The sequence below is a fragment of the Mirounga angustirostris genome, unplaced genomic scaffold, assembly GCF_029215605.1.
Source record: "Mirounga angustirostris isolate CCGP_5_RB_7025 unplaced genomic scaffold, mMirAng1.0.hap1 SCAF_6, whole genome shotgun sequence".
Lineage (NCBI taxonomy): Eukaryota > Metazoa > Chordata > Mammalia > Carnivora > Phocidae > Mirounga > Mirounga angustirostris.
In genome coordinates, this window is record NW_026991714.1 from 142,199,058 (window position 1) to 142,271,146 (window position 72,089).

The 72,089-nt window shown below is 39.7% G+C and overlaps 1 protein-coding gene across 11 annotated transcripts; it reads right to left on the minus strand.

Moving 5' to 3' along the window:
- Positions 1-3,087: 3,087 nt before the first annotated feature.
- Positions 3,088-57,771, minus strand: FAM204A (family with sequence similarity 204 member A). Of its 11 annotated transcripts, none has more exons than XM_064595324.1 (11): positions 57,462-57,711; positions 52,451-52,692; positions 51,842-51,929; positions 51,452-51,482; positions 51,196-51,295; positions 40,274-40,363; positions 25,387-25,493; positions 20,291-25,039; positions 19,544-19,621; positions 11,621-11,791; positions 3,088-5,936 (listed from the first exon to the last, which is right to left on the minus strand). In XM_064595324.1, the coding sequence occupies exons 1-8, from the start codon at positions 57,709-57,711 to the stop codon at positions 24,988-24,990; spliced, it is 960 nt and encodes a 319-aa protein (XP_064451394.1). In that variant the 3' UTR covers positions 3,088-5,936; positions 11,621-11,791; positions 19,544-19,621; positions 20,291-24,987. The 11 variants fall into 11 exon arrangements, with proteins under 11 accessions (XP_064451394.1, XP_064451392.1, XP_054364397.2 ...); XM_064595322.1 differs by having other exon boundaries at positions 18,125-19,621; XM_054508422.2 differs by having other exon boundaries at positions 18,125-25,039; positions 57,651-57,771.
- Between the last annotated feature and the right edge of the window lie 14,318 nt (positions 57,772-72,089).

Genomic DNA, 72,089 nt, shown 5'->3' on the forward strand with positions numbered 1-72,089 from the left:
ATAGCAGACTTTATCACAACTGCCCCAAATTGGAAAGAGCCAAATGTCCTCAGGCAGAAGAATGGATAAACAAGGTGTCCTTTACCCACACAATGGAATACTGCTTGGTAATATAAAGGAATGAACTACTGCTAAAGTCAACTACAAGTATGAATGTCAAAATCATTATGCTGAGTGAAAGAAGCCAGACCTCCCCCCCCCCGAAAAAAGAGTATATAATGTATGATTCCATTTATATAAAATTATAGAAAATACAAACTAATCTTCAGTAGGAGAAGCAAATCAGTGGTTCCCTGGGATGCTGGAGGGGGGTTTGGATGGAAAATGGGGCACAAGAAATATTTTGGAGATGATGGAAATGTTTTATATCTTAATTGCGGTAGAGATTTCATAGGTATATGCTTCTATTAAAATTAATGAATTACACATTTTTCTTCTTTTTTAAATTTAATTTAATTTTTTAGAGAGAGAGCGTGAGCAGCATGGTTGGGGGAAGAGGGAGAGGAAAGAGAGAGAATCTTAAGCAGGCTCCACACCTAGCAAGGAGCCCAACATGGGGCTCAATCTCACAACCCTGAGATCATGACCTGAGGCAAAATCAAGAGTCTGATGCTTAAACCAACTGAGCCACCCAGGTGCCCCAAATTACACATTTTAAATAGGTGCAGTTTACTGTACATATATCACACTGCAGCAAAGTGGATTTTAAAAACCAAGAAGTTTTTACATCTAGGGGTGCCTGGGTGGCTCAGTCGGTTAAGCATCTGCCTTTGGCTCCAGGTCATGATCCCAGGGTTCTGGGATTGAGCCCTGCCTTGGGCTCTCTGCTCAGCAGGGAGTCTGCTTCTCCTTCTCTCTCTCCCTCTGTGCTCTCTCTCTCTGAAATAAATAAATTTTTAAAAAATCTTTAAAAACTAAGAAGGACTCCTGGACAAAGATGCTGGATGGAACTTATCTACTTTCATCTTTTTGACCAAATAATAGTAAAATCACTTTTTAAAAAGGCATATAAATACAAGGACAGTAACATGAAAAAGGAGTCATTAGCAACAAAATTAATAGAAACCAGAAAGGATGGAGTAAACCTGAGATGACTGAATCCTAAGGGGCCAATAGGAACAGCCAGGACCAACTCACTGCACAAAGGATAAGGAATTACAATGGCCCCAATTACCTCTGGTCAAGAAGGTGTAGGGAGGTTGGGTAAATGAGGACTGATTGAACATCTGTTTATAGGCATTCAGCTTTTACACTGATAGCCTTCCCCACCCTCTCTCTGGAGAAGACAGTGTCTTGGTACTGATTGATACCAGATATGGTTGAGGGAGGGAAAAACAGCAAAACCAGGGCGCTAAGAGGAGGTAGACATGCTGGGAGTTGAGATCCCTGCCCATTTTCTCATTTAGGTCCCAGAAAGTTTGTAGCCTAGCCTTCAACCTCCAAGGAGAGAATAGCATCTTTGGGAATGTGACCAATCTGAAAGGAAAAACCTAAAATATTGTCATCAAGTCACAGCCCAGTGAGGCCATCCTACCATAGATAAGGCCACGGTGGTTGAGCTCCCTTCATACTCTCAGCACGTTAAGTAAGCATCTCATCCCTCCACTCTGAAATATAACTAGACAACCAAGGATGATAACGCAAAACATAGAAACTAAAACAAATAAACATAAAGCAATTTGGTGGAAACAGACATATGCCATTATGTCTCTGAGAAAGAAAATATCGCAGCCGTGAAACAAGAACAGATTAGTATAAAAAGGAAAAATTCTGAGGATGATAAAAAGAGCTCTAAGAATTTAAAAAATAGCAGAAATGAACCCCTCAATTGAAAATTTGGAAGATGAAACTGAAAATATTACCTGAAAAAATAGATTTAAAAAAAACACAAGGGATTCTAGAAAGATAGGTGAATTTTCTTGTAAAAGAAGGGGGGGGAATCAATTAAATATTTCAAGAATGTTTCCCATAATTGTCAAATATCAGTTTGTATATTAAAAGGGCCCACTAAATACCCAGGACAAAAATGAAAAAAGACCTTGCAAAGGCACATCAACATGAGCTTTCAGAACACAGGAGACAAAAGAGATTATAAGCTTCCAGAGAGAATAAAAAAGAAAAGAAAAGAAAAGAAAAAAAGAAAAGAAAAACAGGTCACACACACAAAAATCAGGAATCGTGACATCTTCAGATTTCTCAACAGAATTACTGGAAGATAGAAAATGGAACAAGATCTTCAAAATTCAGAAGGAATATTAATTCTAACCTAAAATTCCAAATTCAGCCTATTTATCAATTAGAGGGTAGAATAAGGCATTTTCGATCAGGCCAGCTCTCAATAAATTGTATCTCCTCTGCCCTCTTTCTCAAGAATGTCTGAAAGATGTGTTCCACCACAACAAGAGATTAAGAAAGAAGATGTGGGGTACAGGTAATAAGAGCTCAATGTAGGAGGAAGGAAAAGGAAATTGCTAGAATGATGATATAAGGAGATCCCAGAATGATACCTTTGGTCTGCAATTAATAGTTGTTTTTCCTATTAGGGGCTTATAGCCCAAGTTGCATCTCATGCACTAAAAGATTTAAACACACACACATGCCACAAAAAACAAAAACCCTAATGATAAGGCAGAGTTTTCAAACATTTTTTGTGTGAAAGAATTACCCAAGGGCTCATTAAAAATGCAAATTCTGTTGCGCCTATTCTAAGAGATTCTGTTTGAGGTCCAGAATGGGACCTCAGGGAAAATGCACTTTGACCAGTTACCTTAGGTGATTCTATACAGGTAGCTCATGGACCACATCTGCAAAACACTGGTCTGAACAAGAGTACTAATAGCCGAGTAAATGTAAGCTCAGCCGTAGTATTTATGGCCTTCCAGCATTTACTCTGTTTTTCAAATTGAGATATAACTCACATAAGTAAAAAGCACCACTTAAAAGTGTACAGTTCAGTGGATTTTAGTAAATTCACAGAGTTGTATGACCACCACCACTACCTAATTCCAAAACATTATCATCACCCCCAAAAGAAACCCTGTACCAGTTACTCCCCATCCTCCATTCCACCCCCCTCCCCACTTTGCAATTACTAATCTACTTTCTGTCGCTACGAATTTGCCTGTTCTGGACATTTCATACGAATAGAATCACACAGTACGTGATCTTTTGTATCTAACCTTTTTCATTTAACATGATGCTTTCAAGGTTCATCCATGTTGTCTTGTGTATTAGTACTTTGTTCCTTCTTATGACTGAATAATATTTCTTTGTATCGTTATATCACATTTGGCTGATCAACTCATTAGGTTGATGGACATTTGGGTTGTTCCCAACTTTTGGCTGTTATGAATAATACTGCAATGAACATTGTGTGAACACCTGTTTTCAATTCTCTTGAGTATCCACATAGAGGTAGAATCACATAGGGTCATATGCCAACGCCCTGTTTAATTCTTTGGGGAAACCACAAAACTGTCTTCCCGGTGGCTGCATCATTTTATGCTCCCACTCAGAAATTCAGAAATGTATGAGGGTTCCAATATCTTCACATACTCACCAACACCTATTTTCCTTCTTTTTTTTTTTTTTTTTGATTATAGTCATCCTAGTGGGTGTGACTTTGGGATTAAGGATTTGATTTTCCCTAATCCCTTGCTGGGATTTGCTCTTGCTTATGCAATTCTTGTTCCTATCCTCCCGATTTTTGCCTCATATGTGCATTGTCAGATCACATAGCTATTACATATTATAAACTTCCTTGATGCAATTTATTTTCAATTTCTTACATCAATGTCTCCCCAGTCTGAAGTTTATTTTTTACTAGATTCCTTGGGAAGAGCTCCTGGGAACAATATTCCCGGAGTTTCTGACAATTTAGTTCATTCATGTCTTTATACTTGAAGATCAGTTTTGGTGGATTAAAATCCTTGGCTCACATTTTCTTAACTTGAGTATCTTAAATATGTTCCTCTGTTATCCCACTTTCTTATGACCTAAAGCGTTGCCTGAAAAAGTCTGAGGATAACTAATTTTCTTTCTCTTTTAAGTCACAGACTCTTTTGCTAAAGAGTCCCAAAGTAGTTTCATTTTTCTTTAAAGACAAGAGATTTTACTACAGTTTGTAAATTGGAAGAGGTACAACAGGACATCAGTGAGTACCCACCTCACCACCACCATCAGGAACCTGAAAATAGGTCAGTTTCAGGGAATTAACTCTACACTTAAAAGGTTGGAACATAGATACCCAAAGTCACTTCAGAAAGGCCTAGAGGACAGGAACCTGATGGAAGGTATTGACATAGCAAAAGGAAGATGGTGCCCATCAGAAGGGGGTGGGTGGATAGTAGGGGCCAGCTGTAGAAGTATAGAGAAGGATGTCATCAAGGCTAAAGATGGCAGGTTGTGGTTTTGGCTTCCTGGGTCATTTTCTTACCAGAAGAGACTCTGCTGAGTGCTGAGTACAAGAGTCCAGTTCCCTGGGTAGTTTTGTTTCTTGATGTAAATTAATAAATTAACATCCTGTTTACATAAATCAGGCTCTTACAAGTTTAGCCAACAGGAGTCAACTTCTCCACCTGGGAATACTTCTGAGACTTTGGTAAGGCCAGACAACTGGATCTGCACAGTGAGGGCCAGACCAGGACTCTGGAGACTTACCTGAAGTCTGGCCATGCAGGAAAACTCTCGGTGGCCTGGGCAGTCTTGGGGGTGGCCTCAGCCTGCAGCATCATGCACCGTGGACCTTGCCTGGGCAGCAGCACTAGTTTGTGCAATCAGACAGAGGAGTGTGGGCTCCTTCTGAGTGTGACCACCGGCCAAGTAGTTGCTGGGAGCTCTGACGCTGCAAACAGCATGTAAGCAGGGATGCTCTGAGAGGAGGCTGACTGTTGTTGGCAGCTCCAATCATCTACCATTTCCAGGAGCCCCTTAAATATTGATCTCCAATGCCAAATTCTCAGGCTTCAGGATGGACTTATTGAGATTTAAAAGCTGGACTGCAATTCCCCTAAAACTGTCTAATCAGAAAAGCTTTATCCTTTCCTAACAAACTATTATTTAATGAGATACTTAGGACAATGGGCCAATTTCAAAGTTCTCATAAACCAAAAAATGAAGCGGATTTGTGTTTAGACATTTTCCATAACAATGACTTTTTTATTAAAAATTGGAACTGAATGAAAAGCCCCACTCTAATGTGATGGCTCTATATCCGTAAGCTGTGCGGTTCACAATAGTGACCAAATGGATAGTTTGTTTGTTTTTTAAGAGACTACATAGTTATACTTTATTCCACCGTCAAACTTTAGACAGCAAGAATCAGGCAAGCTTTCCACTGAGCTTCCAAAGCCCTTCTAGGCTCAGTGGAATCACAAACTCCAGCTTCACATCACCTTCTGGTTTAAGTTTCTTCCTCTTCCTCCTCCTCCTTCTCCTCTTCATCCTCATCGTCCTCATCAGAGCTGAATGTGCCGTGGGGCAGGTTGTAGACGCGGATGACCTGCTTGTTGGGGTCCTTGAGGATGAGGTACTTGCCCTCCTCCTCCAGCTTCATGCAGATGTCGATGACGCAGCGCAGGATGCCCCAGGCGTTCTAAATTGATAGTTTTTATATTTGCAAATAAGTAGTTGCTCATTTTGCTAATGAATTGTCAACTGGAATCATGCTTATAAAATAACCACCCTGGAGTTTCTTCGAGTAAATCCTTCTAAATAGTTGATGATACAGTACATGTTAACTAAAGTGAATTTAAGGGCGCCTGGGTGGCTCAGTTGGTTAAACGACTGCCTTCAGCTCAGGTCATGATCCTGGAGTCCCGGGATCGAGTCCCGCATCGGGCTCTCTGCTCAGCAGGGGGTCTGTTTCTCCCTCTGACCCTCTTCCATCTCGTGCTCTCTGTCTCTCATTCTCTCTCTCTCAAATAAATAAATAAAATCTTTAAAAAAAAAGTGAATTTAAATAAATAAATAAATAATAAATAATTGAGGATAAGAAAAATACATACATGATTGTGATGGAGTGATGTTCCAGCATGGGGTTTCACCATGCTAGGTGAGCCTAGAGAGGGACAGAGGTAGAATAAGTCAGGCCCAACTGCACAGCAGGAGAGAGACCCAAGCACTTCCGTAATCACTAACATCTGTCAAGCCTACTCAATGTCCAGGCTCTGAGATTGCAGTTATCTGGCCTTGCCAAAGTCTCAGAAGTATTTCTAGGTGGGGAAGTTGACTCGTGTTGACTAAACTTATAAGAGCCTGATTTATATAAACCAGAGAACTGGTTTTGCTGTTCTCTTATGGTATCACATGTCTGCTTGATGCCAAAGGCCAGTGAACTGTCATCCTCCCAGCGTGCAGGGGAGGCCATGCGGAGCCTACTCATTCTGAGTTTTGAAGGGCAAGTTCTTTGGATGGCCAGCAGTCAAGTTGTGGCATTCCTGAGGATCGCTGTCCTACCCGGTGTAGCCACTTCCAGAACCATAGTCCCCTTTGGGGCAGCAGGGGATCATAGCAGATATAAGAGCCCCAAGTAATGCCTCTTCAACCACAGAGGAAAACACAGGCTATAACTAAATGATGCAGCTAAGAATAGGTGGCAGGTGTGCAGAATGGCAGGCCACCAGAAATGCCCCCAGAACCTGAGAACATGGCAGAGCACATGGCTGCAGGAAGCAGGGACAGGGAGGTCCAGATGTCAGCCCACTGCAGTTAGCAGCCCTGCGATCTCAGAGCCCGGGCACTGAGTAGGCTTGACAGATGTTAGTGATTAGGGAAGTGCTTGGGTCTCTCTCCTGCTGTGCAGTTGGACCTGACTTATTCTACCCCTGTCCCTCTAGGCTCATCTCAGACCTCATCCCTCCTGACTTTCTGTCCTCCACCCACAACCCTCTCTCGTGCCTCTAAGTGAGCATAGCAGAGGCTGTTCCCTCTGGGCAGAGTTCCTTTCCATGCCCTCTTGTTCTGACTCCCTCTGCCTTTAGAGCTGAGCTCTATTCTCATTCCTCAGGGAAGCCTCCCTGGTCCTCCTCGATCAGGTCACATCTCCATATCAGATTCCCTCCTGGAACTTCAAACTCCTTTATACCACTTAGCCAGCTATACTTTTTATCTAGGTAGGCGACTCTTTTTCTCGTGCCCTGGACTGCAAGCTACAAGAGGGAGGTGTCTGTCTGCAACAAGGAAGGCTGCATCCTTTGGTTTTCTTCTTCTTCTTCTTCTTTTTTTAAATAAAAACTTTTTTAGAGCAGTTTTAGGTTTACAACAAAACTGAGAGGAAGGTACAGAGATTTCCCAAAATCTCTTCCCACAAAGATTTTCCTGCCCCCACACATGCACAGCCTCCCCCATTACCAACACCCCCCGCCAGAGTGGGACCTTTGTTATAATTAATGGACCTATGGTGACACATCATTGCCCAGAGTCCGTAGGTTACATTCGGGTTCACTCCTGGTGTTCTGTGGGTTTAGACAAATGTGTAATAGCATGTATCCACCATTATTATATCCTAGAGAATAGTTTTGCTGTCCTAAATCTCCTCTGTGCTCTGACTATTCATCCCTCCTTCCCTCCCCACCCCTCCGCCCCCGCCCCACCACACCGCCCTGGTAACCACTGATCATTTTATTCTCACTATAGTTTTGCCTTTTCCACAATGTCATATAGACATTGGAATCATACATAGCCTTCTTTCACTTAGTAATATGCTTTTTAAGTTTCTTCCATGTCCTTTTGTGGCTTGATAACTCATTTCTTTTTAGTGCTAAATAATACTCCATTGTCTGCATGTACCAGAGTTTATTTGTCCATTCACCTACTGAAGGACATCTTGTTTGCTTCCAATTTGGGGCAATTGTGAATAAACATCCATGTGTAGGTTTTAGTGGACTTCAGGTTTCACCTCCTTTGAGTAAAAATTGAGGAGCACAATTGCTACATCATATGGGAAGAGTATGTTTGGCTCGTAAGAAACCACCAAACTGTCTTCCAAAGTAGCTGTACCATTTTGCATTCCCACCAGTGAAGAATGAGAGTTTCTGTTGCTCTACATCTTCATCAGCATTTGGTGGTGTCTATGTTCTGGATTTTGGCCATTCTAATAGGTATGTAGTGGTGTCTCATTGTTGTTTTAATTTGCATTTCCCTGAGGACATAAAATGTGGAGCATCTTTTCCTATGCTTATTGGCCATCTATGTATCTCCTTTGATGAAGTGTCTGTTAAGAACTTTGGCCTATTTTTTAATCAGGTCATTTGTTTTCTTATTGAATTTTAAGAGTTCTTTGTATATTTTGGATAATTTTCCTTCATCAGATGTGTCTTTTATAAATACTTTCTACCAACTTATGGCTTGTCTTCTAATTCTCTTGATATTGTCTTCCTCAGAGCAGAGATCTTTAATTTTAGTAAAGTCCATTTTATCATTTCTTTCATGGTTCATGCCTGGTGTTGTATTCAAAATGGCGTCACCATACCCAAGGTCATCTAGGTTTTCTCCTGTATCTTCTAGGAATTCTATAGTTTAGAATTTTACATTTAAACCTGTGGTGCACTTTGAGTTCATTTTTGTGAAGGGTGTAATAAGGTCTGTGCCCAGATTCATTTTTTTTATTTTGTGTGGATATCCATATTTTTATTTTGGTGGATATCTAGCACCACTTGTTGAAGAGACTATCCTTGCTCCGTTGTATTGCTTTTTGCTCCTTTGTCAAAGATCGGTTGACTATATTTATATGGGTCTATTTCTGGGCTCTTTTTTCTGTTCCACTGATCTATTCTTTCACCAGTACCACACTGTCTTGATTACTGTAGCTTTATAGTTAAGTCTTGAAGTCAGATAGGGTCAGTCCTCCAACTTTGTTCTTCTCCTTCAATATCATGTTGGCTATTCTGGGTCTTTTGCCTCTCCATATAAACTTGACAGTCCGTGTGTCAATATCCATAAAATAACTTGCTAGTATTATGCAGTGCCTGGCATATACTGGCACATAATACTGAATACATATTGAGTGAATAAATGAATTTATTTTCATTTTGCTGGATCTAGACATCAAAATCCTCTGATTCCAGTTTTCCTACTTCTCCTAATCACTGTCATTTATTTACCTACTTTCTATCCCCAGCCAACCACAAAGCTTAAATGCACATCTCATGTAAACGTCTCCTGTCAGCTGTTCTTTTTGAGCTAATAACCTGAACAAGGACGTGCCTGTTGGTTGTCTGGGAATTCAGGTTATATTTATGATTCTGCTGTCAGCTGCCATTATTTGCACTGGTTAGGTCCTCTTCAGCCCTGTACCTCCTAGACCAATTAGAAGAAGATGGGGAGGCTTAAAAATTCCGTGAGGATGTGTGACTTGCACAGGCCTTCTTTTCTCCTGTCCCCAGCTGTCCCACCTCATCAAGACCATGGCCAGTATGTCAATACAGCACTTGCAGGACTTTGGGCTTTGGCTTTGCCGTTTACCCTGGCTTGGTCTTGGCCAGTTCTAGAACTTCTCTGCACTTAAGTGTCCATATGTGTAAAATAAGGATAATAGTATCTATTTCACAGAGCTGTACAATTAAATGATAATGCCTATGAAGTGCTTAGCCCCATGTCAAAGCACGGTGGCTGTATCTCAGCAGAGGTGAGCATATGCACTGGCAGTCAGACCAACACCTGTCAAGCCAGGGTCCCACAGCTTGGCAGGCATCACGTTGTTGGTCCATCTTTGTCCAAAGGTGTCAACTCTCCAAAGGCCAGGTATCTGATGGGTATGGAGTCCCTCCTGTTAAACGGTCCTGAGCAATATTATGCAGATATATTGATATATTTATACATTCTTGCTGTCCAGATGAAGTTACCTTGGAACACCAAAGGCAGCCTGGAGGAAGAGAAGATGTCTGAAAGGGGCAACCTGAAACAGTGTTTCTCCACTACACAGGAATAGTACTAGTAGTGGAGGTGATGGTAACAGCCAGAGTAAAGTAATAATCAAATCGGTAGCTGCCATTTACCATCCACCACATTGTTTGGTTCTCTTAACAGCCCTGATGAAGTGGTTATCCTACCTTCACTTACAGATAAAGAACACAGGAAAGTTGCCCAGGGTCTTCACAACTGGTGAGCAGGAGAACCAGGCTTGGAACCTAGTTGTTCACATATTCCATCCTCCCAGGCCATACAACCGCTCCCATCTCCTTTATCTTGGGTGTTTGTGGGAGTGAGAGAGCTAACTTTGTATGTGTGGCTGTAAGTGTTTGAGCCCAGTCCATGGAATCAACCTATCTTCTTTCCCTGAATCCTTTCCCAGAGAGGTCCTCTGAGACAGACAGTGAACCCACTGGAATTTAAACACACATGTTTGGGGGCGCCTTGGTGGCGCAGTCGTTAAGCGCCTGCCTTTGGCTCAGGTATTGATCCCAGGGTCTTGGGATCAAGCCCCGCATCAGGATCCCTGCTCCGCGGGAAGCCTGCTTCTCCCTCTCCCACTCCCCCTGCTTGTGTTCCCTCGCTTTCTGTGTCTCTGTCAAGTAGGTAAATAAAATCTTTACAAAAAAACAAAAAAACACATGTTTGTGCATGGTGCATGACAGGCTAGCAGTTAACTTTTCCTAATCCTGATTTTACACCCTTTTGCTGGGCACCTCTCATCCTCTTGGGAAAGTTATAAATGTAGCTCTAAAACTTGAATGCAAATGGATTTTGAGTAAAGACTCATATTTTCTCCTTCCAGGTACTTTTCAGTTTTATGTCCCAGAAAGTGTCCCTTTCACAAACAGGTGTTATTTCCATGTGTCTATGCTCAAGGACTGTGAATAATAGGATTTTAACTATCTGCAAAGCTGGTCAGAGCCAGAACTTCATTTCACCACCTTTGACAACCAGTCTTTGCTGATAGACTTGCTTTAGGACAAGAACTAGAGTGGGGTAGGTCATAGCAGAGCACAAAGAAAATTATTCAAACTAGATCAATATAAACATTTCTGGCCTTAAGTTTCATAATGGTCAGAGATTATCATTATGTCTCCAGTTTATTATTTTTGGCATCAGGAAACATGAGATCAAACAGTGAAATTTGGGGGGGGGGAGGCGGTTTCACACAACTGTCACTATCTTTAACATCCCACCCAAGAGTGATCTAACCTTTGCAAAGCCTTCACCTCAAATGCATTTTTATTGTTAGGTCGCACTGGTAATTCTCTGTTGCACTACCTTTCCTGTTTAAAAAATAAATTAAAACAATCTAAGAAGGCAGATAATGTTTAATGGAAAAGGGCAGCAATGGGCTAATGGTTGCCTAGCAACCACTAGACATTGTTTTGCTGCTTCACTTTAGAGAAGCCAAAATGGCGGCTATAATCCTTCTATGGCCCCCTGGACAGTGTATATGTGAGTGACAGTTCCCTCTGGGCCCAAATCATTTTCTTCTTTGTCTTGGGCAGGAGATCATTCCTTTTTTAGCTTCCAAATGGGGAAAACTCACTGCCTAATTCTTGAATACACTAATGCCTACACTTTAAATCTTCTCAGAAAATCTATGGCTGAACTTTTCAGGTTCTTCCTTTGGGCAGTTTTACTTAAGTGTTTTCATACATTCCCCATTTCCCCCTTTGAGTTCCCCTGTCAATCAATTACCAACCTGGTTAAGTAGTTTTCTGAGGTCAAGCAAGGCACTTGACATGATTTAGTTTTAGAAAGTCTTTTCTTGCCTTATCCTCCTTTCTGCTTCCAGAAGGGTCTTGACTGCTCAGTTCCCTAGGGCCATGAGAAGCTTGGTAAAGCTTTGACCATTGGGTGGGTTTTCTCACAACTAGAGAATGGAAGGGGAGGAGAAATATGGTTATAGAAAGTATGTTTAGAATTATCAGGATTAGAAGCATGATCAGTAAGACTGAATTACTTTTTTAGAAATAACATTTCCATTAGCTTATCTCAAAAACCACAAGTCTATTGTAAGGAACCCAAAATACCTGAATTGCTTTAACTCTTTGTACCCCTAAATCTTAAGTAGATTGGAAGTAGGTCTTGTGTGGCCTTGAAGAGAAAAAGGAAAAGCTACTATGTTGTAGATTGTCCATGATAGCTTGCTGATTTGGACAGATAGACAGGATGTGATTCTGTACCCACCTCAGAGGGCTGGGTACCCTAGAACAGGAGTGTTTAAGCAGGGTCCTCTAGGTGGAGAGAGTTCAAGAGGGCTTGGAATGACTGGAAACATGTCAAAATGCAGTGTGCATGTTTACACATGTATCCTTTCAGAGACAGGGTCTGTCTGTAGCCTCCAGAAAGTTAAAAACCAGTGGCAGAGAAGATGAGGAAATGGGGCTTTGTCAAGATTTTTTTGGTTTCAGACAAATATAGTGACAATGCTTTAAAACAAAAATGTTTCCAAAGAAGACAGAAGAAAGTAAGAATTTTTTAACTAGTTAGTAGGTCCTTTTGCTCACGAATTCAGTCAACAAATATTTATCGAGCCCTGTACCTATCAGTGTGAAAGGTCCTAGGGATACAGTCTGAAAAGGGCACAGTCCCTTAAATCATGGTGTTGAGGTCTAGGGGACTGAATAACATTAATTGAACATAGTGTATGCTAAGAATTTTATGAACATTAATATAATTTTCACAATCATATAAATTTCAAATTAGTATATTATCATACTAAACTTCAGATTATATATGAACTGAGAGCCTTTTGACTCTAAGTTCAGTTCTTTATCCACCTCACCTATAGGAACTCAGCTTTGGGGAATTCTTTGGACAGAATCCAAAGGCTTGAGTAGTTTCAACTAAAACAGCTTCTACCTGCATTCTAGTACAGGATTGGGTCTTATTTCCCTAAAGATCCAGGGAAAGAATAGAAAATGCTCTGACCATATTCTACCCACAAAATTAATACAGTAATACCAGCTAACGGTAACTGTTTACTGCATGCCAGGTCTTCTGCTAAATTCTCTGCATGCATGATCTTAATGTTCACAACTTCACAAAGTAAGCATCATTAACACCACTTTCCAAATAAGATATTGAGACTTAGACAGTTCCCGTAGCTAGTCAGAGTCCAGAGCCTAGATTCAAACCCAAGCTTCGCTGTCTTTCGTGTCAACGTTACGTAAATATTTAACTTCTTTGGGTCACTGGGAAACTCTCTGAAGGCTGGATCCACCAGGTACGTTTGTTTCTTCCAGAAAATTGGCACACCACAGGGAGTAATAACTGATACCAACACACACCTACATAAACACTTATATGGTATTATCATGAACTGAGAACAAGCTGAGACTTCACCCTACTTCGAGTTAGCAAGTGAGCCTGCCACTGTTTGGCGGCTGCTGGTGGAAGAGATTAGATGCAGAGACAAAGGGACAGTTTCTATCTCAGGAGCAGCAAGCCATTGTCCTGGCATTGTTTGTGCCAATTCCTACAGTGTGATATGAAGAGGGCCAGATGCCACCTGCTCGCTGCATGGCTCACATTAAAAGAGAGGAACTCTGAGCTTAGGGAACTGAATCTTTTATAATGGGAGTTAAGCATGGCTGCCTGAGCTCCAGAGGGAGATGTCTGCTTTATTATACTGACAGTAAACATGGCTGCTCTTTGCCCCAGAGGGAGGCACTGTCTCAATCTTCCAAGGCTGTTTATATACAAACGTCCTTGCAAAGATAGTTTGGAACAAAGGGTAGTTACTGCTTGCTTGCAAGATGTGCAGAAATACAAGAGACCCCAGAGAACTGACTCCCCACAAGGACATTATTTGCTGTGTGTCAGGATCTCAGTACCCCACAGCCCTATCAGATGGGTACTATTATGATCTCTCACTTTGCAGGAGAACCCAAGATGCAGAGAGGTTAAGTAACCCACTTGAGGCTACATGATTCATAGTGGCAGAGCTGGAATTTGAATCTGGGTTTCTCCAAGAGTCCAGTGTGTAACCACTTCACTATTTGAACATTTGCATGTCTCAGCAACACCTCCCTGGACCCTCTCTTTTTCTCCATAACTTTTCACCATTACAGAGCCCAGCGGTTCTCAAACGTGAGTGTGGAAGAGTCACCTGGAGTGTTTGTTACAACAGTTTTTGACTTGGGTCTGGCCTGGAACTTGAGAACTTGCGATTTCTACATTTCCCAGGTGCTCCTGGTCAAGCACCCGACTCTGGGGACCACTGTGATACCATGTAATTAACTTATTTTCTGTCTTCCCCACAGGAATAGGATATCCATGAAGTTCGGGATTTGTCTTTTTTTCTCCCCTAGCGCCATATCCTCCTCAGAGCTTACAATAGTGCCGGGCACATCCCAGGCTCTCAACACATATTTATTTAAAGAATCAGGAAAGAGGGGCGCCTGGGTGGCTCAGTCGTTAAGCGTCTGCCTTCAGCTCAGGTCATGATTCCAGGTCCTGGGATCGAGCCCCGCATCGGGCTCCCTGCTTTGCGGGAAGCCTGCTTCTCCCTCTCCCACTCCCCCTGCTGTGTTCCCTCTCTTGCTGTGTCTCTCTCTGTCAAATAAATAAAATCTTAAAAAAATATATATTATAAAGAATCAGGAAAGAAAATGGGGGAAAACCCATTTCTTCCAGACGGTGACGTGTCCTTAACTTTGGAGAATGCTCTAGTGCCCGGGGCGGTCCTTACTGCCACGAGGCTAGAGGTAAAGCATCAAGGACATTGAATCCCGACAGAAGGCAGCTTGTTCCTGATGGAGCCGCCCAATTTACACAGCTTCTGACCTCAAGAATTGTTGGAGTCACTTCTGGTAATTGGTGGATTTCATAAAAATGCCTTCCAAGGTGCAGAGAAACATCTGAGGACTTTAATTAAGCCCTCCACCATGGGGAACGGAACTTTTATGTACAGGGACTTTGGATTCTCTTTTTCTTTTTTATTTTTGAGCACTGTTGGCAAGGATGCAAGTACCAAGCAAGGATTCCAATTGAGTTCTTTGACACGGAGCCTTTTTTGCCAGTACATTTTTTTTTTTTTAAATGAAAGTGATTTACTGAGTAGAGCCGGCCAGTTGGGGGTTATGACCATTTATATTAATGGAATTTTAGACTCAGAATTTATCCTACATGGTACACCTCCCTCCCTATGGTTTGTGACAAGACGTGCAAGTTTCAATGGCTTGTTGTTCTTTCCCATTCCAGCTTCCCCCTAGAGCAAGGAGGTGCTACTCTAAGACAATGATTCTTCAATGTTAGTATGCATTAATCACAGCTTATTAAAATGCAGAACCCCAGGTCCCACCCCCTGTAATTTACATGTTTAACAAGTGATTCTTCTGCTTGCAGGTGGTGCCTGCTCACACTTTGAGAAGCACTGGAATGGGGAGAAAGAGCAAAGGCCTGGCCTGGGTCTAATCCTGATCGTTTATGCTAAATGTATGGCTTTCAAGTTCTCTTCTTAAAGGTCCCAGCAGCTCCGTTTCCTCATCTATAAAAATAGGTGTAATGTGCTTCCAGGAGCATTGTATGGAAAGAGTAATGAGAACATGTTAGCTTCTCAACCTGCTAGACTTTTCTGTGATATATGAAGAATTAAGGCATTTCTTTAAGGCAGGAGCATAGACAACACTGAATTCTCAGAGTTTTAAAAAATATTCAGTAGAACATTTCCTTGGAACAAAAGTTCCAAGGTTTCTGTTCTCAGTCATGAGGATTTAATAAGAACATCTAGACAGGATTTCAAATGGTTTAGCAGGAAGGATCAGGTATGCATGTATTTACCCATCCATCCAGCCATCCATCCATCCATCCATGCATCCATGCATCCATGCATCCATCCATCCATCCATCCATCCTTTCATCCACACAAAATGTTGGCCTGAAATTCTGTGCCCAGCTAGCTGCTGGGCATGAGGATCACCTGAGAGGTTTAAAACAAAAGTTCCAAACCACATAGTAATTCAGTAGGTCTGGGTTGGACTTGGAAACCTACATAATACAAGGGTTCCAAGGATGTGATTTCCATGCCTTGGAGGAAGAGGTCAAGGAAACCTTGGGAATATGAGAAATTAAGGTGAGCCTCAAATAAAGGATGGGTTAGGCTAGATGGGGATGGGAGGAGTTCAGCACAAACACAGAGTTGGGAACGCACACAGGCTCTTCCCAAAGTTCCCAGAGCAAGAGAGCTGTTAGTCTAAAATGTTACCATTCCATAGCTATTATACAGTTAGATCTGTATTTCCCAGGGTGTTGCAACTAAATGTGTGGATTATTAATAAATGGTTAGGTGACAAAAAAAAAAAAACCCACATATTTTTAAACAAAAACTAATAAGCACTGTGCTATCAGCAGAAGTTTACTGATTTCTCAGAGCCCTTAATGTGCTGATGAAGTACACTGAGACAACAGCATGCAATATTTCCCATATTTGACCACACAAATCTGTTTTCCTTTATGGGACAAGATTCCATGGACCTTATTTCAGAAGTTACTCCTCTCTCTGTTTATATCTGTATTTATGTATCTATCTATAGATATCTATTTATCTATATATTTAAGCACATATCCTGTAGTAGTAGGTTTAATTTTTACTCCTTTTCCACTGCCTGAACAGCATCTGCTGTATACACGGTTGTAGGTTGATCATGAGTTTTTTAAATCTTTAAACAGCTCGCTAGTTTTCATACTATCTCAGAGATGGTTATTAAAATTAAAGGGTTTAGTTCATTCTTGGAATCAACGCTCCCAACACTTAGGATTTCAAATCCAGCAGGCTTCCATGTAGCACAATCAGTCATATCAATTCACATTTACTCATGACATCAGGCGAGGTGTGGATTATTTACATCCTCCAGGCTTCCTGTCCACCACCCCACACCGCTTGGAGACCTGGACCCAAGCCACGACCGGGATTGTCTGTGCATGTACCTGGCACACGTAGTCACACTCCCATTATCTCCCCATTACTGCATCAGTGTACCCATCCCCAGCTGCTATTTAGGCTGCTAACAGGTCCCCCTTTCTGGAGGATTGCTCACCACGAGGGAGGCCACCTTGCCCAGGGAAGTCATGGCCCTTCACCCCAAGGGCAGCCCACAGCCCCTGACTGACCCAGTGAGGGCAGGAGAGGCTGGCTCTTTTGCTGCAAGGGGTGGGGGGAGGGGTTTCACAGATCTAAGGCTCAACTGGCTCTTCCCCTTCCACATCAGCTTCCCTCCCTCCCTTACAGGTTCTTCCAGAAGCACACACCTTTAAAAATAACTTCCACAAGACACATGAGACATCCCTTCTAGGAAACTGGAACAAAGTCACTGTCTATTGTGATCACGCCTTGATCTTGGCCAAGCTCCCCACAGCCCTCTGATGCTGTCTCGAAGGGCTGCCTCCCACCCTGTTATCTTGCCTGGTGGCTCAGCAGCATCCACAGGTACCTCGACACAGTGGGGTTCCACAATCTACATCACTAAAGATGACTTACTACAAAATGTTGGGCTTGGCATGACTAAATGGGACTAAATTGCTAAATATGACCTACATTACCAGCTCTCCAACTACCCTCTTCACTCCACATCACCATCCAGAGGCACCCAACCCTCCCCGCACCCCTCCCACCCCATGCAGTCACCGCGTCTTGTCAGGTCTGCTGCCTGAACACCTCCGGGGTTCCTGCTCTCAATGCCCACAGCCCTGGTTTAGGTTCTCTTCATCTCTTCCCCGGGCTACTGAAACCACCTAACCGGCCAGTTTTGTTTTGCCTTCCAACCCACCATTCTTCTACGTGAGTTTGCACATTTCTTGCTTAATATGGGTCAATGTCCCCTCACTCCCTACACTCAGTCCAACCTTCCTAGCCTGTCTCACAAACTGTGCAAGTGGGTTCCAGCCACCCTCTCCAGTGTCGTCACTCAGCTGCTCAACCTCCAAACTCCATCCTACCCTGCTGCTGCTGAACCCCTCGCTCTGCCCCCACTGTGCCATGCTGCTCCTCCTGCCTGGGATCCTCATGCTTCAACTGTGTGTCCCAGCTGAAGTCCCAATTACCCGTTTTGACTTCTACTAAACATCGCCTCTGCCATGAAGCCTCGATTGACTTTCCGTGGGTGGCAACTACATTCTCATTTGAGCCCTCACTGAGCATATAATTCTATTTCAGCACCTATACATCACACTAGATCCTTGGGACCTCTACCATGCACATTACCTGGTAACTGAGTGGCCATCTTGGTCAGCTCTGTCAACACAGCCAAGTAAGAATGCCTACATCAAATCACAAATAGCGGTCAGCGCTATTCAACATCATGCCTCAGCAGAACTTAGCTATGCCTCCAAGTTAAGGTCTGATGTGACTGAGGCAAGGTGGCAAACACTGCTAGGTATTTGCTAAAATCTCTCTCCTCTTCTTCTTGGGAAACAGCCAGTCTACACTTCATAGCCTCCGTTGTGGTTAAGTGTGGTGAACTAATGAAGCTCCTGCCAGTGCAAAATGACAAGTAATGGGTTCCACTTCCAGGCCAGGCCCCAAACTTCCCATGAGTGCCCTCCCATGCTCTTTTCCCTTCCGGTTCACTGAGATGGTGACACCAGGGTTACTAGGGAAAGAAGGTGAGAGAGTTGCCGTCGGTTTGGGTCTCTGAGTGGCCACACTGACAGAACTTCCTTTGTCCCATGACCGAGAAGTAAACTTCTATGGTGTTGAGGCATCATATTTTGGGGGCCTATTTGTTGCAGTAGTTAACGTCACCCTTACATGGACAGACACTATGATACAGCCATTCTAACACAGAGGACATGTTGATATAGTCTAAGAAATTACCAAGTATTGTGCAAAAACAGCTGCATTCATTCCTGAATCCAACCCCGTCAACGACTCTCACCTCTGTAGCAAGTCTGGGAAATAAAGTCAGGGTGTCAACCCCACTCACTGTGAGGTGCACACGCGTGGATCAGTCACTAAGCTAGTGAGACTGTAGCTAGCTGCCCAGCTAGGAAACTCCAGCCTGGGGGAGCGAAGGCCCACCCATCCATGTGACTCATTTTTGTACGTTACTTAATTTATTACATGTAAATGATTCCTTCGTATTTGGCAAAGAAAAAGTCACTGATTTTCTAATATCCCACCTAAAAATCAAGTTGTCCAAAACACGGGTTACCTACATTTCCCATCAGACAGTGCTGACTCATCTGTGGAACCACAAGAGTTAGTGTGCTATCTGACATATAGTAGGTGCTCAGTAAATGTTTCTCAGATGTCATGCAGGGAGAAATTCACAGCAATCCAAGGCTTCATTGTTTGACTATTCCTTGTGACATTCTTAATTACTTCTTCTAGTATCACCACATTACAAATGAAAACTTTTTATTCTGGGCAGTCATAATTATACACTATCCATCAAACAATAAAATGTTTATAGCAGAGGCACATTCAGCCTGAAGATGAAGTGATATATTAACTTCTTGATCAAATGCCAGAACTTAGAGATGAATATGAAACAGGCATCAATAATTACAGCTTGTACTATAGCTGTTGGTTTCTAAACCTTTAAGTTCAATGAACAAGTAATAACTGGACAGACACACCCTTCAGAAATTAGAGGTGGGAAAAGATGACCTCATTCCATACCTGTCACATGGCAGGCCCCCAGCAGCAATTCAGCAAGAGATGTTCCATGGGACCCAGAGGAGGTAAGGGCCGGGGCTTCTAGAACAATGCCAGGGAATAGGCACAATCGGAAACCTGGCAGAGGAGCACCCAGGAGCTAAGGCTTCTCTTGGGCACTACCCTCTTCTCTCCTTCCATTCCCTTTTATTCTGTGCCTCCTTAAGACACTTGTTCTGGACATAAAAGGCAGGTACCCAAATTCAATGTTTTAAAAATGCCATCTCACAGGGCACCTGGGTGGTTCAGTTGGTTCGGCTCAGGTCATATTCCCGGGGTCCTGGGATCGAGCCCCACGTCAGGCTCCTTGCTCAGCGGGGGACTGGGGGGGGGCGCTGCTTCTCCCTCTCCCTCTGCTGCTCCCCCTGCTTGTTCCCTCTCTCTCTAATAAATAAATAAATATTTTTTTAAAATGCCCTCTCACTAGGAATATCTTTATACCTTCTCTACTTAAATCTAAACTTTGTTACTAATACTAATAAAAAAAGAAGTATCCCTTAGCTAATTCTTGATTTTATAAGCCCATCTAAAAACACAGCATACTGCACGGCATTTAATGGAGAGGGCCCCGCCCGCTGGCCCTGCCACCTCAGAAAAGCCTGTACTTGTGTTCTGGGGATCAAGATCACAAAAGCCAGTGCTACAGGAAGCTATTCTGATGGCACCCCTGTATCTGAAGAAATTCTAGCGAAGTGAATCTGGAATACTCACAAGTGAGTAGAAGGAGATACTGCTGAAGAAACAACACACTTCATTTTCACATTAGAGCACAATGGTTTGGAGGCTCCTTTCTCAGTCTCTTCATGGCCATCTTGATCGGCTACATACCACCATGTTCTCGACTGCAGTCACCAACCACCTCCCCACTAAGTCTCGGGGCTGATGATAGCTCCAACATTGAGAGAGAGAGAGAGAGAGAGAGAGAGAGAGTGTGTGTGTGTGTTTCAAGGTGAGCAGTGTGGAAGAGGGATACAATTATAAAGACTGAAGAAGGCAGTTCTGCTCATTTTATCAAAATCTATAGAGAGCATCCCAACCTCAAAGTGGAAAATGGGCCTTATTGTCTCAGTAGGCTACAGAGGTCATGCATAGATACACGCTGATAAAATAATGTTTTGATAGTTCATTGAAATTTACTGTAACATATATTCCACTTCCTAGCAGAAAGTCTCTCACTAATTTAAATCTGAAAACCTAGAAAGATGCTGATTACTTCATAATAAAAATTAATTCCTTGAAATGCATTGCCTTGGGTTTCTAAATGCCTTAGACTTTCAAAGTACTTTTAGATCCATTACCATGTTAAAAGGCACTGATGCCACGAATACCAATCTACATTTGGTTTTGGAAAAAGATTTCCGTGTACATATTTTGTCCAAATATTACTATTTGTTTCATGAAAGTCAGGACTAAGACTTTAGTAGAGTGTAAATTTAAAGCCAATGAATAAACAGTTGGCTCGAAAAAATACTAAATTGACATGCAAAGCATTTGTTGCTCTGCCAGACACTAAAAATAAAAGCGACTTCTGCCAACATGGAAAAACTTGAATTGTTTCAGTTGGTTCTGAATTTGACTACTGGGTTTCACACTAAGTTAATTTTCCAAAATGCAGTCTGACATAACATTACCTTGCTTCCCCAAAACCTTATCTCATAAAAAAACACACGCAATTGGCATCTTATTTAAATATTGACCTCAAAAATAAATAAATAAATAAATAAATATCGACCTCATAAAATATTTCTTTTATAGTGTAGCAGGACAAAACATTTCTAAAAAAGAGGTATCTTTACCTAGCAAATAGAAATTTGGACATTTTGGAAATTAAACTTGATAGTTTAACAATTAAATTCAAGGTGCCTGGGTGGCTCAGTTGGTTAAGCGGCTGCCTTCGGCTCAAGTCATGGTCCCAGGGTCCTGGGATCGAGCCCCACGTCAGGCTCCCTGCTCAGCAGAAAGCCTGCTTCTCCCTCTCCCTCTGCCTGCCTCTCTGCCTATTTGTGCTCTCTCTCTGTCAAATAAATAAAATCTTAAAAAAAAAAAAAAAAAAGAATTAAATTCAAACTTGGCTTAAACAATAAGCGAGGTTATTAAAATACTGAAAAGGAACATTTTAGACCAAAGGTAGCAAGGAAATCAGTAGATTTTAAATATGAGGTTCCAGGCTGTTACTCAAAGTTCAGATAACATTTTATTCCCATCCTTGGCCTGCCCCTCCCTTAGCTGTCTCTCTAAAAAAATAAATGTGCTTAACATATGGAGTTTGAGATTTATGATCAGTTGCAGAAACCTGTTTAACTACTGATTTATATAGTTTTGGCCAAGGTATTTAACTCTGTCATCAGAACTAATTATAGCAAACCTGAGATTATACATTCAAACTCTCCTTTTGGTGAAAGAAATAGAATGTTCTGCTGAAAATCAGAAACATCCTGAGGGCTCCCAACAAGAACGCACTACCAACCTTCCTTCTCAGAACCAGTGCTATAAAGCTCAAAATTACTGTCCTTAGTAAGTTGTTTTAGCCTGAAGTACTGAAACAGTAACTCACAGTTACATTAATGCCACAATGATGGCCTGAAACGTATTAATCTCAGTTAACAATAACTGACATTTACATCCCTCGTCTAATTCAGGCATTTGAGCAGTAGTAAATGCACATGCCGAAGCTTCAGGAACTGAAGTTATTACTGTTCCAAAAAGAATCCTCATTTTGCTGTGAGCAGATGGAGAAGACAAATGACTACACTTTTTGGGCAACATGGGTGCTCTAAGAATAATGTTCCCATTTTATTGCTTTACTGAGCAAAATGTCTACTTCAAATTAAAGCTGGTAAAATAAATCCGGTCGCAACGACATGCCAGCCGGGTTCATCGCAGACAACCAGTCCCTTCCTCTCCCCCAGTCCCCTCCCTCGCCCCCCCCCTTCCTGCTGTACCATATTTTGGAGCTTTTCGCAACCCAGGCCCCCCAGAAATGAAGACTTAGGAGATGCAGCCCCCCTCGTCCAATGAGTCCGCTGCTACACTCGATCCCACCGTAATGCCCACCACAGGCTTAAAATGCTCCCATCTGTATCAGAGCCCCGAGGAGGGCAGCATGACCACCAGCACCGGACAGGCTGAAGAAGGGCTTCTACGGCTGCACTTCGGGTCACGGGCTCCCAAATCAGCCCCTCAAGAGGCCACTCTGGCAAGGCCTCAGCATGAGCAGAGAGGCGAAGCATTGCCTGCAGGGGTCACTAAGTGCTCGAAGTAGATACGGGAAAAGAAAGAAAACGAGACGTAGCTTGCAGGGAGATGTCCGTCTGCGGGCCCTGTGCGTGAGAATACCTACACTACCCACCTGCGCCACGACAACATGTTTAATGCTTCAGACAAAACCACCGGATTGTGCAGTGGATACTTCTCCCATGGTGGATTTTCTAGGGAAAAGGTTTCTATTCGGTAAGTTTGTATTCCCCTACTAGGAGTCTGAAATGAAATGTTGTAGGGAAACACAACAGGGGATATTAAATCATAAAATATTAAGATTTTCCAATATTTGGTCTGGACACCTTTTTATGATGAATTCTCTAAGGAGATACCCAATCTCCTAAAATCTTGCTTTTTCTATACTGGCTCTTCTCACCTAAGTGGAAGCAAGATATTATTTTTGTTCTCTTAAATAGCAACTAGTTATTTACTTATTCCAGAACAGAGGAAAAACATTAAATATGCTACCATAAATTAGTAAAATTTTGTTAAAATTTTAAGTAACAAAATAACAAAATAATAACAAAATAATAATAAAACAATAATCAAATAATAATCATGGCTCATTTTCTAATGTTCCTGAATTTATATTATCAACCCAGAGAAAGTTTATACCAGCAAGCTAGCAAACCTCTGACGAAGGCTGAGGAAGGGAGGTGAACTGATGAAAGCAGCGATAAGCAGCTCTTCACCTCTGCTAAGCACTGGGCAGGCAGATGTCAAACCACCAAACATCCAGTCTTATTTGCCAGCTTCTTATATGATTTCTCAAAGCCACTTCTAGTTAGGTCTATGAAACACACATCTAATGAAAACTACTTCCTGTGGCACCAATCCACCTTATCCTCATTAATTCATTCAATCTTTTAAGAAGTAATGGGGAGGGGCACCTAGGTGGCTCAGTCAGTTAAGCATCTGACTCTTGATTTAGGCTCAGGTCATGATCTCAGGGTCCTAGGATCAAGCCCCGCATCAGGCTCTGTGCTCAGCAGGGAGTCTGCTTGTGATCTCGCTCCCTCTCCCTCTGCTCTTCCTCCAGGTCACGTTCTCTCTCTAATAAATAAAATCTTTAAAAAAAAAAAAAGAAAGAAAGAAAAAGGAAGTAATGGGGAAGAGGAGTAAAAACAATCAAACTATGTCCTTGGAAGGTTCCAAGTTATACCATCCAGAGTTGTAACTGTCTAGTACAATTATGCCATCTTCTCTTCTAAGAACCATCTCATAATTTAAAGAGTGATAAGGTTGAGAGACATATTTAGGAAGACATTTCCAGGCAGAACTGAATTTAAATCATCATCCAAATACTACACTCTGACCTTTTTAAAATTGTAATATTTTATCTGAAGGTATACAAAAATTAATCAATTGCTTTCATTATTTGACTATGAAATATCAAATTCTACTGCCTCCAATAAAGAACCAATAATTACTTTTATAACATTAAGATAATTAAAGTCGGGCGTCTGGGTGCTCAGTTGGTTAAGCGACTGCCTTCGGCTCAGGTCATGATCCTGGAGTCCCAGGATCGAGTCCCGAATCGGGCTCCCTGCTCAGCAGGGAGTCTGCTTCTCCCTCTGACCCTCCTCCCTCTCATGCTCTCTGTCTCTCATTCTCTCTCTCTCAAATAAATAAATAAAATCTTTAAAAAAAAAAAAAAGATAATTAAAGTCACTTGTAAAGACAGTATCGAAACTTTCTTGCAGTTAAGACTAATCCATTATAAACAAATGCCAATCTTAAAAACACGATTCCAGAATAAGTGCAGTTACACTGGGTACAGATAAGAAAGAACAAGGAACTTACTGGCTATGCTACACCAAATGGATGAAAAGTAAAACTGATTTTATACTGGAGGATTCAATAAATAAGTAAATAAACAAATAAAGTCCTATCTTTTTTCCTATGTATGCCTAGAGTTCTTGTACAAATAACAGAATGCTCCATCTCATTCACTTCAATAGAATGAACTCTTTAGAAAAAGACTGAAAAGATTTAATAATCAACTCCCAAATTTTATGCTTATTTTTCCGATCTATCAGTTTCCTGACATAGTTAACATAAGCAGGTAAATCTTTTCAGTAAATTGAGCAGTTGAAGACTCAAGCAAAAACCCAAGTCAAGACTCAAGTGTCTTGAGGAACTCTGGCAAGTTACATATATCCCATGTTGCTCTTGGTTTCCCATCTCTTCTTTGCTTCAAACCTAAAATAAAGAACATAGAAATCTCAATTTATTTTGAAATACTTTCCTAAACATGCTTACTAAAAGTGCCACAGTAAAATAAACTTAAAACATTTTCACATACTTCATCGATGACAAAATAAATATCAAAAAGGATGAAGAAATGCCTCCAATATTTATAATATGACAAACATGCAGCAAAGACACAAAGAATAAAATGAGTAACAATCACACACAAACTGGATTCATATGATGTATTCCAGGAGTTCTGTAATCCCTATGAAGTTCCTAGAATTACCCCCATGCAAGTTTCTTCTTTTTACGGGCAACCTGTGAATTTTCAGTGTCCTTTTCGTCTCCAAACTTACCCCCATGCAAGTTTCTTCTTTTTTCGGGCAACCTGTGAATTTTCAGCGTCCTTTTTGGCTTTTACAAAGTTGTGGCAGGCAACCGCCTTGGCAATTTTTACACCAAGCTATGAATTACAAAGGAGAAAAACAAACAAACAAAAAGTGAAAAGAAATATTCCAGCTAATACAAGAATTACAGTCATACAAATACTTGAGAACTTGTGGGTATGAAAGCCGTAGCTACAAATTAGAAATTCTTATGCTCAGGCCCCCTTGAAGAAGCAAAGTAAACAAATGCACAGATGTGGCCCATATTTCCCTTACCTCCCACAGACCCTATACCCTGGTTGTACCAGCCTCCTGGATGGAAATCCTTCCCAAACCAAGGGCCCTTGAGGGTCCACAAGGATATGATGAAGATCTTCCAGCTATTCCAGCATTTCAGTAGGCCAAACAGGAATTTACCCCTGATAAGGCTGCGCAAACTGACAGAGACATCAAGTTTCTTTGCTCTGGGCTAGAATTATAGCAACTCAGTATGGTCACATCAGTTATCTCATGCTGATCAGAAGCTCTGATTGGCAGTCATAGATGTGATTAATAAAACATGGGAAAGCTAATTACTGCTTCATAAACGCACTTCGTATGATGGGCAACAGCTTTTAATTCACTGATAGAAAACAGAATATAGGGGGTGCTAAGAAGCGAGAAGGCTGGGCATGAGGACCACAGTACCTGTGTTCCCTCTGTGGGCCCCTCTGTTCCTGCTCAGCCTGACACTCATCTGCCCCAGTCTTGTAAGGTCCGATCAAAACAAAGCCTCCCCCCCACCCCCCCCACCCCCACCCGAAGTCTTCTCTAAGTTAACCTAAAACAGTCCTTGTTTCTGTACTTCTCCAGCCCTTCAGCCTCTCTGCCATAACCTACAGTTTGCACACTCTGTTCTACATAGCTCTCTGGCAGCGAAACTTCCTCAGCAAGTGTCTCCAGGACAAGCAGGGGGATCTTCTAGTTTTAGAGGCTCTGATTTTCAAAATACCTGCCCATATGGATAGCTCAAAAATATCTGTTATGAACCCAGGTTGGACAACAAAGGCTAAAAATCTCCTTCTGGTGTTCCTTGCCCTTTCTATCCCTGGACTCACCCTAATGCACATGAGTGGACAACAGACATGGAAGAGAAGAAAGAAGCTGGAAGTCACTGTCAGGTCAATGTGTTAAAGCCCGAGTTTTAGGGACCTGCTGGCCAACAATGAGGCATCGTGGGCAGGTTAAGAGCACATGTATGAGAAGCCTATTTAGGAAAGTGAGGTCTGACATGCTTGACATTTCTTTCAGCTTATTCTGGAGAACAGTTTCCTTTAGGATGAAACAAACAAGTAGGAATCAAGCACTGCTTGGGGTTTATGAAGGACAGCACACACCGATTTCATTTTCCAGTCCAGGTAAGAATATACATAAAGAATGGAAGCAACCCAACAATCAAACCGGAATGCTGAACGGGTCAACACCAATAGGAAAGCCACTGACCAAAGAGGGCTCCATTGTAACTGAGGAGTGCCCTTGAGAACGCAGACTGACCTCAGAGTCCCAAAATTCACACCAATAGGACCAGCACCACTACCTTCATCATCTCTTTTCACAGGACAACATTCACTCAGCAAATACCATGAGGGCACAAAGGCACTGTCTGGCCAGGCACTGTTCAGGGCGCCAGAAGTACAGCACTGAACAAAACCAAGCTGATTTTCACATTGGGGGCTAGGCAGAAGGGGCTGCTAGTGACATTAACTGTTTGACTGTTTCAATCCTGGCCTCCTTCCTTTGGTTGGCTGTCTTTTTGTTTCCAGTTCTTCATCCTAGAAAAGTGGCTCAGATGGTTAAGCGTCTGCCTTCGGCTCAGGTCATGATCCCAGGGTCCTGGGATCGAGTCCCACATCGGGCTCCCTGCTCCTTGGGAGCCTGCTTCTCTCTCTCTCTCATGAATAAATAAATAAAATCTTTAAATAAATAAATAAATAAATAAATAAATAAATAAATAAAAATAAAAGTTCAGATAAGTCAACTAAGAAAAGGGTAAGAATCAAAGGGCTGGAGCGTCACCACCTAAGGAGAAAATGCAACCAGAAAGGCACTGTGGCTAATCTATCATTAAGATGGATTCCACGGAAAAACTACCCATTTGTCATAAACAACAAAATCAGGTCAGCGCCTGTCAGGTTAGGCTAGCCAAAACCGCACCTCCCAAACAAATTCCCAAATCCCACTGGCTGAACTTTTATTTCTTGTTTCACTTCTACTCCGCCGTGGCCTGGCTGGGCTCGCCTCCATCTTGTGGCACCGGCATCTCAACATGTGACTTTCAAGTCTGCTGCAGCAGAGGAAGCGAAGGCTGGAGGGTCTCACTACGGCTCTTCAACGCTTTAGTCCAGAAGTGACACACATCATTTCTGCCCGCAGTCCTCTGGTCACGGCTATTTATACAGTTCCGCCTAGAGCAAGGCGGCTGGGAACATGGGGTGCTGTGGGCTCCCCAGAGGAGTGGCAGATGCACCTAATAAACTGTCCACTGTCATAAAACCCACCTTGCTACCTGTGTTAAGATGTATGCCATGTCTCTCCACATTCCTGTATTTAGCATCTTCCCTGGCCCTTACCCTCCAAAAGGTAAAGTGCAGAACTCTGTGTTTTTCTATTTAGCTATATTCCCATGTATTATGTATCAAATGCGAATTTGATATATGATATAGTTTTGCCAAGTCTACCTCCCAACAAAAGTCCCATTTGGCGAGTTTATCTTATATTTAAATTGAGCCTATACTCGGAGGATAAAAGAAAAATGGTCTGAACCATATCTGCCATGTACCATTAAGCATGTGAAAAAATTATTTTCTAAAACTATTGTAAATTAAGAGGTAGCTTACATTTTTAACTTATTGAAATTTCCCAACATGGGTTTTCTGGATTGGGGATAAGCCAAAGAGTACCTCAATGTGTTTGATTTAAATGGGACTCATCATCTCAACATGGTCACATACCCTAAGAAAGTAAAAGCTTTTATTTTCTGGCAACGTTAAGGCCAGGCCAGCAAAATCAACATCAGAGTAAGGATTTAGAGCATACGTTCCCTAAGACATAGTATAAATTTATTAAAAATAATTCATTAAAACATATAAAACACATATTTACACGAGAGGGCTTCATCATTTCTGGGGACTAAGTAAATATAATAAATGGCTGGGTACATATAGGTAATACTTTCAAACAGACCTGTTCGTATAAAAGGTATATTTTCCAACCGTATTTTGCCTTGGGTTAGGTTAAATGGAATGTTCTTCAACTGATAAACATTCAACAAGCCTGGCCTATGTATTTTACAGAAAGAATCTTTTAGCTTGTAATGATGATGAAAAGTCATTATCAATTTTGGGTCCTTCACATGCTTAAAATGTGTTTCATTTATTCCTGTGGAGAAAGAACAAAGAACAGAAATATTTGGAAATATGAAAGGATAATAAGATCTATGGAAGAGACAGTTGAGAAGAAACTCATTTTCCCAGGCAAGATGACTAACCCGAGTTCCCAAAGATAGAAGAATTATCGTGCTATGTCTCAGTATTACAAATAATACAGGCCAACAAGAATCTCCCTTTCACTTCTGTAAAATGAAAAATGCATCTTCATGCCCAAAGTAAACATCACAAAAGCTTGGTCAATGGTTTTCATATTTAAAAAAAAAAAAAAAATGTTTCGGGTCATCAGATAACTACAGCAACACAATGTGGAAAGAAAATGTTTAAAATGAATAAAAATATATACAGAATTTCTTGTATGTGTAGCCAAAGTATCAGCATTTTCCATATAGAACATCCAATATTTTGCTGCATTTTAATTAAGGTGTCTAAACATTATCACAAAGAACTGCAAATTGGTCAAAGCAAGCGGTAAGGAAAATTAAGCTCTAAAGGCTTTTTATCACCATATTTCAGGAACCAAGGGTGTAAAATGTTCTAATTTGGGATATATTAAAAGCCATAAAAGGTCTTTCAAAAAGATTAATGGTACTTTGCTTGGATTTAAGATAAGGGCTTTAGCTGGTTGGAAAAGCAGGGCCCTGGCTGGACCCTTGGGGCATTCATCTTTACAGCCACTTGGAAGATTTGTAAAAGCGTCTGCATAACCTCAAGCAAATGCACGGCGACATTTTTTTAATTCCTTTCAATTTTACAGGTTTAGCCTGTGTAAATCATATTGGGTTGTAAAACAGATATAATGGCGCATCTTGTAACATAGTAGAGATTTCTAAAAGACAAACTTTCACAATAAAGGTGGTTTTTCTTGCTAAACCTGCGCCATTCTAAAGTTTGCCGATAATCATTTGAAGCATCTGATTCAAACAGCTTAATCTAGCGTAACTGTACACTTCTTACCCATGTCATAAAATATTTTACTCATCTCCAAATTACTAGCTTGTAACAGATTTATGAAGTTTTCTTCCCTTCTGAACACTTTCAAGGCACTTATTTAAAAATACCAATTATCATACTTTAACTTTTTACGGAATAATAGGTCTCTATGAAAAATATTTATGCCATTCTCTTTTGTTCTTTAATTAAATGAAAACAGATGTTTTCTGAAGTAAAGCGGAACCATTACTGGAGTACTTAAAGTGTTAAGGTCTTTAATTTTTATATCAGTTTGGTCGACAATTCCTGATTGTCTTTACTCAAGCTCAACATTAATGTCAAGCAAGTTACCTAGGAGACGAAAGAGATCAAAGAGACAAAAACCCCTCCAATGTCTGATTAATCAAGCCTGCAAACAGCTTATTTCTTTTAGCCTGCATGCAAGTATGAAAATGAGATTCTGGGAGCCGAACATTGTGCAGATTTGTTCATTCTTATCAGAACAAAGCCAGCGGCAGCTTATTTCATGGATCATTGGCACTGTCATCGGTGCTACACAGAACGGGTGACAGCTCCTCATTTTGAGGCTTGAACAAAATTAGCAAAAAGTCGGCACAAATTAGCCTCTCATCTTTTTGGTAATATGACATTATTCATTTACTTTTTATCCAATTTTTAATTTTTTCCTTGTCAGCTATCCCTTTCTAGTGTCTCTCGCATGGCATCATAAAACGCCTTCTAAAAACAAGCACAGAAACAGCCAAAGTTGAAATAACATGGAAAGTTCAAAAAGCAAATAAGAAAAAGCTCTTCCAATGACTGATGACGCTTTGTGTTTAGAACTTCCAAAACTCTGCACTAATATTGATAAATAGCTCAGAACACATGCAGCTAGGGAGTTTTATGAAATTAGTAGTATATTTCAATCAAGAATATGACGTGGCTAATGTTTCACTCAAACCCCAATGTAATGTGGTGACGTGCTGTAGTAAATGTGGGGTGTCTGCATTGGGACTGGGTCCTGTCCATGGTCACACCTGAGATGCCAAAGCTGTGCTGACGGCAAACAGGCCATGCTTTCTCCGGTCAACTTCTACGTCAAGTCATTTTCTGTTATAGAAACAGACTAATTTCCCTGTCACCTTAAAATGTGCATTCACAGGTTTACACATTCGTGTGCTCCATCTATCTGTGTGTGTACAACTGTACAAACACCTATTACTTATTTTTATACCTCAACTGTCTAGGAGTTAAAGCCAAGTAGTTTTTATACTTCAAAGCATACCCCAACAAATCCTGTTTTTCAAACACATCACAGAGATATTTATATATACCCATATCATACATATATTGTGTGTGTGTATACATATAGACACTCATATATGATACACCCTGCAATTTAGAAAAATAATCTGTGTTTGGTCCATGAGGTGTAAGAAGATATACTTTGATTCCTATACTCAACTTTGATTTCACAGTGAAATAGTTTATATAACACCTGTTTTAATGAGGACTATTAAGGCTTCAAATCATATGTAGATTACAGTAATCCAAAGGAGGGCGAAAAGATGTTATACTGTTGAAATTACTCCTGGATATAGACATTTATATTCAAGCAACTTATCCCATTCATAAGGGGAAAAAAGCATTAAAAAATTAACCATAAGCTGTTAGATGCTTTACACAGTCCCCATAAGAAAGACAGTTTTTTTTAAAGAACTGTAGTACTGTTTTCAGCAATTTCTTTATCTCTGTTCTTCTAAGTAAGAAAGCTTATTAACAAGCTTTGAACTTAAAATCACATTTACAATAATGTGCCATCAACAGTTTTATAAGCTAATTAGAAAAAGATTAATTAATGACTGGCTGCTAATAAAATGGCAATCATGAAGAAAGAAACCAAGGGTGCTAAGCTTCAACTACCACCAATTAAGAGCTAATTACAAACAAATTATATATGTGTTTTGCTGTGGGCTTTAATTTACTAAAATGGTTTTAATTAAAAGAGAAAACATGCTGATTAATTGAACTGTAGAAAAAATCTACAGTATAAACTGTGCTTTGTCTGTCTCTTTAATTAGACTTGTAACATCTGAAATCTTTTCTTAAGGTTTGTTAAAAGCACAGATAAACATAATTAAAAGAGAGCATAAGGAACACCATTCTAGGTGATCACCCAATCATACTGAAAAGGTTAAAAGAAGACATCCTCAAAGCAAGGAGATCTAAGTAGGCACACCTAAAACCTGAGAGGAAAACCCATCACTCGGCCCCATTTTTATTTTTCTCATGTTAACATGCTCCAACTTCAAGGCTATACACAATTTTTTATGGGAATGAATATATCTTTAAACTCAATGTAAAGGAATTCAAATAGCTAGACCTTCCCTTACCTGGATAGACACAGCTTATTACCCATACACTCTGCTAACGGTTCATCTATATGAAATTCCTGAAATTACTTCTAAGAACTAAGAAGAACAAGGCTTCAAAGAATTAAAACCACCGTTTAAAAGCCCCCTGGACTACCCTCAGAGTACACAATGATACACAGAAGAACGTTTAAATTAAAAAACCACTGAGAAATGACCGAAGTTAATGAAAGTCAGTCAGTTCTAGATGATCCTTAACAAACAGCCCCCCACAGCAGAGAAGGCCCAACTTGCCCAGGTGGCCGAGCACGCTGCTGCTGCAGAAGGCTGCTCAGGGAGGGAGGGCTTTGCTCTCCTCAGTGTCCTAGAGTCCTTTCCGCTGCGAATCAGTGAAATACACCACAAAGAAACTGGTCCTAAACTCTCCTGTCTAACTGGAAAGAGAAAACCAACCAACCAACCAACCCAAAAGAAAAAGTAAGGGACAGAAGGCAGAGCAGTAACATTTCAAAGACATAAAAAATATTTTGCAGGCATTAGATGACTTTGTATGAAATAATGTATGCTTCACCTACACCTCCTGGTACTAGCAACAAAAATAATATCCTTCCCATAAAAATGAAATGTTGAAATGGACATTTTAGAGTCTATATATATATATATGTAATTTAACGCATTTTATTTTGTATACCCAATCTTCAGTGGCAAGAGATTGCAATAATTAAGAAAACAATGTACCTGCCATCCTTCTTAGAGTCACACGTTCCAATGATAAATTCTTATAATAGCTAATTGGAATATACATTCAGTTTCACATCTGAATGAACTGTTTTACCTTTGTAAACATGGTTGTTAAGATATTTCTACCCCAAAAAAAGTATTCATGAAAATGAAAAGAAAATAGTTTTGCTCTCTGGATTACAGAATAAAAGAGCTCAGAATGACAAGATTTGCTTCATTGTAATATGTCTTTCAATTCATCTTTTTTTTTTTTTTGGTATGTAATGCAAACATATTAGAGCTTTCAAAATAGCACTGACGAAACTAACTTTAAACTTATCAAGTTTGACAGAATCTCTATTTCAAAAATTTAAACAAATATATCAATTCTGAACCCTACACATGATAATGTTCCAGGTACTCTGACGGTAAATCTGCCAAAATTGTATTATCGGGGGGGGGGGGGGGGTGACTCAAGCTCTTATTCCATTAAGACAGCACCACATGTATATCAACATAAAACTAAAACCCAAAATGAAAAGAGTGAATTGTAGCCAGAGTCCTCTCAGAGAAACCAAAGCCGAACAATGCAGTGCACTGGAAAAATTCTGAATGCGAGAGCAAGTGCAGGAGCACTCACGGCATTTCTGAGAAAGGACCACTTCTTAGATGTGAACCTAAAATGCAGCAACTATCTCTTCCAATGTATATTTGCCCCTCTTCAATGAGAACGCCTTCAGATTTTTTAGGAAACTGCTCTAGAAACAGAGCTTAGGCTACAAATTAATAATCTCTCCAAATTAGACAGCATTTCATTTATTTACCTAGGGAAGAACACAACTCAATCAATTCAAACATTAGTTTTTTTAAAAAGGCCATTCCCACCTTTGTTATTTAAATATTAACAAACTATCCACATTTCACCATTATTAACTTTACCTATGTTTCAGAATCCGAAAATTTAAGTCGTCTTATTTAATTTAACAAAATTAAAATTTATTTCTCAGTTTAATTCATACTGCCAATGTAATGAATGCTCTTTCTAGGTTACACAAAATAATTATCATGTTACAACATGAAGTCCTGATGTTTTCAAAGAATTAAGTTTAGTTGGTGCTGCCAAAGACCATCCTACTAGAGTCATTCACAGAAAAAATAATTTTTAAGGGCTTTTAGCTATACAAAGTTCAAACAAAATTCACAGGCAACCTCTCTTTCCCATTCATTTCTACTCTGACACTGTACAGTTAGAACTGAAATCAACCTGAGCAATATATCTAGTTAATGTAGATGTGATTCATTCCATGTTGTAGAAACTCACTGCTGCCAAACCAAGGGGGTTTCATTTATCTACAGCGGACTAACGTGAAGATGCCTAGAGAAAAATTCTCTTTCCAAAATGTGACATTCAACCTAAGTGTTGCCTACTTAATTAAATTTAGGCTTTTAGCACTTAATTTTAAAACATGCTTCTGCTGACTTCTATTAATTGGTATAATCTGGATTATAAAAACGATAATGTGTCAGAAAAGACCAGTACCAAAGGATGGAATTTTTAAGGATCACTATCAATGAATGGAATGTTCTTCCAATTCAGGCCTTAGGTTAACAAGCCACAAATATGCTCAGATACTTTATGTGTATGTAAAACTGATATATTTTTTCAAAAACAACTTTTTTTTTTTTAATTAGAACAGTTTCATCAATATGACACAAACCCAAGTATATTTTTCCGCTCTCTCTCCTCCAAGATTGTTAACGACAAAGAAGTATTTAATCAACAGGAGGGACAGTCCCAAGGCGACTACGTTACTACATGGCAAAAACCAAAGATGTTAGCAGAATCTAGGCTTCAAACATATGAATTTGATCTGTTCCCTCAAACCAGAAAATATATATCCTAGATGTGATCATTAACTTAAGGGAATGTGGCTCTGGAAAAATGTTTATTTGCTATGCCACAATGATAGTGCATGGACAAACAGCATACCACTGTTTTTGTTTTTGTTTTTGTTTTTTGAGGAACTATTTTCAAGGCTCATTCGCAGGCATGGTTCTACTTTTGGCTTCATTTTTTTCAATACTGATGCTGCCCTATTGGTTTCACAGGCTTATAAATGTTAAACATCAAAAATTAGTTTCACTTATTATGGTTGGAAAAGGCTTTAAGAACTCTGGGATCTGTGCCTCTGAGCAAAGGCTTTATCAGCAGGTCCCAGTCACTGCTTCTTGAAAAAAGAAAACAGAACTGATTAAAAACCAATATACCTGATTTCCAAAAGGACACCTACCATGCACGTATACAGTTAATTCATAAAGGGTTTCTGCCCCAAACTCACAATTACTTACTTCTCAAAATCTCATCTCTCATATCCATGGTGATTGGCACCAAGGGGATAAATACGAAAAATTAAATCTCAAACTAAACTATTTATTCAAGAATTCCATCTTGATTACTTTAGTTATTCTTCACGGGTGTTTAATGAACACGGCATCAGTATCTTTCCAAAGTCTGTGTCTGAACAGCAAACACTTTCCGGATGTTTTGCCATTTATACAAGGAAAAGGATAGAATACATTTTATTTTTTCTTTTAATCAGAATTCTTTAACCCCACACTAAATAAGTTTAATTTATTTTACTACAATCAGGCATTATATTCGTACGGAAGTAAAAAAAAAAAAAAAAAAAAAAACTTGAGAAAAATGTTTACTATCCTTGCAAGTGATGAAAATATCCTTTATTTCTGAAGCAATCTCATTCATCATAAAGGTAATGCCAAACCAAGGGGGTTTCATTTATCTACAGCGGACTAACGTGAAGATGCCTAGAGAAAAATTCTCTTTCCAAAATGTGACATTCAACCTAAGTGTTGCCTACTTAATTAAATTAGTAATCAGAAAGATTACTGCAATAGATGGAAAGATAATCCAGATAGATGAAGCAATCTCATTCATCATAAAGGTAATAGGAAATAACACTCTTTAAAATGGAAAATACCTGGTCAGTGCCATGCAATTCACATTTCTACAACAGCAGTGTAACAAAACATAAAAAAAGAAACCTAATATCCTCAAAGAAAACACACATCTCTGAGGCTGGTAAGGAGCTACTTCTGTACATTCTGACATGCAGCTTCCAATGGCAGAGGAAGGAAAGCTCACGAGTGATTCCTGATGAAGCAGGTAAGGATGGAGTTACATACAACTGCTGGTGAGCACAAGGCCACGGTGACCCCATCCCCTCCCAGTGCATCATTTAAAAAAACTATATCCAATTCTCAACTGTCCAGGTTTTACTGCAAGATTTAACATATACATAAAAGATTATATAATCCAATATCTCATTTAAGACAAATTTTAGGTCTGGTTTGCCAGGTAAAGATGAAAAGTACAATTAAATAATATTTTACAAATCTAGTTTGGCAACCACCACAATAAGAACTGTCGCAAACAGTAAAAGAATCAGCAGTGGATGCTAAAACTAGTGGGTAAAGTATAACGACAGAGAGAATATTTACATAGTCTCAAATTATCTCCCATCTCTCCATGAGATACTTATTAATTACATATGGGAAAACAGTAACATTATAATAGTGTGGAGAAACCTGGGGACACTGCCTTAAACCAAAAACTCAAAAGTAACATCATTAATAAATGGGAAGAACAGAAATCATGTGCCTCCTGATATCTTGCATTGAGAAGGACACAGCATCATTTTTGTGATATTCCTGCCAAAAATACATGACGAAATAGCAGACAAACCAAAATTGAAGGACATCCTACAAAATAACTAGCCTTTACTCCTCAAAAACGCTAACGTGCTGAGAAATAAAGACAGACTGAGGAACTTTCCAGATTAAAGAAGAATAAAGAGACTTGACAACAAAATGCAATGTCTTAGACCTGGAAAAAGAAACTCTTCTTTCTGCTTTAAAGGAAATCAGTGAGACATGTGGCAACTCCAAATGAGGTATATAAATTAGAATGAATGGCAAAGTAAATGTTAAATGTTAACATCGTGGGCACCTAGGTGAAGGTAAACAGAAAATCTTTGCAACTTTCTGAAAGTCTAAAATTATTTCAAAATAAAACTTTTTTTTTAAATCAAATGTATGCAACTCTTAAAATTTCAGCATTACTAACTTTACCTAGAAAACACACAGAGTCTGCAGTAAAGTAAATGCTTCTCTCCGAATTCCCCTTGCCTCAGATGGGGGTGCTAATCAACAGAAAAAGACAAAAGGAAAAACAGCCAGCCATGGATGGGTCATGTGGAGCCCACATTTTAATGCTGCAGACTAAGCCTTGCGTTATTCTTTCTTGTTACTAAACCAACGTCTGAGAAAACTTACTGACCTGGAGCCTCTGGCTGAATCATAGTCACCTTGTTATATGGTAGAGATTACAAAATACACAACTCTCAGGTCTTCCAAAAGGAAGAATGGACAAACAATGACATGGGAACATCAGTTTGTGGAGTCCCATGATCCTTGAGGGAGAAGTAAAGACAAAGAAGTCTACAGTGTTACTGAAAACAATCAGGAAGCCAAACCCTAAGGCCCTGCTGGTTTTATTATGCTTCTATCCTTCGCTTTCCTGGACTATACAGTCATCTCAGAGATCAGCCACATGCTAATGGTACAGCATTTACTGGAGAGCAAACAGTCACAAATACCCACAATTTTTAAAGGAATTCAAGAGACACCTGCTCAAATATGTGGCACAACATGGACCTAAGTGGTACATTTAAGGACCGGTTCTCCAGAAAGTTTTGCTTCTGATCCAAATGAGGTGGATATTCAAGAAAGCTGCCAAAAGCTTCCACACCTGCCTATTTAGATGTGACCAAAACTAATGACTGGTATTGCTGCCCTATGCACCTTTCAGATTCTGAAAGCCCACTTATCCCTTCAGCCGCTACCTCCATCATATGTCCTATGTGCCCACCCCTCCCCATCCTTGCAGCCATATCTACTTTACTCAATGGACTCTCTTCCAGCTCCAAAGCATGTCCCTCCCCACCCTTCTCTGACATTTCAGGGTCAACTCCCCAAAATTTGAAGATGAGATATACTGATATAATTTGCTATACTGTGTATACTTGGAGGTTACCCAAGAAACTTAACCACTACCTCTAACAACAGTTCTATGGAAAAGTAAGTTCCAGGTACCAAAATAGTACCAATAAACATTAAGTGCTCTACTGTTGAAGAGAATTTTTTTTTTAAAGATTTTATTTATTTATTTGAGAGAGAGAGAATGAGAGACAGAGAGCATGAGAGGGAAGAGGGCAGAGGGAGAAGCAGACCCCCTGCTGAGCAGGGAGCCCGATGTGGGACTCGATCCTGGGATTCCAGGATCATGACCTGAGCCGAAGGCAGTCGCTTAACCAACTGAGCCACCCAGGCGCCCTGTTGAAGAGAATTTTAAAGCTGGTCTTTAACACAAAGCTGATTTGTAGAGATAAGTGCCAGGTAAATACCAAGCTAAAGAAGCCACTATAATAACTGCCAACCAATACTTAAATCCTATCGAGGTTGTGGTACCATTCAACATACTATCAAATTCATTTTATTAAAATGTAATAGGGGTGCCTGGGTGGCACAGTCATTAAGTGTCCAACTTGGTTTTGACTCAGGTCATGATCTTAAGGTCATGAGATCAAGCCCCACATGGGACTCTGCAGAATCTGCTTAAGATTCTCTCTCCCTCTCCCTCTCCCCCGGCTCCCCCGTGCCACGCTTGCACACCTATGCACACGTGTGCTTTCTCACCAAATAAATCTTTAAAAAAATGTAACATCTAAATCATTCTATTTGAAAACAGAGTGATAAAATGCTATTATATCCAATGAATGTTATAATCAATAAAATCAAAATATGGCTACTTTAAAGATGAAAGAGAACAAATGTCAAACTTAAAGCATAAGAAATATCATAAGCTGGGAAGGGAAGAATGAATCTTACAAGAAAAAAGTAAACATTAATTGTTTTTTAATGTCACTTTTTGAAACTGCTGTTTGTGCTGCTTCTTGCCTAAGGCCCAAACTTAAGCTCCAAGCTTCATAATTTCCTGTAGATTAGCCATTTAATAAATAAGTACACATACACAGACATGTTACAAACAGAAGTATTTACTGTGACAACTGACCTTAAAGGCTTGTGGGAAAAAAGATAACTTCTGAATCCCAAAGCCTCACTTCTGGACTTGTTGATTTCCCTACATAAAAACATACACCTCCCAAGATACTTATGGACAGCACCCAAAAATAGGGAACAAACCAACAAACAGCAATCAATAGTGGACTTTTTTGTCATCAGTAGATGAAGAGCAAAATGGTGCTTCCACAGAAGAATATACTGAAATAGTTAAGTTCGTCACTAGTCTCAGTTTAAAACAAAAGCTCACCTACAGGTGAGTAAGAAAGAACACGGCACGTGGCCAGCTATTTGCACAGACGACTGACAGTGTCTCCATGTAATTAAACCCCAGGGAGCCTAGTTTAAGAGTAAGGTGAAGAACATAGGGATACACTAAGAAAGCTATGGTAGAACTTGTTCCCTAAAACGGACAAAAAGGAATCACAAAACACAAGAACAACAACAACACAACAATGCCGATATGAGCTCTTTATTCTACGTGTGACTTTGCCTAGTGACACCCAGCAGCAATGGGAGAAATATCCACCCCCCCCCCCAAAAGGTGCAAGTCAGAATCTTCTGAAAGACTTGTGTACTTGGAAAAAGAATATTCAATGTATCTATTAGTTTTATATTGTAGACTATAAGTTTTAAAAAGCTGAACATTATTTAGGGCTGAGGGAAAAGTTTAGAATATGCAGTAAGAAAGCATTTGGGGAAGGGAGGGCAAGGAAAACCTTGAGATGTGACATTAGAACACACAGCTGCCTTCAGGGAGAGTTAAACTGAATTAAAGATGCAAATAGAAAAAGAAAGCTGGTCTTTTAATCATAACTGGCAAAAAAACTCTCTGAACTAGGTGAAATCTAGGGTTGAATATCAATCATGGATTATTTCCACCATAAGTTTTAGACCAGAATAATTTAAAAACATTAAAGACAAAAATAAAACCCAGCACTTCAAAATAAATGGCAGCATGAGAGGGAAGAAAATGGGCAGAAAGGAAAATCTAAGAGCTAATATTTGAGGGGCGCCTGGGTGGCTCAGTCGGTTAAGCATCCGACTCTTGATCTCAGCTCAGGTCTTGATCTCAGGGTGGTGAGGTTCAAGCCCCACACTGGGCTCCACACTGGGCATGGAGCCTACTTAAAAAACAAACAAACAAACAAAGCTAAGATCAAATATTTGAATACCAAACTTAACTCATGGTCACAAAAAGAATGTACATTCATTTTAGAAAACTTGGAAATACTACAGTTGACTCACCTCTCGAGTAGCTAGCTGGTTGCTGAGTTCCTCAGCCTTCTCAATGTTCCACTCTTCCACAGCCTGGTCTATGCTCTTTTCAAGGCCTGACTAGAAAGCAAAGAAACCTAAAGCTTAAAAGCAGGAAAAAAAGGCAAACATTTGCTGGCAAAGACTATGTCACAGGTCTACACCGAACATGTTATATACGTAAATCATTTATTTTTCACGATGACCCCTGTGGTAGTTGGTACCACTCCAATTTACTGATGAGAAGGCCACACAGAGATACCAAATGGCTTATTCAAGGTCAGATAACTTCTTGAACTAAGACAAAGGAGATGCCAATACAGACTTTTAGGACTTCAAGGACTAGGCTTTCCCTTAATAACAATATAATATTAATGATAACAACAGTTAAAATGATGGCATGCTTATTATGTAGTAGACCCTAACTTACTACTATAAGAAAGCTCATTTATCCTAACAACTTCACAAAATACTGTTATCCTGTTTTTGAACATGAGGAAACCAAGGCCTCAGACTCACTAACGTGGCCAAGGTCAGAGTCTGGAAGGGGTAATGCCATCACAGGACTCTGAGTTTGCCCAGAGCCCGTGCTCTCAACCACTGTTTTCCTCTGCCTCCTTTCTCTACTGCCCCTTCCTGTAGCTTGAGGCCCTCCTTCAACAGCCCCTCTAGTCTTTGACGACGGGTATTAAGTTGGATATTAAATAGGGGAAGAATGTTACATAAGAGAACAAATTTTATTTTCCTATGGAAATGTTTTTATTTACTAGGTAAAGATGCTTCAGGAAATCATAATTAAAATTTTCATGCGATTACCAAACAGATGAGGTAGGATTCATCATACATTTATGGAAAGATGCTTAGACTTAAATAATTGAGGTTAGCTTATGGAAATAGTTACCACAGAAAATAAAAAAAATATTTAAATGGTCTAATGTATGCTTCTCACAAGAAAGTTTTGCCCTAACAATGGCTTAGCCAGTGTGTCCTCCGTGTTTTCAGTTCCCAATTTCTCCCTCATCTAGTAAAAGGGACCCTAAGAATGCCTCTGCCTGTCAGTGCACTGCTTGATTATACCCATTAACCAAGAGAAATTTTGTTCTTGAGCAGCCTCTGTGGAAACAAGGCTTAAAAATGCCTATTTACACACTTACACACACACACACACACACACACGGAATACTAGTCAGCCATCAAAAAGAATGAAATCTTGCCATTTGCAATGATGTGGATGGAGCCACGGTGTATTATAAGTCAAAGTAAGACAAATACCATATGATTTCATTCATATGTGGAATTTAAGAAAACACATGAGGAGCACCTGGGTGATACAGTGAGTTGAGCATCCAACTCTGGATTTTGGCTCAAGTCATGATCTTGAGGTCTTAAGATCGAGCCCCATGTCAGGCTCCTCGCTGGGCGAGGAATCTGCTTGGGATTCTCTCCCAACAACCCCTGCTCACTCACACCCTCTCTCTCAAGTAAATAAAACTTAGAAACAACAACAACAAAACAGATGAACATATGGGATTGGGCGGAGGGGTGTGAAACAAAGAGGGAAACAAACCATAAAAGACTCTTAATGATAGAGAACAAGCTGAGGGTTGATAGAGGGAGGTGGGTAGGGGATGGGCTAAATGGGTGATGGGTCTTAAGGAGGAGGGCACTTGTTATGATGAGCACTGGATGTTATATGTAAGTGATGAATCACTAAATTCTACTCCTGAAATCAATATTATACTACATGTTAACTAAAGAATTTAAATAAAAATTTGAAAAGAAAAAAAAATGCCCACACATAATCTGCTCAAAAAGATTACAGAACACAGACCAGTAAGGTTATCACTAGTGTCCCTGTTGAGTGAAGATCATCCCTTCTCACAATCCCTCATCCCACCTAAGGACTTGATAGGATGACACACTTATCATCCTTGCTCCCAACTGTAGCTTGAGACCATCATTCAGTAGGCCTTAGTCTCTGATCCTAGGCCATGTGGCTCTCCTGTCCTCTTCCCATTCTGGTCCTGTGATCACCAATCAGTGTCCAGAAATTCTTTTTTGGGGGCGCCCGGGTGGCTCAGTCAGTTAAGCATCTGCCTTTGGTTCAGGTCATGATCCCGGGGTCCTGGGATCGAGCCCCACATCAGGCTCCCCACTCAGCAGGGAATCTGCTTCTCCCTTTCCCACTGCCTCTCCCCCAGTTTGTGCTTTCTCTCTTGCTCACTCTCTCTCAAATAAATAAATAAAATCTTAAAAAAAAAAATTATTTTTTGTATTTCTGAAGAACTCTTCTCACCGTCCAAAAAATATCCTGGACTCACTTTCCCAACATCCTTCATCCTCAGGGACCTCTAACTAATACCCCACCCCAGAGTCCATACTCTAGGCCAGTGACACTCCAAGTGTGGTCTGTGCACCTGTTCAGGTCTGTGAACGGAGCCAGTCTATGAACTGAGCTTGTGCCAGAATGCAAATCAACTATGTGACTATACCCAGCTACATGACTATACACAACTTTGACCTTTTTTTTTTTTTTAGGGGAGAAGGACAACAAGACTTTCTCAAATCAGGAAGTAGTACACTGAGCTATATTCAGATACAAGCTCTGTATCTCTTGGAAGACCAATACTTTGAAAAGGCTTGCTCTGGGCCATGCAATAGACATTACCTGAAAGCTCCAGTTCCAAAGCTTTTTAAAATCTGGAATTCTCTCTGAACTCAAGATTCTGTCCTTTGACTTATCCCAAGTTTCACAGCCAGTGAACCTGCGCTGTCTTCATTTGTAACCCTGCCCTGGCACCACTGTATTTATTCTCAGAGTCCTTCAGTCCCTTCCTGGATTCTCCTAGCCTCCCTCTCTGGCCTGCCGCCCATGATTAACCTTTTCAAACTCTAAGCCAGGAGTTCTCAAAGTTTAAGTCTGGACCAGCAGCATGAGCACTACCTGAAAACTTGTGAGAAATACACATGCTCTGAATCAGAAACTGGGGTCGAGAGCCAGCAATCCGCTGATGCTAAGCAGGCCGGAAGTTTGAGAACCACTGACCTAAGCGATACCTTCAACTTCCTCCCACATCTTACCTTGTTTTGGCTATTCCCAAGCACTTGTTTCTACCAATTTCACATCTCACTCTTCCTTCTTCTCAGTAATGTACTCAGTCCTAGGGCTTCAATTACCTCTTATAAGCTGCTTTATAGATCTCTATCTAATTCGAAACATCTGACCTCTCAACTATACCAAGATCTCTATCTCCAGCTACTTGCTAGTTATCTTCATACTGAAGCCTTGCAAAAAGGTAGGGTCTCCAACTTCTTGTTATGCCTAAAAATAAGCTCATCACTTCCTGCCCTGCTTCCCCTTCAGAGCTGACCACCCACTTAGTCACCCCAGACAGAATCCTGAGTGGTCTTCAATGCCTCCAATCCTTTGTTCTTATTTTAACTCTTTTTGTAGGGTGTCTCATGTCTCCTTTCTGGGCTTCTTCAAGGCCTCATCATCTCCTGTTTGGAAGATGATAACCTTCTCCAAACTAGTTTTCTATCTTTCTGAAGTAGAGATACCATGTCATTAGCCAGCTTGAAAACATGATCATTTCTTTATTCCTTTTGAATCGCACCCAAATCCCTTCACAATAGGTTCCCACAATGCTTTCTCAGCCCCATCTTGGGCAGTGCTGTACTTCCCAATCTCTGGTCACATTTACCATTCTCTTATTGTCCCCTGTGCATCTGATGTGTTTCTACTGGAAAAAATCTTAACCATCCTTGTACGTCCCATGTCAAATGTTACCTTCCCTACCTCTGCAGGTTCACTCACCAGTATACACCCACTGACCCTGCTTCATTCTGCCCCATGCCCAGTACCAAAGTGCCTTCTACACTGCTCTCCCCATGCTGTGCTGTCACTGCACTCCATGACTCTCTTCAGCACCTGTTGGTCTGTCTCACCTCCTGGGTTCCAGGCTCACCAAGGGCAGACCTGTATGTCACTGGCCTGGTGTGTCCCAGCACCTAGCCCAGTCTTCTCACACAGGAGGCACTCAGTCAGCCTCTGTTATTGAGTTAACGGTCACAGTGCAGTAATCCATAGTTGCATTAATACTGAAAGGGTCCCACCCAAATGAGGAACATTCATTACCTAACCACTGCTTTGACAAGTTTCCAAGAGAATTCCACAACAGTAATATTGGGGTAATAGTACCCCTATGATTAAACAAGAGCCACATTTTCTTGTACTTCTTGATGTATAAATCTTTCCCACTACTGGAATATGCATTTCTTTGAGGGCATGGAGAGTATCTTCTCCATCTTGGACTCCCAGAGCTTAGCACAGTCCTTGTCTCTAGAACTTTATTATTTGTTTTTACAATAGAAATAAAGCATTTTAGAAATGATAATAAATGGGCTCTCCTTCGGCACAGAATATTAGGTATCTCCTCAAACATATATGAAAAAAAATACTAACAGCAAACTTCAATTTTCCCTGAACCACCAATTCTGGGGGAGCCAGTTACATCAACCCAGACTTAATCTGTCCCAACCTTTCATTTCAGCAACCTGGTCACTAATGGCATCCATTCTCGGGCCTGCCAGCTGATTCCACATTAACAGCTCTATATGTTTCCCTCCAATTATGTAGGTTTCCTAAGATTAGTTAGACCTGGGTGCTGTACTACTTCACTCCAGGACAGAGTAATCACAGATGAGTAAAAAGGAATCCACTCTATTTTTACCACCAATACCCTAAATAAACCAGTGGTCTGCTTATCAGGTCATTTTGCTGCATCAACTTGCGAACTTACCTTTGGTTATCATGGAGCCACCGTTTATAGTTAATGTCCCAAAGGTAGAAAACAAAAATATTCCCCTCTTCTAGAAACTTATATGAACTGCTGAGCTTATAAGTGTAATTTTCACTTAAAAAGAAGTCAGCTAGGGGCGCCTGGGTGGCTCAGTCAGTTAAGCGGCTACCTTTGGCTCAGGTCATGATCCCAAGGTCCTGGGATCGAGCCCTACATTGGGCTCCTTCCTCAGCGGGGAGCCTGCTTCTCCCTCTCCATCTGCCTGACACTCCACCTGCTTGTGCTCTCCCTCTCTTTGTCAAATAAATAAATAAAATCTTAAAAAAAAAAAAAAAAGTCAGCTAAAACTACAAATCTATCTCTTCACCATCAACCCAACTCCCATTCTCCCAGCCATTCAGAGCACTGGCACAATAGAGTAGAAAGAGCACTGGAACAGAAGTCAGGAGAGGTGGTCACGGCTCCCAGCAAATGAGATTTCCTTAAAGGAAGAGCAAAACCTCAGTTTCCTTCAAGGAAATGAGACGACAGGCCTGATAACCAAAATTCTCTCCTAGATATAAAATTCCACTTACATATTCAACTTTGTTTTCAGCTCTTCTAAAAGGTTTTTTTTTTAATTCAACAAAATTTCATCAGATAGAACTGTTTCTTTTTTCTCTCCCCTTTCCCCTTTTTCTTTCTTTCTTTCCTTTTTTTTTTTTTTTGGACAATTTATTTAAGTAAAATATAACAGTTCCTTTTGGCTCTGAAAAATTTCTGGTTCCATATGTACACCTTTCTGCTTCTATAAGAAGATATTAACATTGCAAATACACTCAAAATGCTAACATTAGTAAAAAAGAAAAAAAAAATCTTAAGGTAAAACATTTCCATCATCTTAAAACCGTAAGTTAATAACAGTTTACAAAGAACATGGCTGGTGAGGTCAGACCCAGGGGTTCAAATTCTAGCTCCTCTACTTAATGGCCAAGAAACTTGGTGATTCCTAAACCTCTACAGGTTATAGTTACCTCACCTGCAAAAAGAGAGTAATACCACATCCTCTGCAAGTTTATGGTAGGGGTCAAAGAAAATATATGTAAAATACTGAGCAAAACTTTAGAATATAGCATCATCTGATAAATAAGCTGTTCATATTATTTTATCTAAATATCAGGATACCATTAAAACCAAAAGAAGGCCTAGCTCCATATGGCTACAGACCTCATCATAACTCATCAAGGCCTCAGCCCCAAGCATAAATAAGATGCAAGAATTCAACTTTGAGTCAGTAAGTAGTCTCATGAAGTAAGGTCTGATTACTTAAGTCTGCTAAAAAATCTTAAGTTGAACCCAAGAGTACCTTTACTGGAATTATCTCTGATGTCTCTCATAGCACAGAAGTGGGACTGATGATACTCTGCAGGGCCTCAGTGTGCTTTTTGTCAGGAATCAGAATTTAGCTTAAGATATATACACCTCAATACAGCCAAACAAATTTAGAGATGGCACTTTGGCCATAGGTGGAAAAACATCCAAGGCCAGTATCTAACGGGTTCCCACGAGGCCATAAATAACCTCTAATTAACAGTTTCGCTGCAGACGGGTCAAGGAGACAAATATCAAAGAAATGTATGGGTATGAGGTTTAACATGAAGGACCAATCATCCACATGTGCATATATGCAAAATCTCTTTCAACATGTGATTAAAGCTCCTTCAGTCAAACTGAACAATATATTTCTATAGAAATTTTGCTACTAAATATTTGGATAATATATTCTATTTTTAAAGCTTAATACAAATGAACTATCCATTGAAGTCTGCTGTGACTAATTAAACCTAATATTTAAGGGAAAAAGAATTAGGCAATCTCTCCATAAAGAAGGGGGTAAAATAAAGAACTAAGAATTAGCGGTGTTACCTTTATGTATAAATCATACCTACTTAAATTATTTGGGGTTTTTTTTTTGTTTTTTTAAAAGATTTTATTTATTTATTTGACAGAGAGAGAGACAGCGAGAGAGGGAACACAAGCAGGGGGAGTGGGAGAGGGAGAAGCAGGCTTCCCGCTGAGCAGAGATCTCGAGTGGGGCTCGATCCCAGGACCCTGAGATCATGACCTGAGCCGAAGGCAGATGCTTAATGACTGAGCCACCCAGGCGCCCCTACTTAAATTATTTGAATCACCACCTGGGGATCAAAAGATAATGCTTTGTAATTATGTAACTGATACCAGGGGAAGTCATGGTACCACTCCAACCCTCCCCTCCACCACCACCACTTCTGCCCCCTCCAGATCACTACCCTACATCCCTCCCCCACCACCCCCTACCCCCTACCCAGGCAGTCTTTTATCTCATCTGTGTATTGGAGTTCCAAGTTAAGATTTTGGTTGGAAAAAGCATTCTACTAAAAAAATAAATTTGAAAAAAGCTACACTATACAATTAAAGTTTCTTCTCATAAACAACTAAAAAAATTATCAAAGACATTGTGCAATTACTCTTAAAACTCTTAAAACTTAACTCTAGTTTTTCAGGCCAAAAAGTATACATTAAGTATATATAAAACCACTTCAAAATGACTGCTGACTAATCAAGCTGATTCAACTAAAGAATACTTGAGATATTTGTAATGAAATTAATGAGTAAAATTTGTTCTAAAGAAATTCCTACAAAGATTCAAAATAATTATGTTGTGATTAGAGAATTATTAATAAATCCCAGAACTACAGAAACACTATTATAGCTGTAATTAACACAAAGAACACTTTAAAACAGCTTTGGATATTAAGAAAATTTTATTTAAAAAAAAAATCCTCTCTGCATTGTCAGGAAAGCAGGTGACAGCAGTATTGTAAATACACATCCTTGGTTGAGCAAGTTTTAGCTTGGCAGTGTTCCAAAAAAAGAAGGAAGGAAGAAAGGAAGCAAGCAAAGAAAAAAGGAAAGAAAACATGGGGGTGGGGGGTACTACACAACAGACACAGATTAAGAAGTTTTGTTTTACCGTTCTTGAGGACTGAGAGAATACAGAATAAAAGGGCTCTCTCAGCTATGGTAACAGATGAGCCTCTGCTCCAGAGAAATAAAATAATGGACTAGAAATCCATGTGAATTTTGTCCAAACCGCATCACAGATTTTCATGATCCTCTCTGGATTTCTTGAGCAGTAGCTACTATCGGCTGGACTTACATTTATTCTTAGCTTTTATCTTGGTGCCTCCAATGTAGACATTCTTTAATGTCTATTTACTCTGTTGGATTCACAGTAGATTTTAGCATGACAGCAAGAGGGGCGCATGTAAAACAGGGAGACAGTGATCCCAAACCAAAGGAGAAACGCAAATCTGTGGGCGTGCACTCATGCTGAACTACCAAGAGAATATGACACAATCTGGCCTCACTAAACACTTCTTTTCCTTTTATGCTTGCATTTATTTATAGAATAGTAAGTGCTGGCAAAATCCTGGGCAGAGGCAAGCCTGGCCAGCACCAGTTTCCTTGTTTAGAAAAATGCCATAACTTTCTTAGTCAGCTGTCATTCGTACAGAGCAATGTCTACTGTTAAGAAAATCCAAACTCATAAAATAGATTGCGTGATCACAAAAGGATTTAGAGAGGACTTCCCTTAAACAGAAATCTTGTTTTTAAAATGTTTGACTTAAATTTCTTTTCCTAGAGTCCATCTAATGTATTATGTGAAACAGAACACTAGTTCATAAAACTGAGTTGTTTAAAAGATTTCACATGTCATTCTAACCTTTACTAAGGTTACTCCATACAAATCTCAAATTTTAGACAATGAATAAGAATTAGCCATATCTGGCCAGTATCAAGAAGGTACAATTTCATATACGTAGGGTAAAAAGAAAATTCTAATTCAGAGATTGTAAAAAACCGTTCAAATTTTTTTACTTTTTGGAATGGTTAACAACTTCACCAAGAAACAGTTTAGACATTCTGAAGTCAACAGTTCTGAGAAAACATAACAAATACTATAAATAATGGAAGATCAAAGACCACCTAATTCATGAGTAAAACTTAAAAAAAATTTCCTATAAGAACTGATATTTAGCCATTCCTTCCCTCAAAACAACAATGTAATCAGCAGTGGGGACTCTACAGCAGGTTGGCCAGAGACCAGCCCACTCCCCTTCATGCGTTAGAACAGGTTTTTGCAGTCCAGAGCACCCTTCTCACAAGATCCCTCCTGCCAGCCCACCAGAATCACAGAGGTCAAGAGCATAGCAACTGCATTTTAAAGTGCTGACCGGCCCTTGTGCAGTGAAGCTAGAGAACAGAGCGTGGTGTCATAAAGCCTAGGTTTTAGTTTCAACTCTACCAGTGATCTTTTTTTGTTAAGAATGTAAGCATTTCTGCACCTGTTGAACATTTGTAAAACAGAGATTGCTCAGTAGCAGCAATTAGCATGGCAGAAAGTGATCCTAGTTGGGGCACCTGGGTGGTTCAGTCGGTTAAGGGTCCAACTCTTGATTTTGGCTCAGGTCATGATCTCAGGGTCCTGGGATCGAGCCCCATATCAGGCTCCTCACTCAGTGGGGAGTCTGCTTGAGATTCTCTCTCTCCCTCTGCCCCTCCCCCCAGGCACATATGTGCTCTCTCTCAAATAAATGTTTAAAAAAAAAAAAGAAAAGAAAAGAAAGTGGTGCTGGTTCCAATTCCCCAGTGCTCTAGGAACTAAATGACAACAATTCTTAGCAAAACTGGAATCAAAAGGTTCACATGCAAAATTCTACTCTGTCAGTTCCTTAATGCACATGCCCTCAAAGACACAATAACACCCGATGATGGGTTTAATATCTGAGGTTTGTTTCACAAGAAATATTGATTAATCAGAATGGTCTCTATGTACACACAGCAGTCTATAGAAATGATCCCTGAAGGAGGAATCTGTCTACACAGGCAGGATACAATATACTTGGGCTTCAACCAGGCAGGCTCCTGAGCCTCTAGCCCTACCACTCAGTGCTCAATTTTCATGCTCCTGGAGTCTACACTCCCTGATGTTAATATGTAAGTTACTCAAATTCATTCAAGACTCTACTAAATATTCACATCATCTATAGGACTGATGACATCTCCAGCTCAGATTCTCCTCTAGGTTCCTGCCTCATTTTACCAACTATCTCTCTACTCCTGCCCACTGATATCACGCATGCCCCAAATGAACTTTGGACAGACCCACTCTAAATCTTCTCCCCCACCACCCCCCCAGCCTTCCCATCTTCGTACCTAGCATCACTATTCACACCACTGCTGAAGGTAAAACCCGGAATGGTTCTCTTCCCCTCCTCATTCCCCAAATCCTCTCCATCACTTCACAAAGCATCAGAGGCAAATACTGTCCATTCTCCTCCTACAATAGACCCCAGATCCATCCACTTTTCTCCATTTTCAGCAGCATCATTCTTGTTCAAGTCACCACCTCTTGAGCCTAGAAGAGTCTCTTAACTGTTCTCTTCTTGTCTACTTTTGCTGCTGTTTTTTCGCCCATTCTCCACACAAGAGCAATCTTTATAAACATAACTTCGATCATATCATTCCCTTAACTTAAAACCCTTGAATGACTCTCAACTACATTGTAACTAAAACCCAATTCCTTATTCTGCCACTTCAGGTCCTTCATAGTTTGGTCCCTGGCTGCCTGCCTCTCTGATCCTATCCTGGCCCACTCTCCTCCTTGTTGACTCCATTCCAGCCAGGCTGACATTCTTACAGTTACTCAAATGTCCTATGATAACTCATTTTCCCCAGGACCTTTACCCAGGTTAGTACCTCTACATGAGCATTCTGTATATAGATGGTTCCTTCCCATCCTTCAGGTCTCATTGAAGTGGCATCTTCCAAGAAAGGCCCTCCCTGACCACCTAAACTAAAGTGAGGCCTCCATTTTAATTTCTTCACAACATCCTGTTCATTTCCTTAATGCCATTTTTTTAATGATTTGTAACTATATATTTACTTGTTTACCTAGCATCTTGTTTCACATACAGTAGACATTTTAACTTTTTCACTGAATTAATTAATGAGGAGAATACCTTAGGTAAGGCTAATTACAAACATTTTCTACTGGCTAATATAAGATGCGATAAAAAAAGATCTTACCTTGTCAATTTTTTTCTTTTTAACAGGGGGGTCAAACCTATCATTGATTCCAAAATACTGAGTAAGCTCCTTCCACTGGGTTTCACTTGAGGTCTGTTCACTGCAAGACAGACGATAACTTATTTTTAGTGTTTTTAATTGGTTATTACAATTACAAATCACAAAAACTAGTTCTTATGTTTCAGAGATAAGTAGTTCAACTATTGGTACAAGTTTTACAATATTGTCTGGAACAAATATTTTAAATTCCACCTACCTATGAGAATCTTCTTCATTCTTCAATTTACCTGAAAAGAATTCACAAAGTGTCAATACCTGAGTATTCATTTGTTATTTCAAAATTAATGCTTATTAAAAACTGTTGAGCTCAATTAGTCACAATTTAACATCAGCACTATTGACAACTTGAATTAAAACAAAACACCTTGGGCGCCTGGGTGGCTCAGTTGGTTAAGCCACTGCCTTTGGCTCAGGTCATGATCCTGGAGTCCCGGGATCGAGTCCCGCATCAGGCTCCCTGCTCGGCAGGGAGTCTGCTTCTCCCTCTGACCCTCCCCCTTCTCATGCTCTCTCTCTCTCTCTCATTCTCTCTCTCAAATAAATAAATAAAATCTTTAAAAAAACAAAACAAAACAAAACAAAACACCTTTCCTGGAGCGTTTTCTTTTTTTCCCTCTGAATCCTGAAGTTGAGGTTTTCTGTTCAGAATGTTTTTTATGCAATTCTTGAAATTTCTATATAAAAGTAAAAAAAAGAGAGAGAGAAAAAGTAGTAAATATATTTTGAAGCAAAGCATACATTCAAAAAATAACATGTTAAGTAATAAAAATATATTCTAGCATTTATAAAAATACAAATTTAACAAAAGTAGTTCAGTTCTTCTTGAGATACTCTATTTTCTAAGACTCTTTCACAACCTGAGTTTTTACCTTCATTTATTTCGACATAAGTCAATCTGATTATCTGAGAGTAAAATTCAGTGACTCATACAGACGACAAAGAGATCAAATTAATGTATTATGTTAAGCAAAGTAGCTAATCCTATCAAATGTTTTTCTTCCTCTCTTTATAAAAAACAACACAAAGATGAAAGCAAGCATCTGAGTGCCCAATGGGTTGACCACAGACCCAGAGTATTGAGTCAATCTTCCCTATTACTTCCCAAGAACAAGCATTCTGACCATGGCAGACACAGGAGCATGCACAAACACACACGCACACAGGCTTTAATAAGAACACATCAGAGAAAACCTACATGCCACATAGTTAAGGGAATTCCAGAGGGGCATTCTTCATATGCATTTACATTTGCCTCTACTCCAGGCTTTGGTCCATCAGTTGGGAAATCTGAGACCTCCGTTTCTGTAATGGCCCCATCTTCTTTATCTTCCTGTAAGTTAAATCCAGAGTTCTCTAATGGGGCTTCATCTTCAGAATTCAACTCAATATCGCTTTCATTTAGGCCAGGAGGTAGCAGCCCACTCCACATCTTTTCTTCTAAAGGGAAAAAAAGATGAATTCAGACATATAAAGTGGACACGGAAAGAAATTTAAAACCCCAAGAGTCTAGTAATTATCCCAATGGTTTGGGAACAGTCCATCTAGACTTTTTTCTTTTAATCTAAAATGGGATGTACCTTCCATATTAAAAGAATTAAAATCTTTGTATAAAATTTTTCAAAAAGTACAAAGTAGTTTAAGCAAGTCTGTTATAAGACATACCTACAGGTGAATGACTTAAAGAAAGATAGGACCTAGATTCTCTAATATACAGATAATTTTGTCTAAAAAAAAAATAAATTCAGTAAAAGCATTCATTGCTCAAGAATGTTAAGAGCCTAACAATATATATCTCACACAATTTAAGATTTATAATATTGTATTTCAAGCTATCACAATTAAAAAAGAGAGTCAGATGTTTCACTGGTATTGAATTGAACTTTCAAGGGACTTATTGTCCAAGGAGTAGGAAAACAATTATTCAAAGGAAAATTTTTAGGCTGTGCAAGTAGTTTGAGGAAAGTGTGGCAGTAAAAAGAATGTCCTAGTTTTAAATTTTACACTGTTTGCTAAAATAATAAGAAATGGAGTATTAAATGTTAATCCTAACAATTGAACAAAAACATACAGCTTTTTTGAATACCAATATTGTGTTTAGGAAACTAAGGTTAAAGTTCAGAATAATATCTGTCATTAGCTATACGGCCCCTTGGTAGAAAGAATATTAACTACTGTTAAGTTTATCAAAAATTATTTTTAAAAACTGGAGTTATAATCATTTGCTAAAATTATGATAATTGAGTACATTTTCACTATTAATCACATGGCATACATATTGAGTCAAAACCACTTCATTCAAAAGATGCCTAAAAAGGGGCGCCTGGGTAGCTCAGTCGGTTAAGCAGCTGCCTTTGGCTCAAGTCATGATCCCAAGGTCCTGGGATCAAGCCCCGCGTCGGGCTCCCTGCTCAGCGGGAAGCCTGCTTCTCCCTCTCCCGCTCTCCCTGCTTGTGTCCCCTCTCTCTCTGTCTCTCTCTGTCAAATAAATAAATAAAATCTTTAAAACAAAAAGATGCCTAAAAAAGAGAAGTTGATTGTACTGCTCATGATTTACCATCAACCCTGAAGGAATAAAATGCAAGGATGGAAACTGTTTTTGCGGAGTTTTCTGGCCCCTATTGTGATTAACCTAATAAGAAAACCACCACCATTGTCTCTGAGACAAAGATGCCACGGGATTTTGCATTAATCTGAATAACGGATTCCAGATAACCTTTAGGAACCTCCTCCCAGGTCCAAAGAATCAGATCTGATTTTTGGCAGTTTAGGTCCAGCTTCCACAGTTGTTAGCCCTCCGAAACAACCTCACCAAAATACTCTTTTGGCTTGTTAAGAAGAAGGGCTCTGACATCTCACTGCTCCAGTTGTAATCCTGACCCCATCATATACTAGCAGTGGGAGGAAATCATTTTTACCACCTCTGACCCTCAGCTTTTTCTGCTGTAATACAAGGATAGTCATATTGTGTACAGGGTTATTCTGAGAATTAAATGAGATAAGCTATGAAAACACTCACCACAATGTTTAGGAGGTTCTAGGGGCTTGATCGATGCTGAGCTCTTTTTGCTATTAGTATTTCTATGGCCACATATTATGTTTTTATAATTTCTATTACGGGTAGCAGCATTCACAGGGTAGTTTTGAAGTTTCTAAGGTTGAGGTGCATTCACTTAGCAATTGATGCAACTCATTTACCTCCCTGATTTCCACAGTCTAACATTAAGTTTCTGGTGTCTGGTTTTCTGAATGGAGGAATAAAACCAAAGGCAGGAAGATAATGGAGCCTAAGTGTCAAGACTCCTCTTGCACAAATCTTTCCAAAGCATTATACCTAATTCTCTATTTAGAATTTGCATTCCTTTTCTTAAAGAGGAGACCCCAAATTATATAAGCTCCAAGCCCCATAAAACCTGGATCCACCCCTAAACCTGGTCTGAGGATTTTAACAGTTGGAATGGGTAACCTTTAGATACTTTGTTAGCACAAAAGACATCATGTGAAATATGCCAATACTGAAAAACAGATGTTATGCCATCAGTAAAACTATTTTAACTGTTCTGAGGAGTAAATGGAGGGGGAATGATAATAAGCTCCAACATGACTTTGCCACTGACACATTATATACCTTTAGGCTCGTATCTATTTCAGAACTTAAGGACAGTAACAAATTTCAGATTCAGCATTCTTAGCAAAACTGGGGTTCTATGTTTGAAACCACTGTTTCTTTTCCCTGTCCATAGCATCTTGTGCAAAGCCCCTGTGTGCCGGGCACTCTTTAAGACATGAGGACAGGCAAAAATATCTAACCTCATGGAGCCAACACTCTACACGCATGGCAAGCGTCTGTCCATCAGCAGCCAAGTAAGTACCACTCGGCCCAGACTTCAGTTGTGGCTGCTAATGAAAGGCATGTGCCTCTCTGACAAGCACAGTTCTCCCACGGGAACACACTGCTTCAGCATCCCTACAGGGTGTGTCTCTGCTTTGGGCACCCAAACGTGCTTCACTCTGGGGAGCACTTTCGGGTGCCCTGAAGTTGCCTTTCCCCATCAGCTCTCAAGCATTTTTTGATCACATTTTGGACCTGTCTTCAGTATGACATTGGCTGGTACGATAATTTCTTGTGCGTGCCCACAGAAAAAAGAACTAAAATAAATTTTAGAAATTAGATTCTACATCCAAATCCATAAAATAAGGCAAAACTCAAATAACACGTTTCTGAACTTAGTTCCTGAACATCTTTAAAGTGGTGTGCCATTCTCCTGTGACTGCAAAAATACATAATATATACAAGGGCAACTCCATGGCCACTGATGAACACAGATAACTCACCGAGAAGACTGCAAAGTGGAGCTGCCCACGTGAGCAGCAGCTCAACTGTAAACCAGCCAATATGGAGTGGCTGCTCTGTGACTTGCTTTGGGTTCATGTTTGAAAACACTGTCTTTGAATTCATAGTATATACATGTCACTCATACATTTCCAATTGTACTATGGTACCAACTGGTACTAGGTTAGGCCTGGTGCTTACTCCTGTTTTGGCTGCTCTTAAAGATGATTCTCTAATTCTTTGAAATGTCTCTCACCCCATGCCTTTATTCTAAAGCAAATCATTCCAAATTACCCTTTAAATGTGAAAATTATTCAGCCATTCTCAAAGAGATGTGATATACCAGTCAGATGCAATACTGATTAAACCCTGATACCCCAGTGGATAAGGCTTCTCTCCTCAACCCCGCCACCACGGCCAAGATTTCCAGTTTTCAGTAAGACTGCATGTCAGACAAAACACCTGAAAGGTGCTCTAGAGAAAGCAAAGGAGACCCCAGTTACAGAGAAGAAACAGAACCAGAAAGAAAAACAAAGCAACTCAATGATGTGCATGGCATATAAACAATGTCACATACAAACAATGGGACAGAAATTCTTTTACCATTAATCCCTACAACAACCCTTCCACTAGAAATTACTATCGAAACCCCTTTCACAGGTGAGGTAACTGACTTGCCTAAGGCATTGTGATATGCTTATTTTACAAAAGCAGAACTCTAGGGCTTCAACTGAGAAACTTTTAGAGGATGCAATTTAAGTAGTAATATATTCGTGGAGACAAAGATTTGAGAGTGGGTCTAAAGAATGACTCTAGCCTGTAATTTTGTTAAAATTTGCTTAAGAAAAAAATCTGTCTTGCTCTTTCAAAGCAGAAACTTATGTAACATGCTATACTAAAATGTGTACATAAAAATCACATTCAGAGGTCTGGGTAATAATGTCACATTTTCTGGAAGATCAGGCGACTGCTTATAACCAAAACCCAATCTGAGCAGTTTAATGGGTAAATGTCTCCCGTCTCTAATATTCCAGAATTTCAATTCTATTTTCACCATACAAAGCTGTCTTATTTCCCATATTTTGTATTCAATTAGAATAATCACAGAAACCTGAATTTTGTCCGATCTGAATTTAATCTTAACTTGTGTAATAATCATAAACCACCACCCACCATCATGTTAAATAATTTACACAACAGTCCGTTTCCATGACTCGGAATTACTTTACTAAAATGCTTATTAAGCACATCTCATGAACGCTAATGTAAAGGTCCCATTCATGAAATATGTTGTCTTTTCTCAAAAAGATAAAGTACAACTGAATCAGAGGCCTGACTTCGAATTTAAGTTCCCTGTCTGATTACCCAAACCATGTATTTGGCAGGATGTTGTATGTATGCATATGTTCCAATAAAAAGACGCTATTTGTTTCGTCAAGGCCTGGAAAACACGTCCCAAGACCCTGCATGGAAAGATTTACAGTGAACCAATAACATTTCGAGGCTCATTTTAAGTCGGATGCCGCTGTGAGAATACTTACAAGGTTCAAGACTGCAAAAGGGTGGCTCTAGAAAGGTACACCTCTTCCTGCTGGGCTGCAGGACCCGGAGCTCGGCAGGCTCGCCGGCGGCAGTGCCACCCTCCGATCCCCAAAAGGGAAGAATCCCGTCCCGGGGACACAACTGAGCGCCGCAGATTCGGGTGCAGGACGTCTAGCCCGCTGACATTCCCACTAACTGCAGCTCTTCCCCGGGCTACAGCAGTTGTAAACAGGAGCCTGTTTCCCCGATAGAAAGCCTCTTCACCCTCTCACTTTGGCCGGGGCGGGACGGAGAACCCCTCTCCCACCAACAGGCTCGGGAAGGCGCTACGTACCTTCCAAGCAAAGCGGAGGCCAGCCCCACGAACGCTCCCGTGGGCCCGGCCGGGGGCTTCGCTGGCGCGGCCGTGAGGTTGTGAGGCCGCCCGCACCTGCTCGCTGGCTCCCCGCACCCGGGCCTCCCGGACCCGTCAAATCGGAGCTCGGGGCGGCCGGGAAGCAGCCCCGCAATCCGCGGTACTCACCCGGCGGGAGCCGGCCGCCCGGCAGCCATCTTAAGACCCCGCCAACACCGCGCCTTCCCATTGGCTCCGGCATCTCAGCCAATGGACTGGGGCCGTTCTGGCCTCGGGTCGTCATGGCAACCGGCCGGGCTCAGCTCGCTTTCAGATCTGTTTACAGCGCCGGATTCGTTTCTTTCTGCTTCTTTTCTCTCACCGTTCCTCCCTTTCTTCTGGACGTTTTTAAAGGCTTTGTTCTTTTCCCCATTCCCTGCTGCTCGCTGGTTTTGGGAATGAGGAAACTGCTGGCTTAGACCTTGAACTGAGTTCATTCCTCCTAGGAGGGAGGTTTGCGGTAGATGCTCTCTAGGCGCTTAAGGGAACATTTCCATTCATTCAGCCTCTCCCCCCTCGCTCCCTCTTTCCTCCCTTCCTCCTTCCTTTCTTTTTTCCTTCTGATTGAGCAGGCACCCTGCCAGCCTCTGCTTGGCGGAAAACAGTCCCAACTCCTGCTCTCCTGGTGCTTTCCATCCGCTACCCTGACCAGATGTGTGGCCTTGACTAAAAGCTTATTGAGCCCCTTTTCCGTGACAGCCACTGGTTCAGGCCCCGAGGAGGGGGTTGGGGGAGCACAGAAAATAAGTAAGGAAAAAAAGAAAAAAGAAGGTGCTGTGAAGAATACAAAGCAGAATAATGTGATAGTGATGAGAGCGCGGGCTATTTTAGAAATGCTTCCACTTTCCGAAATAGTGCTCTGTAATGATGATAAGACGACGTTCCTGTTTTCATGAGGATGATGAAAGAAAATACACATAAAGTCCTTAACACATTATCTAGCCCACAGTAATTTTAAGTCTTAGCCATTTGTTACTGTTGTTAACATTATCTATAACGCCTTTCTTTGAAGCACTTTAAAAATGTATAAGAATTTTGCATTGCGCTCTAATATATCATGATTTAGTGTAAACAGATGTTTAAGCTTTCTAGGTAACTATCTGTTACCTCACTCCCAGTGTCTTCCAGAAGGATACGCCAGGTGTATGGCATAGTTTCCTGTAACCCCAGAATCATAATAAAACCTGAATTGACAAGCTTGGGTCGCTCAAGCCCTTCTCCTGCTGACCTTCTCTGATTCTAGAATAGAAGCAGGTCTGAGTGATTTCAGGATCTGTGTGCAACTCTCCTGGCCAATTGTGTCCAGGTCTCAATAACGTTTTCCCCCAATCCAAATCTTTAACAAGTCAGGCAGTTAAAGAAAGGATGTGTATAAAAGTGCTACTATGGCTGGTGCATTTGGGCCTCTTAATTACTGTCTTAGTCTGCTCACGCTACCATAACAAAATACCACAGGCGGGGTGGCTTAAACAACAGAAATTAATTTCACACAGTTCTAAAGATTGGAAAGTCTAAGATCAAGGTGCTGGCAGGTAGGTTTCATTCGGGAGCCTCTTCTCTTGGCTTGTAGGCAGGAGTCATCTTGCTGTGTGCTCACAGGATCTCTTCCTGATGTGTTTGTAGAGAAAGGACGCGTGTGCACAGGAGAAAGCTATGTGGTGCCTCTTCTCATAAGGACACTAATCCTAGAGCATCAGGGCCCCACCCTTATGACCCCATATAACCTTAATTAATTCCTTAGAGGCCCCATGTCCGAATGTAGCCACACTGTGGGTTAGAGTTTCAACACAGCAATTTGGGGGTACATAAACATTCAGTTCATAACAAATGCTGTTGGTGGAAGTGTGACCAGAGTGGAAAAGAGAGCACAGAGGGGGAAGCACTGAGACACAGGGTAGGAGCTGAGTGATGTTGACCTGTTTAAGAACTGTTTCTGCACATATTCCATCAGAGTACTCATTATTCAGTGCATATAAAGGTACAAAGGACAGAGGAGGAATATAATTATAACTAATCCAAAGAGCTACAAACACCAGACTTCATATTAAAGGTTTTGGAATGTCCTACTCCAAAAATATGTATTTTAAAATTTGAGAATTCTCAAATGTCTGATTGTTTGCTCTATCATATTATAGGATTCCTATAATAAATGTAAATAAATGTAAATAGCTCGAAATTTTCTTCTGGTTCTGGTTGTAAGACTTCCAGTCTCCGAATATCATTGTTTTGCCAGTTTTCTGGGGGAAATGTCAGTCATTTGATTTATTTTAATCAATAAATTTACCTCTCCTCCAGCAAATTCCTGCCCTGGAAACCTGCCAAACCATGCCCTTTATGAATGAAATACTTGTATTTGTGAGATTTCTATGAAACATAGAATTATTGAATTATTGAATACCTTTTACTAAATCACAGTAAATGTGATGCAGCTAGTGAATTGGACTTGAATTGTGTTGCATCTGGCCCTAATTTCAAACATGTACGTTTCATTTAAATCCTCAAACATATCTTAAAAATCATAAAGCAGTTTTTCTTTGCCAAGAAATATTATAGTTTATGAAGAGTTTTCCCCTATACTTAGTAATTTTTTTTCTTAGTGTGGAAATTACAAGTCACACTCATGTTATAAAAGATTAATTGTGGAGTTCTTTCTTGGTAGCTGTTAAATCTCTGATGATGAAAATTTCCCCAAATATAATGAAATCCCTTAAATATTTCTCAGTTTGGAAAGCTGAATATGACTTTGTAGAACATATAATAAATGTCCTTCTGGCTGAAACTGAGAAAGAGAGTAGTTAATTTCGGTCTGTACAAAATGCTTCATGCTCTGCCTTAAAGAAAAAGTAGTCTAGTGACTTAATACAAAAGAATAGAAACAAAGGAGTTCTGAATTTTAGAAAACGTGTGACAATTTCTCCACCTGGATTTGCTTTCTAAATTTGCAAACGGAATCATCTATAAACAGTGCTAGCCTTCCAAGAGTATGTTGAACAGCTAACACTCTGACATCAGCAAGAGTTGACACTTGAGGAAACAAAATTTCTGTAATAAAGAATGTTGCCAAAGAAAAGCACTTTTTACTTATTGGTCATATCTGGTACTTTCAACTTCTTCAGTTTTAATCGGTTGAACGTAGGAAGAGGGGGAGGGCCAGAGAGGAAGGTTTTTAGAGCATTTCTGTACGCTAGGTATTTTGCAACTGATAACATAATTTTATGAGGTAGTTACTATTGTATCTGTTTTACAGACAAGGAAATTAAGGCTTCAAGGGTTTAAGAAACTTGCCTAATGTGACACAGCTAGTAACATGGAAAACCGGGGTGGGGAGTTTCACTGGACTCTGAAGCTCATGCTCTTTTCATTGTCACACACGGCTCCTTTTAAGGTGAAGTTTCTAATGAATCCCAGCTTAGCACAGTCAGCAAAGTATAGACATCATTGCTACCGAGTGGGATATGTACTTGGTGGGAGCTTATGAAAGAGAGGCTTCAGGTGCAAAATACGTCTTCTCTTTCCATCCGCCTTAGTACATAGCAAGTGATCAAATTCCATTAGAGGGATCCTCTTCCATCATTTCTGGTTTGCTACATTGAGGTCTATGTTTGTCTCCCTTTCCCCAATAACTTCATCTTCCAAAACAGCCCACTGCCTGATTAATCTCTCTAAATGAAGGAACATGTGTAAAGCTTTTAACACAGAACCTAGCATGTAGTCAACAGTTTACTACAATAAATACTAGTTTCCTTCCCTTACACATAAAAACTAAGGAGTGAGTTTGTGTGTGTGTGTGTGTGTGTGTGTGTGTGTTGGAGGGAGGAGGACTGAACAGGCAGAACACAGAGGATTTTTAGGGCACTGAAAATGTGCTGTATGATGCCATAATAATAGATACACATCTCACTATACATTTGTCTAAACTCTTGGAATATACAACACCAAGAGTGAACTGTAATGTAAAGTATGGACTTTGGGTGATGATGATGTATCAGTGTAGGTTTATCAATTGTAACTAATGTACCACTCAATATGGATTATAGGGGAGGCTGTGCATGTGTGGGGACAAAGTGTATGTGGAAGAATCTCTATACCTTCCCTCAATTTTGCTCTGAACCTAAAGCTGCTCTAAAAAAATTAAGTCTTTTAAAAATCAAAAGAACAATAGTTCATTATTGCTGAAAATTATATGAAATCCAAATTTTAGTGTCCTAATAAAGTTTTGTTGGAACCCCTGCACAAAAAAATAAGGAATCCATAAATGTTGATAGATTACCAGGTTAACCTGTCAACATCTTTGTGGTCCTTACTATGTACCCAGTGATACCACATAGCTAAGGTTCAAGGAGAATACAAATGAAGTATATGAACTGGCTGGTCAAGAAGTTTGTAGTCTGAGACATCTAATGTGATTATAAATTATACATTTTACACCATAAGTACTAAAATTGTGAGGTGCATGATGTAAGTAGAAACTATAGAAGTCCAATAGAATGGAAATGTAAGCTAGGTGGGATTCAGCACATGCTATTTCCTCTGACTGGGATAGCTTTCTCTTTTAAAAATTTATTTATTTGAGAGAGAGAGAGAGACCCTGGCGGAGAGGGGGAGAGGAAGAGAGAGTCTTAGGCAGACCCTGCTTTGAGCATAGAACCTGACATGGGGCTTGATCTCTCAACCCTTAGATCATGACCTGAGCCCAACCAAGAGTTGGACGCTTAACTGACTGCATCACCCAGGTGCCACCCTTTCTCTTTTATACCTGTGGAACATCTTTTCATCCTTCAAAACCAAGATCAAATATTACCTCCTAAGTTAAACCTTCCTTGACTCATGAAGTTCATGCTTTTCTTCTCTATGTCTTCATAATACTTGATACATAGCAAAACTAGGGCTTTATTCCATTCCACAACAATTAGTTGTCATAGGTCAGTCTACCCGATAGATTGTGAGCTCCTTTGAAGGCATAGTCCTTGTCAAGTAGTGAGTGCTCAGTAAATGTTTGTGGAGAGGATGAATGGATGACAGAAGCGAAAATGTCACTACATGGAATGAAGAGAAATGGCGAAAGTGACATAGGAGAATTACATGAACCAATGCAGAGAGGCAAGAACGCTGTGGTTTAGGTAAAACAAAACCAGGTTGGATCAGACTATGGGAGTCTTCTGTCAGGCAAACAGACAAGTTCTGTCTTAATACAGTGAGGGAATTAGAGAATTCTGACCAAGGATATGATGATGCAGATTCTTCAGGGAAATTAAAATTCACAGTCTTGTGAATAGGAAAGATGAATTTGGAGGTAGTTGAGCCAACATGAAAGGCACGCAGCTGAAAGACCATGATGGAATAAGTGATCAGCATCTGGACAAAGGCAATGGTCATGGAGGATGGGGGCATATTGAGCATCAAGTCTAATATTTTCATCATTCACTCATTCATTCATTCATCCATTCATTTCCTTTCATTCTTGCTTGCACGCCTTTGACCTTATTTTTGCTCCCTGCTCTCCAAAATTCATATTCTGCAGTTTTATAAATTCAACCCAACCTTCAGGGATACCTCCTTTACTATGAACTATGAACTCCCATAAAACAATTTTAGTTAAATCAGTCTTTCAAATACCCCCCGCAAACAAGCTTTTGTATGCCACTTCGCTTCCTTTCCACCGTCAACACCACATCCTCAATTTACTCTTAAGGATAACTCTAAAAATAAATAATAAAATCTTTAAAAAATAAATAAATAAAAAGAATAACAAAGCTGTTCCAGGAGAGTACTGGTCATGTAGGTGGCCTCCTAGTGGTCTGCTTCCAGAGCAACCCAACACATTTTCCTCCTGGTGCAGAGAAAATGTAAAAAGTGATCTCTGCTTCTCCTTTGATCCTTACAGTCCAGAGTCTGGAAATTCCATGTCAACTAATCTCTTCCTCACAGATACAGGTACACTACCTAGAAACCTCTTTCCAGTTGTAGCCTAGTAACTTTGGTGTCTTGCTCTCCATCATCTTTTTTGTGACCTATTAAACACCACTACCCACCACACTAATTCCAACTGCCAAGCATAAGATGATGATGTGCTTGCAAAGAAAAAGAAAGCTGTAAGTTTAAAGTGAAATAACTAAATAAAGAAGTAGAATCTCACCTGAATGTGTCCAAAAGAACTTTTTAGAATGTCTTCCAGGGGTGCCTGGGTGGCTCAGTTGGTTTGAGCGTCTTCCTTCGGCTCAGGTCATGATCCTAGGGTCCTGGGATCGAGCCCCACATCAGGTTCCCTGCTCAGCGGGAAACCTGCTTCTCCTCTCCCTCTACCTGCCTCTCTGCCTATCTCTCTCTCAAATAAATAAATAAAATCTTAAAAAAAAAAAAAAAAAAAAAAGAATGTCTTCCAAAGCTTCCACTAATCAGAGTAAGAAAGAGTCATTTCTTATTCGGCATTATTATTTATTTTGTTTGATTTTATTGGAATGTGACATTATCTTCTAAGGCCTGGGAATCTAATCAACATTTAGGCTACTGTCTCCAGTGAAATAATGATTCTGAGTTTCCTATAATTCTTTGGAAATAAATACTTGAAACTATGTATTTGCTAAATTGAAGACATCCTAAATGATCTGCCTCATAAAATCTTACCCTTGTAAAGTTCTATCTTGGAAATTGTTTTGAAGTGCATTCTATTTTTAAACTTTGGCTGAGTTTACCTGTCTTATTCCAGTTAAAAAGCACATTCCACTCTATGGTCTTGCATAATAGACATGTTCTTAGTCCATTCTAGAATTTCACTTTCATTTATATATTGGCTTTTTACGTTTACCTCTTTGTCTTATATTTTAGTAGTCACTATAAGAATTACAGTATCCATCCTTAACATTTCACAGATTATTTAAGACTAATATTTTAACAGTTCATGTAAAATGGAGAAATCTTGAAACTGGACAGTATCATTTATTGTTCTTGACACATCTTTAATGTTATCCCAATATATTGTAAATACCACAATACAGTGTTTTGTTTTACTTTAAATGATATATATATTTTAAAAGTTAAAGAGCAGGGGTGCCTGGGTGGCTCAGTTGGTTAGGCGTCTGCCTTCGGCTCACGTCATGATCCCAGGGTCCTGGGATGGAGCCCTGATCAGGTTCTCTGTTCAGCAGGGAGCCTGCTTCTCCCTCTCCCTCTGCCTGCCACTCCCCCGCTTGTGCTCTCTCTCTCTCTCTCTCTCTGTCAAATAAAAACTTTTTAAAAATTTTAAAAAATAAAAGAATAAAAAGCAAAAAAATAGTCGTTTATATTTTCCCACATATTTGCTATTTCCAGTGTTCCTCATCTCATCCTGTGGTCCTGAGTTTAATCTGCTTTCCTTTACCTTTATTCTAAAGAATTTCCTTTAGTATGTCTTATAGTGTAGTTTTGCTGGCACTGGATTTTCTTAGTTTTCTTTTTTCTGAAAATACCTTTATTTCACCTCCATTTTTTTAAAGATTTATTTATTTTAGAGAGAGAGAGAGAGAGTTCATGCAGTGGGGAGGGGCAGGGTGGAGAGGGGGAGAGAAGATCTCAAGCAGATTCCCCGCTGAGCACGGGGAGCTCTACTCAGGGCTCTATCTCATGACTCTGAGATCAAAGTCGAGCCAAAACCAAGAGTTGGATGCTTAATTGACTGCGGCACCCAGGTGACCTCCCATTCTTTTTTTTTTTTTAAGTCAGGTTCATTGAGGTAGAATTTACATGCAATGATATTCACCCCTTATAGTGTACAATCTGTGAGATTACATATAATCATGTAACCACTGCCACAATCAATATACAGAATATTGCCATCACTCCAAGTTCCCTTATGCCCCTTTGCAGGAAACCACCCTCTCACCCTCGGTCCTGGAAACCACTGAGATGCTTTCTGTCCTCATAGTTTTGCCTTTTTCAGAATGAAGTCATGTAAGTGAAATCAAATAGTATGTAGTCTTTTCTCTGGCCTATTTCACATGCCATTATGAATTTGAGGATCATTCATTTTGAATGCATCAGCACTTTGTTCCTTTGTATTGCTGAGTAGTGTTCCCTTGTGTAGCTATAACGTAGTTTTTTTATTCATTCACCAGATGAAGGATGTTTGTTTTCCATCTTTAGCAATTATGAGCTATAAACAAAGATGCTAAAACACTCGCATATAGGTTCTTGTATGAACAAAGGTTTTCCTTTTTCCTAAGTCAATACCTAGGAGTGGGATTGCTGGGTTGTATGGTAAGATTAAGTTTAACTATATAAGAAACTGCCAGTTGTTTTCCAAAGTGATTGTGCCATTGTTCCTTCGCATCAGCCATGTATAGAAGTTCCACTTGTTCTACATTCTTGTCAGGGACAGTAAAAAGAATTTAGCCACTCAAATAGGTGTATAGTGGTATCTCATTGTGGTATTAATTTTAATTTTCCTAATGATAGTGATGTCTGTCACTCGTGTTTTGATTTTCCTAACAGTGTCTTTTAAAGAGCAAATGTTCTCCATTTTAATACAGTTCACTTTGTTGATATTTTCTTTCATGGCTTGTGCTTTTTGTGTTATGTCTAAGAAATATTTGCCTTACCCAAGGTCACAAAGATATTTTTCCTCTGTTTTATTCTAGAGACCTGTACAGTTTTAGATTTTAGACCTGTGATCCATTTTAAGTTAATTATTTACATGGTCCAAAAAATCAATCAAGGTTGATTTTTGGGCAATTTGTTGAAACTACTTCATCCACTGAATTGCATTTGCACCTTTTTTGAAAATCAAATTGACCACATTTATGTACATCTCTGTTCTGGACCCTCAGTTCTGTCCCAACTGGTCTATATGTATAGACTTTTTCTATAACACACTCTCTTAATAACAGTGGTTTTACAGTGAGTTTTGAAATTGGGTAATGTGAGTCTTTCAACAATATTCTTTTTTTCCCAAAAAATTATTTTGGCTATTCTAGTTGTTTGCTTTTTCATACAAGTTTTAGAATCAGTTTTTCAACTCGTATTAAAAATATATATACTGCTGAGGTTTTGATCAGGAATGTATTGAATCTATTGATCAATTTCGAGAGAACTGACATCCTAACATTACTGAGTCTTCAAACCCATGAGCAGTTTATCTCCTGATTTACTTATGTTTGCTTTAATTTCTCTCATGAATATTTTGTGATTTTCAGCCTATAAGTCATGTACATATTTCTGATTTTGCTCAAGTATTTCACGGTTTTTGTGCTATATTGTACATGGTATTGTTTCTAATTTCAATTTCCAACTGTTCATTTCTACTAAATAGAAATGCAATTTTAAAATTTTGATCATGCACTTGAAAAGAATGTGGATTTTGCTGTTGTGTGGATTATTCCATAAATGTCAATTAGATCAAGTTAGTGGATAGTGATATTTAGGTTTTCTACTTCTTTACTGATTTTCTGTCTACTTGTTCAATTGATTATTGAAGAGGAATGTTGACATCTCCAACTATTAATTTGGATATATCTATTTCTCCTTTCATTTATATCAATTTGCTTCTAGTATTTGAAGCTAGTTTTAGGTGCATATATGAGTTTTTATGACTTCTTTGTCATTTGACCTCTTTGTCGTTATGTAACAGCTACCTTTATTCTCGGCAAAATTCTCCATTATGAAGTCTACTTTGTTTGATATTTATATAGCCACTCCAGTTTTTTTGTTTGTTTGTTTTTTACTAGTATTTTCATGGCATCTTTTACCATTATTTTATTCTTAAAACACTGATGCATTTACATTTAAAGTGTTTCTTGTAGACAATATATACTAGTTCTTTCTTCTTTATCCTATCAATCTCTTTCTTTTAATTGTAATTGGAGTATTTATATTTAATGTAATTATTTACGTGGTCAGATTTAAATCTACTCTCTTTTTAGTTATGTTTTATTTCTTCCACACTTTGTCCCTTACTTCTGTGCTTTTCTCTGTTCCTTATTCAAGTGAGCCAGTGCTCATCTCTCCCTAATGGCTTCTGTCATTCCTTAGATCTCCAGCTACTTGTTTCCCCTGAAAACTTAGTCTCCTGAGCACTTTCTTATTTTATGGTATAAATGATGCTCTTTCCAGCTTTCCACATGCAAGGTGTAAGTAGAATTCATTTTCAGTTTTAAAGGATTGCTAGATTTTTTTCTTTCATTATTTTAAAAAATGTTGTTCCACTGCTTTTAGCTTCTGTTGTTTCTGATGAGAGGTTAGAGGTCCATCAACCTACCCAGTATGAAATGTGTCACTTTTCTCAGCTGCTTGCAAGATTGTCTCTTTATCTTTGGTTTTCAACAGTTTGACTATAATATTTCTAGACATGCAGTTTATATTTTGCATATTTTGCTTGGAGCTGGCTGGACCTTCTTGAACTAGAAAATTTATATCCTTAACCAAATTTGGAGAGCTTTCAGCCATTATTTCTTCAAATAGTCTTTCCTCATCCATTCTCTCATTCCACTCCTCATTTTGTTATTGGTCTACAGGACCCTGAGGCTCTGATCATTTATTACAAATTTTTTCTTCTGTTCTTCAGATTATATCATTTATAATGGTGTATCTTCAGGTCATCTGATTCTCTTTTAAGTTATATCCATGCTGTTCTTAAACCATACAGCACATTTTTTATTTTATGTATTTTATTTTTCAGTTCCAAAATTTTTATTTATCTCTTGAATGATGCTTCCCATGTTTTCATTCACTATATTTTCCTTTTAGTCCTTCAACATAACTATTTTAAAATTCTTATTTCTTTATTCAAACATGGGTCATCCCAGGATTAAGTTCCACTCTTGAAATGGCTGGTTTCCCATTTCTTTTTAATATAATAAGGAATTTGGGATCTCATCCTGGAAATTGTGAATGATATGTTGTAGAAATTCTAGATTATATTATGTGCCTCCAAAGAATGCCATTTTTTTTTAACAGGCAGTTTAATGGCTTAGCCCAGTGTACAAGCTCTGTCTCCCCATAGTAGGTGGAAGCCCAAATACAAGCTCACTTATTTTAGGTTAGCTGGGCTGCTTGGAGTCTGCCCTTCACTTGCATAGTTCAAGGGTCATCCAGAGATTTCAGCATAAGTTATATGTAGAATTTAGGCTCACCTTCTCTATCTCTTTTCTTTTCAAGATTCCCTTTTACTTTCTAGTAGCTGTGATTGACCCAAACCCTTTCCCCGGTAAGACCAGATTTCTGCCCAATATCTAAATTTCCTACACAGTGCTGACTTCAGCCTCCCCTCAGAATAAGAGCTGTAAAACAAACTTAAACTTCTCCTGAAATCTTTTTGTTCCAAGTAACCATCCTCTCCAGTATGACTGCTTTTGTTCACTCTCTAGTGTCTTCAAGAAGTCATCTTGCTTCTTCCAGAGTCTCAGTGGAAAGATTGGTCTGACAGAGCTTACTTGGCCATGACTGGAAGTGGAAGCATATCTAATTCAGACAGGTGCATATGTTCTTTTTTTTTTTTTTTTAAGATCTTATTTATTTATTTGACAGAGAGAGATACAGCGAGAGAGGGAACACAAGCAGGCGGAGTGGAAGAGGAAGAAGCAGACTCCCCACTGAGCAGGGAGCCCGATGCGGGGCTGGATCCCAGGACCCTAGGATCACAACCTGAGCCTCAGGCAGATGCTTAACGACTGAGACACCCAGGCGCCCCCAGACAGGTGCATATGTTCTTAAACAGCCTTGTGTTTTTCATGGAATCTTATTATAGTTGTTAGAGTTTATTCATCTTAGGTTATTGTCTTTCAGATCAAGGACTGATACTTTTTACTTGGCACCACCTTAACTGCTGCATGCCCTACAGTGCTATATATTGGGTCCTTGGTAAATATTTAAATGAGGAATAATGAGTAAACATAGCATAAATTTTTCCTTACCTATACAGAATACATTCAGAATGAATACAAAATATAGTCTTGTTGAGAAAAATTCTATACAGGAACATTTAGTTAATAATTGCTATTTTTTCATAAAAATTGCCATTGGAACTGAAAGAAAACACTGAAATTTCTTTCAAAAACACAGAACCCAACTTTCTTATATTTTAAAATGGAGTTTTAATTTAATTTATCCAACACTGATTTAATATCTATTAGATGCAAAGCACTGTGGGAAATACTGACTGTTTTAGGATAAAAGGGAAGGATAATTACATAAGACAGATAAGACATGGTCTCTGCCATCCAAGAATCCAAAAGCGAGCAGGGAGACAGACAGATGTAAATAACCTTAATATAAAGCAGACAATGGTAAGTGCTATTTTGAGATTAGAACAAAGTGTTGTATTGCAATAAGTAGGAGACAATGATAACAGATAGGTATGGCAGGTGAGTTTCTTGGTAAAGGAAGGCTACCAGCTGGTCTTAGGAGGGTGTAAAGAACTTAATAGGTGTATCTGATAGGAAAATTCACTTTAGGGAAATTTGGGTCATGCTCAGGGAAGAGTAACATGGTTTAAGAATAAGACTTTGGACTTTGTAGTCACAAAGATACCTGTGACTAGGTTCAACGTCTTAAAGTTCTTAAACCTGAACCTGTTTCATCATCATTGGAAAAAAACAGGAAAGTTGAGTAAAGATCAAACCATGAAGACGGGCTGATGGAAGTGTGCAGGCTCTCGCGGGGAAGCTGGTGACCAGGTTGTACAATGACCTAGGTGACAAGTACTGGCAACAGCCAGAAACAAAAACCATGTTTTCTATTTCAAGAAAAATATGAAAAAGAGGTTACAAACATACAGGATTTGGCAACATATTTTATGCAAGAAAGAAGTGAAACACAGGGAGTTTAATGGAAACAGCCAGAACCAGATTGTAGATGACAGTTATTATGTCAGTATGGTATAGCTTTGGGTTCTTTGTTGCTGATATAAAGGCAATTATCTGACATATTATATTTTAATATAATCATAAATGGTAATGGAACTTTAAAGATGCCGAGACAAAAAATAATTTTTGAAGTGTTCTAATTTTTCCCCAACAGGATTTTTAAAATTAATTAATTTATATATTTATTTATTGTCCCAATATTATTCATATGTATGTGGGAATTGGTCGAGTGGGAAGACTTGGGGTTTTTTAGGTTTTTATATGAAAGCATGCGGTTATAAACTGGTCAATTTCATCCCGGAACCTTTTCCTCTTTTCACTTACGCTAGATGCCCTCTCTCTGTTCCTTTTAATTGTTTTATTCTGATCCTGTCACTATTTTTATATTCTTATCCTTGTACTGCAATTATATGTAGCATTGTGAAAATTTGTCATATAAAATTAAAACTGATTTTCCTTTGAATATAGCAGTTTCGGTATCCCTTTGATTGTTTGAAGAATGCGTCCTGAGAGGCAGAGAAAAACTTGCATAATAAGTTACAAAAGGCAGGAATTCCCTCAAAGAAAAAGGAGCTGGCCTTTCTTTAGGGAGTTTCAGCAAGTGGTGTCAACTGCTTAGAAGCGACCATTGGACTCAAAGTTTTCTGATTTTTTTACTTAAAAAGAAACTCAAGGAACTTTCACCAAAATTTTGTTCCAAACAGAATTCCTATATTTTCTTTCTTCTACTTTTTTGTCCGTTGAAGTCTTATTAACATATACTTCATACTTTCCCATATAGGAAAGCTTTCTTCATGATAACCACCTACTCACTTAGCACCTCCTTAGTACTTCATCGGAATGTTTTCCTCAAATAATACTAGTGTGGTTTTTTGCTGTTGTTTGTTTGTTTTGGTTAGTGGGAAAATATTCACATGAAGGAGATGGTATTTATGGTTCATAAGCCTGGAAACTCTTACTATTTAAGTGCAAACGAGCTGCCACCTTATTTAGTTAAGAGACTGTGAGAGGCAATTTAATACTTAGAAAACTGTGCTGTTGACTTCAAATGTATGTATGTCTTTTGCCTTTATTAGCATCAACAGCAATAATTCATTAATGCGTGTCTTCAAAACACCTTGTTAATCACCACATATGCATTCCCTCACTTAATATAACAAGATGAGATACTTGTATAATCCCTATTTTATACGAAAGGAAATTAAAGTTCAGAAAGGTTATGTGCCCACTATTACATAGCAGAATCTAGATCTGAGCCCAGGATCACCTCATTTCTAACCTCTTCTCTGTGTTTTCTTCTCTGCCATGTTGCCTCCCCCAGGAAGACGAGGAGGAGGAAGAGAAAGGGGAGAAGAGCATCTAAAAAATGAACAGAGTACTTCCTAAATGCCAGCACCATTCCAACAACTTTTACACATAGTAACTAATTAAATCATCACAGCAATCATAGGAGAGAGATTTGTTACCCTCATTTTGTATATGAGTAGGCTATTCCCCAAAAAGAGAGTAAGTTGTCACATGGGCCAGGAAAAGAAGCAGATCTTCCACATGGCATTCAACAAGTCTACAAGTAAAATATCCCTAATCACCAAGAACTTTGATCTAAGTCACATTATTTGATGGTCCCTGGGAATGTTTACCTGGTCTCTAAATATTTTTGCCAGGATTTGTCCCACTCAAGACGATGATAATCTTGGGAGTGAAAATACAGGAAGCTTTATTAGTTACCTGTACT

Excerpts from the sequence above, each read along its gene's own strand:
- FAM204A (XM_064595323.1), bottom strand. The coding sequence starts at position 57,711 with ATGGGAAGGCGCGGTGTTGGCGGGGTCTTAAGATGGCTGCCGGGCGGC. Across the intron at positions 51,483-51,841 it reads AAGAAAACGCTCCAGGAAAG|GTAAATTGAAGAATGAAGAA; the intron begins GTGTTTTGTTTT and ends AATTCTTTTCAG. Across the intron at positions 51,296-51,451 it reads AATGAAGAAGATTCTCATAG|TGAACAGACCTCAAGTGAAA; the intron begins GTAGGTGGAATT and ends TCTGTCTTGCAG.